This window comes from Pongo pygmaeus, chromosome 4 (genome assembly GCF_028885625.2).
Source record: "Pongo pygmaeus isolate AG05252 chromosome 4, NHGRI_mPonPyg2-v2.0_pri, whole genome shotgun sequence".
Taxonomy (NCBI): Eukaryota; Metazoa; Chordata; class Mammalia; order Primates; family Hominidae; genus Pongo; species Pongo pygmaeus.
The window spans coordinates 77,093,442-77,165,530 of record NC_072377.2 but is presented as its reverse complement, the minus strand read 5'-3'; the positions used below and the strand labels follow the sequence as shown (position 1 = coordinate 77,165,530).

The following is a 72,089-nucleotide window of genomic DNA, read 5'->3' as shown; positions in this document are numbered from 1 at the left end:
CAATTCTCCTGCCTCAGCCTCCCAAGTGGCTGGGATTACAGGCACCCGCCATCATGCCTGGCTAATTTTTGTATTTTTAGTAGAGACAGGGTTTCACCATGTTGGCCAGGCTTGTCTCAAACTCCTGACCTCAGGTGATCGGCCCACCTTGGCCTCCCAAAGTGCTGAGATTACAGGTGTGAGCCACCGCACCCGGCCTCCTTCAGTCTTCATGCATTGCAACTAAGGTTTATGCATGCCACCCAGTTTCATTAAAGATGGAGTCAAGCTTCTGTTTCTCTTTCTCCTTGTTGTTATTCAGACTAATCACTGAAAGAAAGGGAGTTAAAAAGTCTTTACTCAGCCTTCTTAACATCAGAACCTATCCACTTTTCTGAAGTTGATTGCCAGACACCATTTTCCATTAACAAACAAATGTGGAAACTCTTAAGCTTATCTGCTATGTTAGCTTAAATAGTTCATGCCATTATTTCTTGAACTTTCATAGTCTGTGGCATAACTAGAAATTTGCAAGTACACACTTTGCACTAGGCAGATAATTATTTCCTTCTCCCCCACTCCAGCTTTCTGTCCATCTGTCCTCACTGCATATTTTATAAGCACACAAATCAGTATCAAAAAAATGTCTCTAAGAAAGGCAGCCAATCTTCAAAGAAGCGAATAGGACATGGCCGATTTCATGGAGGGGGAGCAGTTCAAAAGCCACTGAAATGTCAACATGGCTTGAAAGATGTCGATTAGCAAAACAGATATAAAGATGCCATGCTTGTAACAAGCTTGATTAACAGAATGATGAGGCTAATTAGAAAAATTTTAATAAAACATTCTGGTGTTGAAAGCTAATCTTTGATGAGCTGGAAAAGAAAGAAAAATAATCCTCAACCATTTCTAAGTTTAGAAAGATTTTGTTTATCTTTCTTTGCTAGAGTTGGGGCCAACAGTTCTGACGGTTTGGATTAGCTCTTAATATTCCTAGCCATTTGGGTGTTCAAATCAGTGGTGCATTTCTGGGAACAGACTGTGTCACCATAGACAGCAGACTGAGGAATGAAGGCCCTCCACGTGTGAGGCAAAAACACCCCCTCTTTTTTCACCACTTCAACCAGCATCCTTTAATCAGTCAGGAACCCCAGGACATCAGCACACCAAGGAGGTCTGTATGATACACCAAGTCCTCCTTGGTCACTAGGGTTCCCAAGTTCCCAGTTGCTCACTAAGTTATATGCCTTCCTTTGATAAGACTAGCACCTTCAAGTCAAGCAACACTTCCTGTTACACACCTCAGTCACGTTTCTAATAAATCTACACTGTTGAAGTTGAGGCAATAAAACAACGGCAGAGGGTGGGGGATATGAATGTGGATGAGAGCCTCAGGATTTTTGAGAATGGTTAGGAGCAAAAAGAGTCCTTTCACCTGGAAACCTACTTTAGACTTGAAATAAACTTCATGTGTTCATGTATTCAATCACTTTACAAATTCATTTCAGTTACCAACTGCTATGTATAAGATTTGTAGGCCGGGTATGGTGGCTCATGCCTGTAATCCTAGTACTTTGGGAGGCCAAGGTAGGTAGATCACCTGAGGTAGGGAGTTCAAGGCCAGCCTGACCAACATGGAGAAACCACATCTCTACTAAAAATACAAAATTAGCTGGGCATGGTGGTGCATGTCTGTAATCATGCTACTTAGGAGGCTGAGGCAGGAGAATTGCTTGAACCTGGGAGGCAGAGGTTGTGGTGAGCCAAAATTGCGCCGTTGCACTCCAGCCTGGGCAACAAGAGTGAAACTCTGTCTTTAAAAAAGAAAAATGTAGCATAGTGAAAAGAATTGGAGTTTTACAACCAAACAGACCTGAATTCAATTCCTTATTTTGAAAAGACTTTTTCTGAGCCTCAGTTTCTGCACTATAAAATGAAAATAATAACACTACCTTTGCAGGATTATTCTAAGGATTTGGAATAATGTACAAAAAATTACTAACATATGTTGATTATTTAATAATTGAGAGCTATAATGTATTATTACTATTTTATTGTTATTATATTACCTCTGTCAAGCAGTATAAGCGCTCAGTTCAATCTTCCATATTTATGTAAGGATAGATCTTCTTGTCAGCCAGCATCTTAGCTGAACAGAAAGAAATTCACATTCCCAGAAGCTTTTTATTAACTCCTCTCAAACATAGGAGGTCTCAGTCCCCCTGACAAAGACTTCCTTCTTGGCCAAACGTTAGTTGGGATCCTCTGAGCCATCTTTTCGACTAGGCCTTGACCTTGGCCTCTCACCCTTGACATTTGTCTGCTGAGACCAGTTTTAGCAACGAATACCCCTAAGCCAGTTCATTGAGAATCCACCTACCCTTGATGTCTAATCAGTTTCCTCTGAGTAATTTTCCATCTTCTGACCCCTCACTCTGACTCATTGGCTATAAATTCCCAGCTGGCTTTGCTATATTCAGAGTTGAGTTCAGTCTTTCTTCTCTATTTCAATAGGCTTTAATGAAGTCTTTCTTATTGTTTTCACAAATGTAATATGGTTTGGATGTTTGTTCCATCTAAATCTCATGTAGAAATGTGATCCCCAATGTTGGAAGTGGGGCATAGTGGGAGGTATTGCATCATGGGGCCAGATCCCTCATGGATGGCTTGGCGCCATCCCCTTGGTGATGAGTGAGTTCTCACTCAGTTCACAAGAAATCTGGTTCTTTAAAAGAGTCTGGGATCTCCCCTTTCTCGCTCTTGTTCTCTCTGTCACCATGTGACACCACCTGCTTCCCCTTCACTTTCTGCCATGATTGGAAGCTTCTGAGGCCCTGACCAGAAGCAGATGCTAGCATTATGCTTCATGTACAGCCTGCAGAACTGTGAGCCAATAAACCCCTTTTCTTTACAAATTACCCAGCCTCAGGTATTTCCTTGTAGCAAAGCAAGAACCCACCAATACAAAGTGTCTGAATAATGTTTCTTTAACATCCCTCATCTCTATCTGACTGGATGGTGCTACTGCCCATAAAGACAGCAAATGGAACTTGGCCTCCCATAGTTAGGACGTGTAATCGGGGGGAGACCAGTTGATTCCCCTGAAGCCAGGCTACCACTAATCCATATGCCACACTGGACAAACACCCATCCTCTGAAATGCAGCAATAGAGCCAGCTCCACTTGAGGCCCTGAAAGACGTGTAGAGGGCTCCATTCCAGGCTTACTCAGGCCTCCTCTGCATGCCTACCACCAGTCTCCCTGGAAACTGCGTGGCTGCTCCTTGGCACCCCAAGCCAGTCATCTTGGCTCTCCTTGTAGGCCCGCCCTTGCCCTCAGGGCACACCACATTGCTGACCTATCTCCATTCACTCTTCTGATGAAAACTCACCCATCTTGTTTTCCCAGTGCCTCAGAGCCTTGCTGAGTGCCTCACTAACAAAGCTGACATCTCTATTGTCACATGTGAATGGCTGATACTAATTCCACGTTCTCCCTCTCATATTCGCACTTGTAGTATATCTGGAGCTTTTACTGATTCCAAATTTTAGGCCCCGCTCATCCAGTTCTGTTTTCTGGTGGAAAACAATGAGGTGGAGCTCTTGTTAAATATAGATTACCATGTTAAATACAGATTGCCATGTTAAATATAGATTACCAGGCATCTTCCCTGAATGGTCCAAATTTGGGTCGGGACTCAGAAATTTAAGTGTTTTTTTTGAGACAAAGTCTCACTGTCACCCAGAATGGAGTGCAGTGGCACAATCTCAGCTCACTGCAAACTCCGCCTCCTGGGTTCAAGCGATTCTCCTGCCTCAGCCTCCCAAGTAGCTGGGATTACAAATGCCCACCACTATGCCTGGCTAATTTTTGTATTTTTCAGTAGAGATGGGGTTTCACCATGTTGGTCAGTCTGGTCTTAAACTCCCGACCTCAGGTGATCCACCCACCTCAGCCTCCCAAAGAGCTGGGATGACAGGTGTGAGCCACCATGCCTGGCCTATTCCAAGGGATTTTTATCTTCAGGGAAGATTAGGAAACACTGAAATTGTACTGTAATACTGGTCATTTTACAGAAGAGGACATGGAAGCCTGAAGAGTAGCAATAGCTTCCCCAAGGCTGCCCAGCTTCTCCTTGGCAGATCCAAGTCCAGCCAGAGGTTTGCTAACCCCCAGGGCAGTGACTGCCCTTCATCATGCAACATCTGCTGGGGAAGAGGGAGGCTTTGATGCCGGACCTTTTTTTTTTCTTTTTTGAGATGGAGTCTCGCTCTTGTTGCCCAGGATGGAGTGCAATGGCGCAATCTCAGCTCACTGCAACCTCTGCCTCCCAGGTTCAAGCGATTCTCCTGCCTCAGCCCCCCAAGTTGCTGGGATTACAGGAATGCACCACCACACCTGACTGATTTTGCATTTTCAGTAGAGATGGGGTTTCACCATGCTGACCAGGCTGGTCTTGAACTCCCTACCTCAGGTGATCCACCCGCCTCGGCCTCCCAAAGTACTGGGCTTACAGGCATGAACCACCGTGCCTGGCCAGCAATGCTGGACCTTTAATCACTGTGTTGGAGGTGGGTGGAGAGAACTCTACACCTAATCTTTGATGAGCTGGAAAAAAAAACGAAAAATAATCCTGAACCATTTCTAAGTTTAGAAAGATTTTGTTTATTTTTCTTTGCTAGAGTTGGAGCCAGCAGTTCTGATGGTTTGGATTAGCTCTTAATATTCCTAGCCATTTGGGTGTTCAAATCAATGGTGCATTTCTGGGAACAGACTATGCCATGCCTCTTATAATGCCTTGCAGCCATGACTGTGGTCTAGCCTTGCTCCCATTTTGGAACAGGAAACTAGCAGATCTGTGGGAAGTGGCGAGTGCTGCTTCCCTGTGCTTTTCCTGGGGATCTATGCTCTGGGCTTTGGATCAGGAGAGCCAGCTCCAATCTTCAGTGCCCTTGAATGAGTCACTTTATCCATCTGGGCCCCAGTTCCTTCATTGGACTAGATTAGGGTTCCAAAACTTTTCCCAACAAGGACACCCCCCAAGGTGCTCAGGAGCTGAGCATGGAGTCACAGTAACAGAAGAATAAGGGCTGATATGCTGAAGAGGAGAGAGGAGCAAAAGAAGCCTGAGCAGCTCTTGACATGAGATGTCCTGGAGTGGGAGGAGATGAGGCAGGGTCCTCCGCTGTCTGTTCCTCAAACCCAAGTGATGGATGGACCCCTTCATATTCTTGAAAAGTTATTGCAGGCTCCAGCTCTCAACATGTTGCTATCATTTTCATTTCTATAATAATGTTATTTCAATATCTACAAATATAAAACAGTGTATGAGCTCCATGATTGTAGATTACTGTCTCAGTCCATTTGGGCTGCTGTAACAAAATACTACAGGTTGGGTAATGTGTAAGTAATAGTAATTTATTTCTCGCAGTACTGGAGGCTGGAAGTCCAAGATCAGGGCCCCAGCCGCCTCGGTCTCTGGTGAGGGCTGCTCTGTGGTTCCAGCATGGCGCCTTCTTGCTGCATCCTCACAAGTGGAAGAGCGGAAGAGCGAGGCTGCTCTCTGCAGCCTTTTGTAAGAATGTTAATCCTGTTCACAAGGCTGGAGCCCTCATTGATCCTCATGACCTAATCACTACCAGAGGCTCCACCTTCTAAACCATCACCTTAGTCATTAGATTTTAGTATATGAATTTCATAGGGGCATATACATCCAAAACATAGCAATTACTGTACAACTAAAGAAAAAAATTGAAACCAAATACCATGTAACTAATAAAATTCAAAATTTCAATGTTCAATTAATGTGATGGACATGTTTTGTAGAAACTAAATTGCTACTTTGGGGCTAATGACAGAAAAATACTAGGTCAAGTCTGGTCTTTATTTAGTCTGTTTCTCTATGGTGAGTTTCAAAATATAACTTATAAGAATGCCTGTTTCCATGCACAACAGAAGTTCTAATACATTCCAGCCTTTGTTTATAACTTAGGAGAAAGAAACCTTTCACTTAATCAACACTGTGTAAGTGAGCAATACAGGTGTCACTCGGTAACTCTGCGAAGTCATCTCTTTATTTAAAGATATTAATCTGTGTTACAGATAATTATCACAGTGAAGACAAAAATTTTAATTCTTACAGAGAATTTGCAGATTCTTGACATACTGTCCAAGAACTCTGAGAAATGTTGAGTTTCACGGGATAAACTAAATTTGCTTTTTTAGGAGATTTGGGTTCAAGTCGAGCCCTGTCTCTAACCAGCTATTGAAGTCTGGGCAAGTGTTCACATCTTTGGGCATCTGTTTTCTCATCTATAAAATGATCCTACGAATTCCACTTACCTCACAGTCTCTCTGAAAGTAAACAAGAGAGTCTGAAGGTACTTAAACAATCCTCACAGTGCTCACAAACGGAACACACAATCATAACGGCAGGGGCAAGTGGCTGGTGATTTATCTCCAAGTGCCTTAAAATGTTCTGGTTAACCATCCCTGAGTAGCATGGGACAGGCATGAGTATCTTCTGGCCCTTCCAGACCTTGGGTCCACGATGCTCTGAACAAGCAGCAAGGGTGGTGGTTATTGGCCCGTGTGCTGAAGATCTCAAATTGAATGAAGGCCCATTCATTGCTCTCTGCTGCCCTCTTGAGTATAGAAATTGGCCTTGCACCAGATGGGGTCTCAGCAGTAAGTTAGGAGAGGCAGGGCAAGCCTTCTGGGCAACCTCCGCTCAATTTCCTGACAACCCTTGTTCTGTGTGCCTGTGCGTGTGTGTGTGTGCATGTGCACGCGCATGTGCATGTATCGGCCTCCGCCAAAAGATAGGTGAGTGAGGATTTGCACTTCAAGTATTCCCCATTTCTTAGCCCCAGTCCCTCCTCAGGATCCCACTGTCCCAACCTCACCCTTCAGGCTTTGTGTTAAGCTCCTCATCATTTGGAAGGAACTGTCTATACAACTCCTCCCCGTCCTCTCTTGGTTGTTAATGGCTTATTTAAGACAGATTTTGGGGCACAGAGACCCCATAACGTTTTCTCATGTCTGCTGACCTGCAGTGGAATGACTTGCAATTATACAATAGGCACTGGAGTAATAAATACATGTGCTATAGTTTGAATGTATCCCCCAAATTTCATGTGTTGGAAACATACTGTGATGCAGCAAGAAGGCACTCACCAGATGCTGGCCCCTTGGTATTGGACTTCCCAGCCTCTAGAACTATGAGAAATAAATTTCCTTTTTTAAAATAAATTACCCAGTCTGTGGTATTCTGTTATAGCAGTGGAAAATGGACTAAGACAACACGCTTTGTTCTACTTTTATGTTAATGTCACAGGTCTATTTTAATGTCTAATCCTATTTTTAGATCTAATTTCGTTTTAATTATTAATGTTTGCATTAGATTTTTGGATACCCTCGAGGGCTATGATGCTAAATAAGCAATGGCTTATTAAAAGTAGCTTTGTGAGCTGGGCACGGTGGCTCATGCCTGTAATCCTACCACTTTGGGAGGCCAAGGCAGGTGGATCACGAAGTCAGGAGATCGAGACCATCCTGACTAACGCGGTGAAACCCCGTCTCTACTAAAAATACAAAAAATTAGCAGGGCATGGTGGCACACGCCTGTAGTCCCAGCTACTTGGGAGGCTGAGGCAGGAGAATGGCTTGAACTTGGGAGGCGGAGGTTGCAGTGAGCCCAGATCCTGCGACTGCACTCCAGACTGGGCGACAGAGTGAGACTCCACCTCAAAAAAACAAAACAAAACAAAATAAAAGTAGCTTTCTTTCTTTTTTGCCTCTCGCAGCTTCATTATCTTTTAGACGAGAGAATTAATTTCCAAATGGATCACAAAAGGTGGGCAAGATGATTTTGTTTTACAATGTTTTACAATAATATGCATATTAGTGGACTAGTACAGGTATATAAACTATAAATAAATTGTGATGGAATGCTAATTTTATTTAATTATTATTATTATTATTTTTGAGACAGAGTATTGTTCTGTTGCCCAGGCTGGAAGTGCAGTGGTGCAATCTCGGCTCACTGCAACCTCCACCTCCCGGGTTCAAGCAACTCTCCTGCCTCAGCCTCCCCAGTAGCTGGGATTACAGGTGCATGCCACCACGCCCAGCTAATTTTTGTAATTTCAGTAGAGATGGAGTTTCATCATGTTGGCCAGACTGGTCTCAAACTCCTGACCTCAATTGAGCCACCCGCCTCGGCCTCCCAAAGTGCTGGGATTATAGGCGTGAGATACTGTGCCCGGCCAGAATGCTAATTTTATTTTATTTAGTTATTTTGTTACTGAAGGGATATAGAATCATCAAAGTTTGGAGACCTCTATTCTAAAAGAGTAGCTGTCATCCTGCCTGTATTTCAGAATCACTAAGAGAGATTTTTAAATAAATTACATTATGCCTCACCCCATCCCAGACTCAGTGAACCCAACCTTCAGGAGTGAGGTATTGAATATGTGTATTTTCAACAAGCACTTTCTGATGATTCTGACACAAACCCCCTTGCTAAAAACCACATTGTTATCTAGAGCTAAGTAAGTTCACCAAGGGAAAAGCAGATGTCTTTCTTGTTTGCCTTTGTATCTATAAATATGCATAGTGCTTAACACAGAGTAAATGCTAGCTGAAGGAATGAATGAACAAATGAGCCACAACCCAGAGATAGCCTCTGACTGCCCCAGTCTGTTTTCATGCTTAGTGTTTTCATATAATTGTTTTACACATTCAAGAACCTTTTACATATAAAATTGGGTACCTTATTTTGATTGCTTTTAGTAAACAGTTGTTTAATATGTATTTCAGCGTTATTTAGCATTTAGCATTTCCTATTATTAATTATACTATTTTAAAAAATATTGGCTGGGCCCAGTGGCTCATGCCTGTAATCCCAGCACTTTGGGAGGCCAAGTGGGAGAATCACTTGGGCCCAGGAGTTGGAGGCTGCAGTGAGCTGTGATCACACCACTGTACTGAATTCAGCTTGGGGAACAGAGCAGGACCCTATCTCCAAAAAAAAAGTCTTTATGTCTAAAGCTTTCTTGTGTATATCCAATTATATGCTTAGAATAGAGCCTCAGAAGTAGGATTTCTAGGCCAAGTGTGGCGGCTCATACCTGTAATCCCAACACTTTGGGAGACCAAGGTGGGTGATCACCTGAGGTCAGGAGTTCGAGACCAGCCTGGGCAACATGGTGAAACCCCCATCTCTACTAAAAGTACAAAATTAGCCAGGTGTGGTGGTGGGCGCCTGTAATCCCAGCTACTCGGGAAGCTGAAGCAGGACAATCACTTGAACCTAGGAGGCAGAGGTTGCAGTGAGCCGAAATCACGCCTCTGCACTCCAGCCTGGGCAACAAGAGTGAAACTCTGTCTCAAAACAAAAAAAAAAAAAAAAAAAGGGGGGCTGGGTGCGGTGGCTTATGCCTGTAATCCCAGCACTTTGGAAAGCCAAGCTGGGCAGATCACGAGGTCAGGAGATTGAGACCATCCTGGCTAACATGGTGAAACCCCGTCTCTACTAAACATACAAAAAAATTAGCCAGGTGTGATGGTGGGCGTCTGTGTTCCCAGCTACTCGGGAGGCTGAGGCAGGAAAATGGTGTGAACCTGGGAGGTGGAGGTTGCAGTGAGCCAAGATCGCACCACTGCACTCCAGCCTGGGCGACCGAGCGAGACTCCGTCTCAAAAAGAAAAAAAAAAGTAGGTTTTCTAAGTCAAAGAGTAAAAATTTTTATTTTCTTTTTCCCCTATGGCAATTTTTTCTTTTCTTCGTTTTTTTTGTTTGTTTGTTTTTTTGCGGGGGGGACAGGGTCTTACTCTGTCACCCAGGCTGGAGTGCAGTGGTGCAATCATGGCTCACTGCAGCCTTGACCTCCCAGTTTCAAGTAATACGCCCACCTCAACCTCCTGAGCAGCTAGGACCAGATGTGCACACTACCATGACTGGCCAATTAAAAACAAAACAAAACAAACAAACAAACAAACAAAACTGTTTGTAGAGACGGGGTCTCACCATGTTACCCAGGCTGATCTCAAACTCCTGGGTTCAAGTATCCTCACACCTTGGCCTCCCAAAGTGCTGTGATCACAGGCGAGAGCCATTGTGACCAGCTGAGAGAGTAAGAACATTTTAAAGGAGTAGCTACTGTGGGAAGAATAAATTAACATTGAACCCAGATCTGGTTCAAGGAGCAAGGCCTTGCTTGAAGGGTCCTTGTGGTCTGGCAGAGTGAGAATCCTCAGCAGGGATTTTTGGTGTGGCGAATAGACTTGGAGTGTCTGATTGCCTTCTTGTCCCTCTTTCTACCACTGACAGGCTGTGACACTTAGATTCTTCAAGGCTAAGTTTCTTCACCAAGAATGTGAATATTCATAGCTATGTGACAGGGCTGCTAATTCTGAAGCACTATCCAACGGTAGAGCTAAAAGCATTTATTTGTATATTTGACATAGTTCCAAAGGGACAAAAGATTAGAGTCTAGAAGTGGCTCTTATGAAAAGACACCACTCCATCTCCCTTTTGTTAAAATATACTGTTTACCCAAAAGGGGGTTTGAGTGCTAGTTCCTTAGTTGGGGGCCCAAGAGATCCCACAACTCCAGACTCAACCCCTGAGGAAGGTTCAGAGCTGTTTAGCCTCTGGCCAATGGGTCACTTTGGAAATATCAAAGGTGGGTATCGTTGTTGGCAAAAGGTAGTGCTGCTGTAACTGACAAAAATAATCATGAGGCTGGGTGCAGTGGCTCATGCCAATAATTCCAACACTGAGAGGCTAAGGTTAGAAGATTGCTTGAGGCCAGGAGTTCAAAAGCAGCCTGGCAGCATAATGAGGTCCTGTCTCTATTTAAAAAAATAAATAAAAGAAAATAAAATAACAAGTGGTCTGAGCACTCCTTCTCTTCATGGTGTGCCAAAAAAACTGGTCAGGCAAGTTCTTGCTCATGGTGCCAACCACTCTAAATAAAACAGAAGCAGCTTCCGCTTCCTGTTCTTCAATGATTGCTTACTCCAGAAACCACTAAGCAGATGGCAGATGTTTGACTGTCCTTTGGCATGTCTAATTGGATCCCAAAACCATGGTCCGCATTTCATCTTTGCTTTTTTTGTTGTTGTTGTTTGTGTTGTTTTGTTTGAGACAGGGTCTTACTGTCGCCCAGGGTAGAGTGTGGTGGCGCAATCTCAGCTCACTACAACCTCTGCCTCCTGGGTTCAAGCAGTCCTCCTGCCTCAGCATCCCAAGTAGCTGGGATTACAGGCATATGCCACCATGCCCAGCTAATTTTTGTACTTTTAGTAGAGATGGGGTTTCACCATGTTGGCCAAGCTGGTCTCGAACTCCTGACCTCAAAGTGATCTGCCTGCCTCAGCCTCCCAAAGCGCTGGGATTACAGGTGTGAGTCACCACGCCCGACCTGGTTTTGTTTTTGAGCCTGGGTCTCATTCTGTTGTCCAAGCTGGAGTACAGTGGCTCTATCATGGCACACTGCAGCCTCAACCTCCTGGGATCAAGTGATCCTCCCACTTCAACCTCCCCAGTAGGCTGGGACTACAGGTATGCAGCACCACACCCAGCTAATTTATTTTTGGTTTTTAACTTTTTGTAGAGATGGGGTCTCACTGTGTTGCCCAGGCTGGCATCTTTGGTATAGGGCTGTGTTCTCAAATTTGTGTGGGTTTAAGGATGACTCAAGGTACTCAGAAGATGTGCAGATTCCTGGTGCAACCCCTAGAGAGTCTGATTCTGTAGTCTGGGGTGGGGCCCAGGAAACATTAGCATAGTAGAAGCAGCCCTACCTGGATAGGAACCAGAAGACTGGGCTCCGTTTATATCAGCATAAACCTGAGAAGTCACTTCACCTCATTGGTCCCTCTTTCTTCATTGTAAAGCTTCATTTTTACGAGGGGAGCAATACCCACTTATCATAAGGCTGGTTGCCAGAAGATCAAATTAGAAACTGTAGACAGGAAAAGCACCACTATCACTAAAAGCACATACTCAAGGTCTAATAATTTTGGCTTCTGCCTTTCACAGTGAGAAAACCTGGACAACACCTGGTTAGGTAACACTGTATCCCCACTGTGAGCCTCTGTCCCGTGATGGAGACTCTCTTTTGTGCTTGTGTGTTTTGCGGTGACAGATCACAGCTGGCCTCCCACCAGGCAATGTCTTCTGATTTCCTACATGGCAGTCCTTGTGCTGGGTGTGATCACCGCTGTGACTGGTCTTGGGATCACCTTTGGAATACCTGTAAAACCTGCAAGTATGTGTCACCTCTGGGTGACCAATCTGTCAATAATTCACTCAACCAACAAGAGTATATTTATACTCCATATATTTCCAAAATGGGTGAGTCCACTGATAATGTTCGGCATGTGGTAGGTGCCAGCCACTGCTCTGTTCATTTCATACTTCTCATCTTTATTTTATTCTTAACAAACCTGCAGGGTGCTATCACCATTATGACTGAGAGTCGGTGGGGGAGGCAACTTGCCCTAGATCATATCGCAAATACATTAATAAGCCAGGTTTCTGATCCAGGTCAGCCTGACTCTGAAGTCAGGATACAGTTTCCACCTTCCAGGAGTTTCCACTGTGATTAGGAGACTGGTGAAACAGTTGTGGGCAATACAGAACATCATATGACCAGGAATTAAGTTGAGTGAGATGATACATATTTCCAGTAATTTGAGAGAAATCAGCTAGAACTGGTGCTGAAGGCACACGGTCATGAAAGTGAGAACTGGAGCCAAACCTTGTAGGGGGTTCAGATTTAGACTGAGATTTGGGAAGAGGTTTGCCAGAGATGGAAACTGTACCCTCTGGTAGGACACAAAGGATTAGGACTTCGCCTTGCACCAAACTTGAAGTATGTGAGGAAGAGAGGTGAAAAATAACACTGAGTAGTTAAGGGGTGGGGGCGAGTGAAAAATAAGGAAGGATTATGGTCCAGTAGCACTGAATTGCATTACACACACGCATCCACACATTGACACCATGCTTCCTCTTGCCACACTCTGGCAGATGCTCTCCGCTCTGCCATGATGCCCTTCTTCCATTGCTTGTTTGGCTGGCTCATAGAGGGTTTAAGACTAATCTCAGGTGTCCCCAGACTGAGTGAGGTGTGCCACCTCTGTGCTTCCACAAACCCTGTATAAAGCTTAACCCAGCTCCTGGTCACCCAGTGCAGTAATTATCTGTTCTGGAATGCATCTTGAAGACAAGCAATATCCTTCTAATCCCAGCCCTGCTACATGCTTATTGGACAAATGCCTTCAGTAATGCATGTTGATTAAAGAACTGAACCTTGATGCTGCCAGAAGTGGAGCCATGGAAGTCTTCTGAGATGATGAAAGCAAGCAACATTTGTGTGGTTTCAGTGAAGGAAATGGGGCGTAGAGAAAGTGATAGATTTGAAATATGCGAAACTGACATGGCAATTTGATAACTGCCATGAAAACAAACAAACAAAAACCTAAGGCTTAGGGTGTTGGTCTCCTGATGAGAACAGTTTTGGACTCACGATCCTAGTCAGCTTTGGGAGTTAGTAGGATTCTACACAATGGGACATAAGGGTAAGATCTGGATTCTCATTTTACCTTTTGAACACTCATTTAGAAAAGCATTTATTGAGCACATATTATGTGCCAATAATAGTGCTCTGCTCAGGTCTCCTTCAAGAGTATCTGCATCAGGGAGCTCCGTTAACTGACAGCCCCAGCCACCACCTGTCTGGACCCACCACCACATTGATGCCAAGGCTATTCTTCCCCACGTGGTCTCCAGGCAATGACTGAGCACTGTGGGGTTGCTAGTGCTACCCATCCCTCAAGACATAGGACCCTGCTAATGGGTGACTTCGCCTCAAAGACTCCATCTTCGCCTGTCAGAAACTTTCTTAGAACTGGCTGCAGGCCAGGCGCGGTGGCTCACACCTGTAATCCAATCACTTCGGGAAGCCGAGGCAGGCGGATCACCTGAGGTCAGGAGTTCGAGACCAGCCTGGCCAAAATGGTGAAACGCCATCTCTACTAAAAATACAAAAATTAGCCCTGCATGGTGGCAGGCACCTGTAATCCCAGCTACTCGGGAGGCTGAGGCAGGAGAATTGCTAGACCCTGGGAGGCGGAGGTTGTAGTCAGCGGAGATTTCGCCATTGCACTGCACTCCAGCCTGGGTGACAGAGCGAGACTCCGTCTCAAAAAAAAAAAGCTGCAGTCTGAGACTTCCTACGCAGACCTTCATTAACCCCCTCCTTTCATAGGCATTAGAACTGCATCAGGATAGGTTTCCTTGCCTACTTTTGCTTCCTCCCCAAACTATAATCCTCCAAGTTAGATTCACATCTCATCTAGTTTGGTGTTAATTTCTCAGAGGATGAAAAATGACACCAGTTCTTTCAGATTATCAGAGCATAACAGTTATTATTATCAGAGCATAACAGTTCTTGTCCCTAAAACCACAATGCCAAGCACCTCTTAGATTAAGGGATATAAACTGGTGTTATCTGCCTCTTAATTGTCAACATAGTCCCAACTATAAAATATTTAAGATGTAAAATGTACCTTTACCAAGCCCTCACCACTTCTAAATCAGGTACCTAAAGTATTTCCAGCCTGTTTATCACTCTACACACCAATCTGGAATTTTCTGGGTATACGCTATTTAGGTGTAAATATGTCTGAGATACAAATGTTACCAATGAGCTCTTTACATCTTAACTTCCATCATCTAATTTTTATAGCACTTGAAATGTTTAAAAATACCTTTCACATTATTTTGACTACCTCCTATTCATTTTTTGAATGGGTAGACTAATTACATTTAAGCAATAATATCAGTTTAACTCATAGTATCCCCATGAAGTCAGCATAGAGAGTTATCCTTGCTCTCATTTCTAGCTAAGAAAATAATGGAGGGGGCTATATAACTAGCCCATGGTAAAGCTCAAGCCAGAGCCTAGGCCTATGGACCCTCTCCCAGGCACCTTCCAGTACTTCTCCAGCAGTGGTGACCATATGCTTGTTTGCCCACATACAGTAGTATTACAAAAAAGAATGAGGGAGAATAAGAAAGAAAAGAGGGAGGAGAAATAATGGGCAAAAGAACAATGGTTACAGCTAAAGCTTCACTCAAAAAAAGAACGATGGTAAGAAGCAGAAGAGGGAAGAGGGGCATGTTGTTATTAAAGCTGATGTTCATGGTCATGAATGCACGTGTCAACATTTAATACTTGTTTTATAAATCTTCCAGATTTAGGCCAGGTGCAGTGGCTCATGCCTGTAATCCCTGCAATTTGGGAGGCTGAGGCGGGTGGATCACTTGAGGTCAGGAGTTCAAGACCAGCCTGGCCAACATGGGGAAGCCCTGTCTCTAATAAAAAGACAAAAATTAGCTGGGCATGGTGACAGGTGCCTGTAATCCCAGCTACTAGGGAGGCTGACGCAGGAGAATCGCTTGAACCCAGGAGGCAGAGGTTGCAGTGAGCTGAGATGGCACCACTGCATGCCAGCCTAGAGAGAAACTCTGTCTCTAAATAAATAAATAAATAAATATCTTCCAGATTTACCACATCGACAATGTAAGACAGCTTCACAGCAACTGGGCTTCTTGTGCGAGGACCTCAGCACTTGCTTGCCACCCTCCCAGCTGTGTAATGGCAAGTTGGATTGCAGTCAAGGGGAAGACAAATCTGCTACCTACTCAAGTAAGGCGGACAAGTAATCAAAATTTAAAAACAGTCACCAGGAACTAATAACTAAAATTCAGAATTATATGAAAACATTATTGTACATGAATGCTTTCTATTAGAATTAATGCTTTTGTCTAACATAGGTCAAATGCCCAACAGTCTCCCACAAAACTTGATATTCAAGTGTCCTAACCAGAAGACTTGGACATATATGGACAAGGTGTGTGACACAAGAAATGACTGTGGTGATTGCTCAGATGAATCAGGTAAAAATGAAAATGTCATTAATTTTTTAATGGCTTCTTGGAGTGGCTACCCTTATACTTCAATTACATAAATTAACTCATCCTTACAAGCCTTCCTTAAGGATACATCCATGATTTTAAGATTCTATCATTTCCAGTAGTTTGTGCATATTTAGACTAGATGAATTCTCTAGCTAAGAATACAGCCAGTTCTGCAAGAATTACCAAAGGAAATAATCTTGATAGACAGCTCTTGTCTGCTATCAAATTCCTTCTATATTTCTTTACAAAGGTTGGTGAAGATCAAACAAAAATCTGTTGAGTGCTTTGGCTCTCAAAAAATTTTTTGTTTAACCTTTGCCATTTCCTTGCTTCTCCTCCCTCACTTTCCTCCTTCTCTCCTCCCCTCATTCTGTTCCCTACGGTAGTTTAATACTTGGCAGACACCTGATCACCCCACAATCTCATAACCATAGCAGAGGTGCAATTCCAATACCTCGTGGCCCCAGTTAGTATCTGAAAGCCCTATCAGAAATACACTAAATAGATTATTTCCTGCCCTTTGTCTGGTCATCGTGGAGGGTAGAAATAGAAATGCTAGGAATTACAGATAACAATGCTCTGACAAATAAAGACTAAAAGTATAAGGAGATCCTTTTCTTCTTGCTAGCGGCCAATTAGCAGTGATTCTTTTCCCTGCTGATTGAACATACAAGCTCAAAGGAACCCTTTCTTTCTTTTTTTTTTTTTTTTCCATGCTTAAAGGCAAATGTACTCAGTTCCTTTCCATGCAGCACACGATAAGGTTATCTATGTGCTTATTTCTTTTCCAAATCAACAGTTTGGGACAACCTTTCAGGATCCACTCATCCTCCACGGTCAGCCATCTTGCAATGTGTTCTCTTAAGTGTCTTGCATGGGGGTAAAGGAATCTTCTTGTTGACCTACACACTGACCAAGTAGGGGGTGTACTGGGAGGAGAGCTAAGGACTATTGTCTCTTCTGCCACCATCAAGCTCATGGTGCCCCATTAACTTGTACCAGCAGATGCTTATAGAAGCCACTCGGATTTGCCATGGCAGGGAGGAAGGCATGGGAGAAGAGGAAGAGGGACTCGATGTCCTACGATGGAGTGTAGAGGCTGCTGGCTGGAAAAAACCAGGAACAATGAACATGAGGTCATCTTCCTTAGGATGCCATGCCAAGCAGAAAGCCTCCGAAAAATCCCCCAGTCACTAGAACATTCTTCTTCACAAATGACACCACCTCCTCAGCTTTGCTCCTGACCTCAGTAGGTATCTGATTGCTCTTACGGATCTTCAGCTGCTCTTTGGCTTTCTTCATGTCCTTCTCCACTCGTTGCCAGTCAACTGTGATATACCCAGTATGGTTTGCAAGCTGAAGGAGAAAAAAATCCACCTCCCACAGCTGTTGCAGCCAACTTTCCAACCTTCTGGAATATGAAACCCGTGCACCATCCAGTGACACCTCCAATGAACAGCTGGGTTGCCACGCTATACTTTTCTGCTGAAGGTCCAGATTCCTGCCCGAACAGCTTACGCCACCATGGCTGCTTCTTAGCAAATTCCGTAAGGTCCAGTGACTCAAAATTTCCCTCAATGTTTCCTTGACTGGACGCGGCCATTTCGGTGAGCTTGTCTCGCGAGGACACACGTAGAGGATCTGCGCGGTAGGCCGCGGAGTGGCGCGCAGTTGTCGCCACCACTTGGCTTCCGGCACGTGGGGCAGATGTTTCCATTCCCACGGCGGCAGCGGAAGAGGGCGGGTCGGGCGCGGCGCGGCTGCTTGCAGTCTCCGCAAGCGGCTACATCACAGAGCTCAGCGGGCGGTGTGAGCACTCTTTCTTATTTATGTAATGTCAGTATGTTTATTTTTAGGCTGATGGTGAGGGGTAGTACTTGGCTTTTCAAAGTACAAATTCTTTCACCCAAACATGTAGAATCTTTAATAAACATCTGCAATTTTCCTGCTGGGCAGTTTTCACTAATATTTTTAAGATCCAGGGGGCTATTTCTTTTCCAATAATATCTTTTTCAGTCCACCTTCACATTTTAACAGTTATGGTTTTTAAAATAAATAAAATTGTCTAGTTTTACAGTGCCCAAAGTGTTCAGGCTGGAGATGTAATACTGTTTTCTTTGCTGACTGTGCCTGCATTCCCACAACTCGCTGCAAAAATGGCATTCAAGACTGTGCTGATTGGAGCGATGAAAACTTATGTGAATGAAGACTTTTCTAATCATTGTTTTGGAAAAGCTGAAAACTGTTATTAGTTGCCTTAATACTTCTCTCAAAAAAAGTATGTGTGTGTGTATATATATATGTGTACATATGTATATATATGTGTGTATATATGTGTATACATGTATATATACACACACATATACAAACATATAAATCTTACTGGGATGGCAAAGGGAGGGAAGAGCTACTGAAGAAAATGAATCCAGCGTTAATGGAGAAAAAAATGATTGGTAGAAATCAGACCAAAATCTTTCAGCACATTTCTAAATCTGTTTCCAAATTTTAGAATGTAGCTTTCTGTTCTGTGCACCATAGGGTTATGGGAATGAAACAAACGTATTTTAGCTCAATTATTTCAACAAATAAAGGGTATTAATCCCAAAAGCTGTCAGATCGAAACAGATGTCTATTTCAGTTTCCAGCTGAAAAATAGTTTGTTCCGGTCTGCCCCTCTAGTCTGCCAGGGCCTAAAATTCTTTCCAGCAGGTAGTGAACTTGAAAGAGCAGACTTGGATTTGAATCTCATCCTAACACCTGGGGGGCTGTGTGACCTGAGATAAGTAATTTCACCTCTTAAAGATAATTTTCTTATCTGTACAATAAGGCTCTTTCTTGGGGTTATAAGCAAAGAAGACATAAAACAAGTGGTAGAGTGCTTTTAATATGTAACAGCAGCTAAACGGACTGTAGACAATTAAAGAAAAATTAGGATATGGTAGATTGTATTATTGTCCAAAAATATCTGCTACCCTGGAGGATTATACTTCCCCAGTCCCACAGTCACTACTATGTATGTGACTTGCTTTGGCTGAGGAAGTTTATTAATGATATGCATCACTTCCCAGCATCACTTTGAAAGAGCCAGCTGATTGTTCTCCATCTTTTCCCTATCACGAGACTGGCAATATTCCAGTTAGATGTTTCTGGAGTACAGCGGAGCCCAGCCATGGGCAAACCACAAACTTCAAATGTGACAAACCTTTGTAGCAACTAGACTTTTGGTCCTTTCTAACTGTAACATAACCCTACCTATTTTGATATTGAAGAGACTACAAGAAAAACTTGCCATATTAATCCATAGCCACCAACACAAACCCTTATTTACACAATAAGCTGAAGAAATAATTTTAGATTGTTGGAAAGAAGTTGCTGAGTGCAGGCACAACAGGCTTAACCTTAGACAACATCTGTCCAATAAGCAAGATATGCTGGGACAGGCCTCACCTGGAAATCGATTGCACTTCTGTTTAGTTCCTTTCCACTAGGCCTAGATCAAACTGGAAAGATATTCAGACAGTGGCATTCTCCACAAGCTTGTCAGTCAGTCAGTCACCCCCAATACTTCTTGGGCTAATGTTTCCAATCATGCTACTCAAAGCAGGGCCAGTAGGCCAGTAGCATTAGCATCATCTGGGAACTTGTCAGAAACACAAATCCTCAGACCCCATGCCACTGCCCTCCAGCTTAGCCATTCCACTTGCTTTGGTTTTATGTTGGTTAACAGCTTTAAGAGCCAGCGCATGACCCACCATCTTCTCTGCCAGGAAGCCGAGTGTCCCAGATAAGTGCTGCCATCAGGGTGGGATCTAGCGTGACTACATAAGCACAGCCCAACCTGACCAAGAGTCTGCAAATGTGCACTTAGTTTTTATAATTTTGTTACAGTTGAGACTTCAGGATTCTTCTCACTGTAGCAGTGTACTTCAACAAAACTGATAAACATCCTGAGGAAAATACAATGTAAATATGTACAAATACTGTTTACTCAAAACTTTGTTTTCCCTACAGTTAATAGTGACTTTCAGATACAACTGTACAGTACTTTCAAAAGGTACTTGCAAATTGCTATGAAAATTTAAAATAAATTACCATTACAAGTAGAAACTATTTTCTCCTCAAATGGCCTTGGTTCAGATTACACAATTGTTTTCATTGTAATTTGTAAAAATGTTTAAAGTAACCCTATGTTGAGGGATTTTCTGGGACCATGAAACTGTTTGGTAACCTGATTATGGTGGCAGACATTACAAATTCTTTTAACTGCATATGCTCTATTTTACTGTATATTTTTTATTAAATAAAAACATAACCCTATTCATTTATTAGTGTTGACACTTAAGGAAAAGACAGTGACCCAGGAGCCATTCCTATTCTAAACACTACCTTTTCCAAGTCACCTTATAAAATACCCTACAAAGAAGGGATCTGGAGATTACTTTTACTTTTTATAAGTTCTAAACCTCAGGTTACATCTACAAAATGGAGCTATTAGTTCTTCACAAATTGAGGAATAAAGGAGATAACACCGAGGTAATTCATAAAAGGCACTTAACATATGCTTACAATAGAGAATATCAGGGAGAAACATCTGTTTATCCACTAAGGAATACTCTATTCTCATATTTACACCCACCATATAAATCATGGAAGCACTAAGGACTGTTGGAGAGCAAAGTTTTCAAACATGAGAACTTTATACCACCTTTGTTACACTACACTGTGATTTTAAATCTTTAATCAAATTCCAAAGGTTATCAGCCACATTACATGCCATGATTAGCTTTCTATATGCAATTTTTTTTACTGTGTACAGATCGGTGTCAATGAAAAAAGAAATAAAACTGTATACTAGGCAAAGAACTTTATTAACTTTTGTTTCAAACTTGATTCCCAGGCTTCTTCGGCTTAATTGGCTGCAAAGAATGAATTGTGTATAAGCAAAAACTGAAAAGAGCTGCAGTGTCCAAGGGGCTTGGGCTTAAAAATATTAGAGATCTAGATTTTATCAGATCCATAAACAAAAATTTCTTAAAAAGCAGTCATAATATAAAATAGCAGCTCCCAGTAACTTCTTCAAGTTTTATCTTCAGAAGTTGACTCAATTCAGTTTGCCTCATTCTTGGAAGCCTCATCAAAATTCTCCACAAGATCTAGGAAAAGGAAAAGAGTAGAAATTCTTTAAAAAGCCAAATCTACAAATAATTATCAGATCTTAAAAGGGGATGAGGGAAAGACATTCATTTGCCAATGATGATAAATACTGTGTCATAGCCCCAAGAACAAGAATGCAAAAAAAAAAAAAAAAGTGAGAAAAATGCCCCTCCTTCCCATCTCATACATTGGTCAATATAATATGGTGGAGCAGAACCAAAGAATACAATGACACATAATGTTAAAATTTTCCTGGATTCCTAAGGATACCTGTCTATGCAAAGTGGGAATATTTATGAGTCTAGTGACTCTCCTGCCAATAAATATTTTAGAAGAACGTAAATTTATCCAATAACAGATAAGAGACAAAAATGTCTCATGATTCCCAAAGGAGTTATGCTGCTACAGATTTTAGAATGCATATATATATATATATCCCAAGATACCTGAACAACTCCACACCTTCTTGTAAATTCATGAATTTCAAAGTAGGGAGCAAGGGTCATTAGTGCTCTGCAGATAATAGTTATATTTAGGGTACTATATATATACTTATTTATTCAATATTTAAGGTTAGATACCTGCACATCCTTGGGATCCCGAACAGAAACAAGGCAAGTCAAGTCTATAAACATAATTCTCAATTACCTAATACTGCATTATTTTTCTCATTCTAAGCTAGCTCTATGTCCATCTTAACTTACCACCCCTCTTCCCTGGGTAGTTTTTCCTACAAAGATTTCTTATTCTCCCTTGCTAAGATTCTCTAGGTTAACCACAAGTAAACGTTCCTACCTGGAACTTCATCATCATCATCCTCTCCAGTAGCAAGTGGTGCTTTTCCATCCACAGCTATGAAAGGAAAATGTAAACATTATTTGTCTAGGTTTTTAATAAATATTCACCAAAAAAAAAAAAAAGAACAGATGAAATGCCAAGTGTTGTTACAACTTATTTCCATGATAAGGGACATTTGGGATTTTAACTACGATACTATCAAGAACATGATATTCTAATGTCTACAAATGGGTTAAAATACTAGCAACAGCCAACAAACAAAATTCCATACCCATCCTTTCAATCCCTCTGGGCCGCCATAGGCCCTGAGATAGTATAAGGGCAGTAGGGAGCTCTTAGAGTGCAGGTAATACCCACATACAAAATCATGGTAAGATTTATTTTGGGAGACAAATGAAGATGCCATTTTCTCAACTACTCTGTGTGTGGCATAAGGGTGATGCTCAACAACCACTTACTGAAATGAAAAAAATTAAAGTAAAAAAATTAAAGAGTCTGTAAGTGGTAAGCATCCACTCTCCTTTATCACACAAGAATATGAACGTACACAGGAGAGTTATGTACTAGGCCCATACAGGCATCAGTGGGATACTTCAAAAGCCTACTTCAGCTATGAAAGCCCTGACAGTTTAGAACCTGCAACTCAACGTGACAATAAAAATGAAAATTGAGGCAGACTGAGTCAACACCTAGAAAAACATGGGTAACTAAAGAGCCATATATAAGCTCTGACTTCCTCCTGCATTCCCATTCTTCAAAATTTTAAGCAAAAGGCAGAAAACAGCATAACACTGCCACATCCTCAGATGTATATTCAGCTACACTATTTTCTGCCCTGAATAAAATCCCTATCACACTGTAATTAAAAATGCCAGATACTGGCAGGCCATTTTTAAAAGACTACTGGTAATACCAACTATATAGATGAAATTGAAGTAATTTCACAATTTACACTAATTTATTTTTCAATTCCAAACTTACAAGTAGTTATTGGCAAAGCACCAAATTAACATTTTCATCCTTTCTAGTTAATAATCGGATCCAAATCAAGTAAGTAGAAAACATTCCACAAAATCAAGTTTAACAATCATAGCACGCTACATCAATTACTGCAAACTTGAGCAAGGACACTTACTTAAAATCAGTTAGAAATCTGTTATTTTTAAAGCTTGCATTTCCAAACTTAAAAATACTCATATCCATTCTGAGCCCTGAGATCAGAAATCAGCTGCTAAATGAGTAATTCCCTGGTAAAACCATTACTAGGAAACTCACATTGTTTGGGCAGAGCTTCGGCCAGTCTCCTTAAACTAGTCAGACTATCCGCACCAAGCTGGTTTAAGATGCTGGGTAGCATTTCTGTCAGCTGCTTCGTCTCAGCATGGCCTGTAATGGTGAAAGTGTTCGCTGCCAGAGATGCCTGAACTTTAGGGTTGTTAAAGTGGATCACTGTTCCTTGGTTTGTAAACATATTCACCTATTAAGAAAAGAAAAATTTAAATTAGCAATGCTGACCAGTCTCTTTAAAAACAAATGTTTTATTAAGTCTGGCTAACTAGTATTTCACTGTGAAGCACAGGTGAAATTTTGCCTGGAATGGAATATGCATTCTAATAGCATTCAGACTTAATGAGCTCCCTGATAATTATTAATTTATGGTAGAAACACGTCTTAGGGACTTTGAAGTCCCTAAGTTAAAAAAAAAAAAAAAAACTCATTTAATGCATTAACGTTAACTTTTCCCAGCCAAATCTCGTTTTTTAAAGAAACAAAATTTGATACTTGCCTCTTCAATACCAGAGATATTGTTTACCCCTAACTTCTTTAAGGAGAACTGAAGTTTTTTGTCATCTGCTGTGGCTGTTCTATGAACCACCTTCTTCTTTCTGCGAGCAGTTCCCTAAAGTCAGGGAGAAGAGGAAAGAAAACAGCACATTTATACTACAACAGATATTTTTCAAATGGGAATAGTTTCCAATTCATTTCTGACCTTTGGATCTGTATAAGATCCAAATGTATCCAAATGTATAAGAACATTACCATAATCATAAACTTATGCAGTGAGCAGGCAGGCTAAGGCAAAGATAGAAGCAAAAAATGGGAAAGGAAAAGAATGATCTTTTCAAAGTTGTACTTTTTACATTTGCTCTAAAAGTGATCAGAGGTAGCATGTGTCAATCTAAATTAAGCATTTGAAAGAACTCCACATCCAGAATTATTAACCTCTTCTGTTTTTGTTTTTTGTTTTTTGTTTTTTTTTTGAGACAGGGTCTCACTCGTCATCCAGGCTGGAGTGGCGCAATCTTGGCTCACTGCAACCTCCGCCTCCCAGATTCAAGTGATTCTCCTGCCTCAGCCTCCCGAGTAGCTGGGATTACAGGCACCGCCATGCCTGGTTAATTTTTGTATTTTTAGTAGAGATGGGGTTTCACCATGTTGGCCAGGCTAGTCTCGAACTGCTGGCCTCAAGTGCTCCGCCCGCCTCGGCCTCCCAAAGTGTTGGGACTACAAGCGTGAGCCACCTCGCCTGACCCCTTTTCTGTTTTTATATTAAATAAAAATCAACATCCAAATTAATATTTACAGGCAAGACAGTGTATGCAACAATCAAATGAATCTGTATATAGACTTCTATAGCACTCGAGAGTAAAGTCTGAAGCCCTTACCTTAACCTACAAGAGCCCTACACAAACTGTCCTGCCCTTAATATGCCACTCCTGACTGCATCTGCTACCATCCCTCTTCTTTAGCCAAATAAACCTTGGCTGTTCTTTGAACAGGCCAAGCAGGCTATGACCCAAGGGCCTTTGCACATGCTGTTCCTCTCTTTCCGGAACATCTACATGGCTCTTTCCCTCACTGCAGATCTCTACTCTTATGTCACCTGGTCAAAGTGGTCTTTCTCAACTACCCAAAGTAAAATAGCAATTTCCACACTCACCCATCAATTTCTTTCTATCCTGGTTTATTTCTCTTCATAACACTTATTACTATAAGAGATAAATACATTTTATCATCCATCTCCTCTCCCTAGAATGTAAGCTCCATAAGGACTTTTGTTTATTGCTATAAACCCAGTATCTACAACAGTATCTAGCTCACTGAAGGCACTCAAGGAAAGGCTATCACCCAACTAAACTACCTCACTGTCCCCCAACCTCCATCCCTATTCATCCTTTAAAATCTTATTCAAGTCATTACCTCCTGTGTGCCTTTCCTAAATTCTGCAACTACCCCCTTTCCCTATGCCAAATCATTCCCATCTCCAGATTTTGAAAATGCTTCTACTATTGTACTATGTATATTACACTGTGAAAACAGATTTTTTTTAAAAAAGACAATTATCCCCACTGCTAGGCTTAAAGCCCACCTAGGGACTTTAAACTTCTTAAAATTTTATATTCTCAGGATCCAACACAATAAGGGCTTAAATAAATCTTGTTATTTAACTTTAGAAAATATCTATAGCTACAAAAAAAAAAAAAAGTACTGGTTACTAACCTCTCCAAACTATTAAGAACAAAAATCACTTTGAAATGGTCATGTATGTATCTGGTTTCCAAAGAATCTTCTCTAAGAAATTCAAAGGAATTTCTAAGATTGTAAAGACAAACCCAGCATACCTTCTATACGTTTCATACACTTCACATATGTAGAGTTCAATTTTCACTTAAATAATTATTAATGCTCTGATTAGATATGAAAATAAAGGGCTTTTGTAACATTTACCTAAGAGTACCTAACACCTGCAATTTTCTCTAAAGCAAAATTAACTCACCTAATTTCACACCCCATAATAAGTACGTTTCTTAAACAGTGTAGAAATGTTTCCATATTCTGTGACTATAGAAATACTTCTTGTATTATTAGCTAAACGAGTATTAAGATGTTAGGACACAAAATTTAATCTTGTATCAGCTTTAAATATCCTAGCAAATCTCAAGATTTTCCTTTACCCTAAAGTGATGTCTCCCAAAGTTAAAGCCTAATGATAAGAGTAACAACAAAAAGACTGCACATAAGCACATTATTCAAATTACTCCTTCTGAAACTGTACTGAAAGTAAGAATGGTTAAAAACACCAATATAAGAGCAGCCAAACAGTGAGACACAAAAAATTTGAGTTTTGCTGGCACTTGAAGGCCACAGTCTGATAACAATTGATTAAAGAGGACAAGAAACATCTAATGTTGTTAAATGTGTGGGTGTGGATCTTGAAAACAGCTAAAGTTAGCAAAAATAAAAAGTAAAAAAAAATCAGGATAAATTCACCGCTGGCAAAGTTCAGTAATTTAACAAAGCTGTATATTATTTAAGTCTAAGTGCAACTTCTGGCTATCTCATAGCTAACTCTAAGTTAAACGCTTAAAGTTGGGAAAAACTAATAGGTAATAAACATGTACCATAGAAGCTTTACAAGTTTTACCAAGTAAAGACATGCTCTGTTTCAACAAGCTACCACACCTTGTTAAATACTAAGAATGTGCTAACAATACAAACTAGGTAGACCTCTGTCTACAGCGGACTTCTTATTAATTACAGGACAATCTAAAAATCAACTTCAAAAAAGAATCCCCTTGATGTGAATCAGTATCCACCAGGAAAAAACAATTAATCAAAAACTGATCATTTAAAAATCAGTCACTTTAATTCCCTCATTTTTATAGTAATACAAAGTCAGAACAGGAAAGATACCTACTTGGGTTACATTTTCAAATCTAATAGTCACTGCTCTTAAACTCCAAAATGTACCCGTATCTTCAAATACCCTTGAAATATGCAACTACCCTAAAGAATATTTAGTTCAGAAAGCAGTACAGAAAGGTCTCAATTTACAAGAGAGACAAACAAGCACTGACTTTATACAACTCAGGCCAAAACAAGTCAAGGGTATGATGCGCACAACGATCTAACTGAAATGACACATTTTCCTTACTAATTAAATTCGGAAACACTTTTGTTCTACTTATACTCTGTAACACTGAAAACAAACATATTTACACAAAGGCGATGTTTTTAGCTCGTCTCACTGATGTGTCTCCAACCCTCGTCTACCTCGCTCCTCGGGATTTGCTAGCTCCGTGAATTTCCCTCGACAGGCAAAGTTTGTCACCGATAATATAAGAAGCGCAAAAGGAATATGTTTTTTAAAATACCTAAACCTTAAAAAAAAAAAACCCACAAACCCGAACTATTAAAACTTACTTTCCCACCAATGCGCACTTGTGCCTGCAGTTTGGCGAGTTTTTCCTGGTTCATGATTGTTTCTTTCATCTAGAAAAAGAGGAAATCCTCAGCAAGGATAGGTTTAGCTCACTCTAGCATTCCATGCTCGTTATTTCCCAAGATATCAGCAAGAAAATAAACGTCCTACACAGGCCGAAACCTGGATCCCAAATCCACCCCGCAAAGCTCCAAATTTGGGTTTCCAGGGAGCCCAAAGAGCACCCGCCTCCCCACCACTCCCCCACAGCTCCCCGCTCTTGGCAGGCCCGCATCAAGGGCTCTACCCCACGCCTGGCCAGCACCCCCCACCCCTGGCCCTGGCCTGGCCTCGGCCTAGCCAGGGCCTGCCCGGCCCGGCCACTCTCCGCAAGCCTCGCGGTACCTGAGGCTCCTGTCCTCGGGTTCCGCCGCGAGGTGGAGGTTGAGACAGCGTCGCCTCGCCCCCAGGGCAGCCGCCCCTGGCTCGACCTCGCCCCCGAGAGTCAGCCTGAGCGGGTGCGCCTGTCCGTCGCATCGCCTTCCTCTCCTCCTCTGCCCTGTCCCTCCCTGTCTCGCTCCTTCAGGGAACTTCCCGCCCCCGCTCCCGTCCTCCTACCACGCCGCCGTCCAGAGCCTTTTTGTACCTTGTCGGAGCGAATAAGGGGCCGCGCGGGGGACTAGGGTTGGTGCTCAAGGGGTCTCGGGTGGACCAGCTGAGATTAGGCGCACACACGCGGGGACGCAAGATGGCAGCTAAAAGGAGGCCGGAAGTGACACAAGGCCACTTCCTCCAAGAGTCAGGAAACTGACTTCGCCGCGAACTCGGTTGCTCCCTGCGCATGTGCGACAGCGTTTGTGACGGTCCAGCGAGTCCCTTCTCTTCTCCTCCTGCTCCAGCGGCTGCCGGCTGCAGGCCGTACGAGAGACTCCCGGCTTGGGGCGACGCCCGTACCTCTGGGAGAGGCCACAAAGGGGTCGGAGAGCGCGGTCCTGTGCACAGTTAGGGTTAAGTCCGCTCACTTTCCATTGGGCCCTGATCCTGAAGTTCTGTACCCTCCGAAGAAAGGGCCTGTTCACGTTTCCTGGAGACGCTGGAGGTGCCCAGCTTGTGCTCACCACTCAAGCAGCTCTCCCCTTGCTGGAGGTGTAGGTTGGAGAATTGTAGAATTTCCCTCTCGGCCCGAATGAGCCATTACCAAAGCATTTTGTCAAAAATAGTGAAGTTAGTTTGGCCTTCCAAGGTTATGTGGTGTGGTAGATTGCGGGACCGAGGTTCAGAATTTCTGAGGGCTGTATCCCCGAGCCCCACGCCTCAGAATGCAACTCTATACGACGAAGGAACTGGGTAATCCGCATTTCAGCCAATTTAGCAGATGACTAACCACCTTAAAACGGTCCACACAATTATCTTGTTTATCAGGCAAAAAAATTGACTCCTAGGTACCGAATTGGCATAGATTTGACAATTGGCGATTCACGGTTAAGCAGACTTTATCTATCTTAATCCAATCAAAGGAGAATTTCTGCCTGCTGTGATCGGAGAGACAACGCGTGGATGTGAGTTAAACTTTGTTAAACCCGAGGACAAGCTTTAAGATAAAACGACTGATATTTAAAATGGCAATTTAAATAAAAATACTCTCTGATCAGCCTTTTTGTGGTCTTAACCATGAAATGTCTTTGCATATTCAAAAGTGAGTCCGAAATCTTAGAATGCAATGTATATAGCAAGAAAACTTGTGTAAGTGCAGACTCCTCTCCAGTTAAGATCAATGTTTAAACTTTTTGAATACTTTTTACATATAAGTTTGTTGAAACTGATGTCTCAAGAACATAACTGGTGAGGACAGCTGTATTGCCTTTTAGAATAATTGTTACAGTTATATTTACAAAAAAACAATGTTGCTTCAGTTAAATATGAGTGAAGTTTAGTACAGAAAAGGGTGTTTGTAGTTAGGCTTATCTGGGTCACCTTCCTAATGACAAAGGCCAAAATGGCAGTACCAACATTATGCTGTGCTCTGGAGATATTACAAAATATATAGAAAGACTCCCCCTTTTGGAAGAAATGTGTATCTTTGTCCAGGAACAGTTTTTTTTTTCTCTTCCATGTTATATTGGAGGCGTTTGAAACTTCCTAGTCACATGATGTTTTCTGAGCTTTTATAGAAACAAGATTCTATGTATGTAACCTGCCACCGGACTTTTTTTTCTTTTTCTTTTTCTTTTTCTTTGCCTTCCCTCTCCTCTGCCCTGACTCATCTTTTAATAAACCTGTTTTCAGGAAATATTGTGAGCTACTTTTATTTATTTATTTCTATTTTTTGAAACCAGGGATGCTGCTGTTATTTTTATAATTTTTTTAAAAAATGTAAAACTTTAAAAAAATTAAAAGAGATGGGGGTCTCACTTTGTTACTTAGGCTGGGCTCAAACTCCTGCGCTCAAAGGATCCTTCAGTCTCAGCCACTTGAGAAACTGAAACTACAGGTGTGCACCACTTTCCCTGGCTTATGACTTTTCAATTTTCCCCTTGTTCCTACTTTTCTCTCTTGTTCTTTCATGAATTTAAAGGTTTGCCGCGTGTTGAAAATATAAAAGATTCCTGAATAGTAAAAAAGAAAATTTTGGTTTTCTTTTTATGTTCTGTTTTGGTTTGGTTTTTGTGCTTTTCTATTTAGAGATGGAGGTCTTGCTATGTTGCCCAGGCTGGTCTCAAACTCCTGAGCTCAAGCCATCCTCCCACCTGGGCCTCCCAAAGTGCTGGGAGTACAGGCATGAGCCACCATACCTGGCCAAAATTTTGATTTTTGACTCCAGCTGCTTCTGCTTGTTTTATGAGTAGTCAGGAAATTCTGATTCTTCTAATAATTATATACTAGACTTTTCAAAAACACGGGATTTTTTTGTTTCAAAAAAAGTTATTACGTTGCAATCTTAGCTCAAGGATGCCAAAAGAGTAACTTGTGCTAATGTGGGAGCCATTTCCAGTATGCTCCCAATGTCTATGGCAAATGTGGGTAATTGGCTCCCACGCTTTCCTGCTGGGCTTCAAGGAGCCTAAGAATCATTTACTCAGCACTCAAGATGGTATCTGTCAACAGAGAAGGCAAGAAAGGTGAACTCTGTTTGCCCTCCTTGGTTTACAGTTTATAGCCTAATCAAAGTCCATGAATTGTTTTCATCTCTCGGCTGGACTTGAGTCAGCTTCAGCAAAAGTCAAAATATCCACTTTATATAATGCTTATTTCTTTCTTTCTTTTTTCTTCTTCTTTTTTTTTTTTTAATCTCACCCTGTTGCCCAGGCTGGAGTGCAGTGGTGCGATCTCAGCTCACTGCAACCTCCACCTCCCAGGTTCAAGCGATTCTCATGCCTCAGCCTCCTGAGTAGCTGGGATTACAGGTGCCCACCACCACACCCAGCTAATTTTTGTATTTTTTTATTAGAGTCGGGGTTTCGCCATGTTGGCCAGGCTGGTCTCAAACTCCTGACCTCAAGCGATCCGCCTGGGATTGCAGGCATGAGCCACCGTGCCTGGCCAACTCAATATTCTTAATAGGTAGTAGGGCTATTTCCCTTTTTCACTTTTGAGACTGACAGATTTGCAGATATTCTATATACATTTTAGGTTTTGTTTCATTTTGAAATTTTGTTTAGGATTGGTTGTATAGATCGATTTGGGAAACTTTTGTATATTTTCTAATTGTATGCCTCTGCATTCACTTGTAGGAAATCTGGCTATTTTTAATATACAGGGATTTAATATAGGGAATTGGTGCTTTACAAAGTTTGAAGGACTGGAGGAGTGGGCTTTAGCCTGGGCTGTCAGAAGTGAGTCCTAAGATAATACAGATTTAGTATCCCTAATCCCAAAATTTTAAATCCCAAATGCTCCAAAATCCAAAGCTTTTTGAACACCAGCATCATGCTCCAAGGAAATGCTCATTGAGCATTTCAGATGACAGATTTTCATAGGGCTGCTCAACCAGTATGTACATAATGCAGATATTCAAAAAAAAAATCCCAAGTCTGAAAAATTTCTGGTTCCAGCATTTCACATAACAGATACTCAACCTGCACTCCAGAACTGGGCTGTCATGGGACCTGCTGCAACTGTTTTCACCCATTAGGAGGATGGAGAATCAGGACCCTACAACTAGAATTATTGATGTTAAGTATGCACCATTGTAGCTACAATTCAGGAATCGAGAAGATAACTGTAGGAAGTACTACTCAACACCCACAAAGCTAATGACTGAGCTCTGGAAAGCTGCTGCAGAAAATATATCTCACGAGCATGCTTGCCAGCAAAAACAAAGCAGCAGGAAAAAGGCTTTAGCCTCACTTCCACTTTCTAAATCTTACTTAAGTGTACTTAGTTGGCAAAAATAATTCACTTCTAGGATGGTAACTGCAAGGAAATATGGGAAATATAGTTTTTAACTTTCCAAATTTATAGTACAAGGAGGCAAACTTGAAAGATATTGGAATTGATCTGAGTACCAATCTACCTTACCTACCCAAAATTTCACCTCCATGAACATAGTGCATCTATTTTTTTCAAATCTTTTATGTATTTTAGTAGCATTTTAAAAACCTTCTGAAGGTCATGTGCATTCTTTAATAGATGGATTCCTGGATGTTATAGTTTTTATTCTTAATCTCTTTCCTATTTTAGTCATTGCAAATGTCTTCTCCTGCTCTGTTAAATCCATCATACTCTTGTTAAACAGAAATATAAATTTTTGACCCCAAGTTGATCTAGTTGTCAATTTACAGAATATACAAAAGACAGAAAAACATGTTAAATTATTCCACAGAATGCAATCAACAAAATTCAGATTATAGGAAATGAGAGGACAAATAAACTCCAAGGGAACAAAAAAAAAAAAAAAAAAAAAAAAAAGAGTAAGGGGATCTTTGGATTAAGAGAAACCTAAGAGACATATCAAACAAACAAAAAACCCAAAGGAAAGCAGGCAAAACAATAGTGTCTAGGGGTGCATGCTTAGGTAATGAAACTGAAGAGGAAAGGAATTGATTATAAAAGAATAGTGGTTATTCCATGCTGGGTGAGGTGGCTCACACCTGTAATTCCAGCACTTTGGGAGCCGAGGTGGATGGATCACTTGAGGTCAGGAGTTTGAGACCAGCCTGGCAACATGGTGAAACCCCGTCTCTACTAAAAATACTAAATAAATAAATAAATAAATATAATAAAAAATAAAAAAAAAATAGTGATCATTCTTGCAGAAAAGGGGTTATAGTTGGGAGGAGGCATATAGTAGATTTCTAGGGTGGGGAGCAAAGGTCTGTCTCCTTACATGTAGAGTATATATGGTTCTCTGTATTTGCTATACTGAACAACACAATTTCTTAAAAGGAAACGCACACGATATATAATGCAAAGGAATATGCATATTACGATATTTCAACATTACAGTGCATACGTTTATGGAGAAGGAGAATGGGAGTAAAGATCAGAGGAGAAAAATCAATGAGAGTGTTTTGCATGGACTGAAAATGACAATGTGCTAATAATATATCATGTTTAGATAGCCTTTAATACACATTAGGCACTATTCTTAGTGCTTTACTTATATTAACTCATTTGATCACATGAAGTAGATACTATTACTCCCATTTTACAGAACCAGAAAACTGAGGCACGCAGAGGTTAAGTAACTTACCTAAGGCCACAGTGCTAGTAAGTAGCAAAGCTGAAACACAGACCCTGGCAGTCTGCTCCATCCTCTGTGCTCATAACCATTATACGATGCTGCTGACTACTAAGGAATATGATTATCTCAGCTCTGCACCTGATGGTCAGTAAAAACCCACTCAGCTGCTCACTCAGAATCTCTATACACATGATTGACACCTCAAATATACCATGTTTAAGCCAGAACAATGTTTTCCATCTACCATTAAGTCAAAACACTTGAGAGCAGCTCTTTCCTCCTGTAACCTCCCACATTAAATCATCAATAAATCTTATTGGTCCTACCTCCAAAGTAGATTCTGAATTTGACCACTTAGCCATATTTACTGTTGCCACCCTAATCCAGACGACCATCATCACTCACTTAGGCTACTACAACAGCTTCCTAACTTACTTCCCCATTTCCACTTTGCCTCCTGCAGCTCATGCTCCACACAAGTTTTTGTTTTTTGTTTTTTTAAAGCAAGTTTTCCCTACATAAGCATTTTAATGTCTGCCCATTGCATTTAGAATAAAATGCACTCTTTACTTTGACCAACAAAACCACACATAGTCTGCCACTATCCTCAAAATTTATCTCCTACCATTCTTTCTCTAGTTCTTAGGCATCTTACATATTTGAGCTGTGCAGAACACACAGAAAAAAAAAAAATGTTTCCTTGGCCATTTTTATTTTCCAAATGTAAGAATAGAGTAAAAATTTCAGGAGTGATGAAGTTATCTCAGTCTGGGGCAGTGCTTAATGTAAGTTAGTATTTGAATTGACCACTCTTCAACCTCAGTTGTAATCAACTTCCTTAGCCCTAACCTGACTAAGGCAATAGCCATCAAAATCACTAGAATACAGAAACATTCACAGGCACAAAGATGACAGGGAGCAAAATACGAGAAAGAAGGAAAGGAGAGAGAGGGTGCACACCCTAATATTGGGGGATAGTTTAGATTTGTTGTTCAGCAAATATCCATTTCGTCTGCCTTTGACCATTTGCAGAAGATACTTCCCTGCCCATTGCTTTTGGGTTCAGCCAAGTGACTTGCTTTTATCAGTGGAATATTAGCAAATGTGAGATAAGCAGAGAACTTAAATGTGCTTGTGTGGTTTCTTATGCCCCTTCTTTGGTGATCATCATGAAAGAAAGATGCCTCAGGTAGCCATAGACCCTTGAGTATGGACCCCAGAACCAACATGTGGAGCAATCCTAAACCCTATCTTCAGTCGTAAGGCCACATGGCCAAGCCCATACAATTGATTTACAGACCCATGAGCATGAAAATAAATGCTTGTTATTGTAAGATACTGAGTTTGAGGTACTTTATTATGCAGCATTATTGTTGCAATAGTTGACTAACGCAAATGGTAACAGCTAGTGCTATAGGCTGTGTATCCTGTTCCCTTGCCATTACCTCTTAGTGCACCTATAACTTCTGTGTATAATCAAAGTGAAATAATTGAACAAATTCAAACTGTGTATATTGTTTAAAGGATTAGAGTACTATGCAATGAAGAACAGCATATGCAATATGCTACCTTTTGTGTTAGAGAAAAGATAAGTAGGAGAGAGAGACTGATTTGGGGGAAAAAAATAAACAATGGAAGAAACAATAAACTTAAATTTTTTTTTACTTATAGGTTACTTACAGGGTTACCTGTACAGAGAAAGAAACAAGACTTCTCAGAGTATACCTTTTCAGTGACTTTTGACTTTTGAACATTTTCTTTATTAAAAAATAAAATCAAAGTGAAAAGAAAAAAGCAAACCCTAAAATTGAAAATACAGGAACATAACTGTATATCAAGTTACGAAAGTTGACACAGAAATAATGTCTTCAGATGACTTGTGAATGCAATATGCACATTCTTCAATCTTAATGGGATTTATTTATTTTTAGAGATGGTGTCTTATTATGTTGCCCAGGCTGGCCTTCAACTCCTGGACTCAAGTGATCTTACCACTTCGGTCAGCCAAAGTGCTGGGATTACCGGTGTGCGCCACTGCTCCCAGCCTTAATGGAATATAGTTAAAGAAAAAAAGAACTGGAAAGAAATTAAACCTCACAGTAATTGTGATAATTAATTTTATGTGTCAACTTGACTGGGCTATGGGTGCTGAGAAATTTGGTCAAACATTACTCAGATGTGTTTATGAGGTTGTGTCTGGATGAGATTAACATTTGAATCAGTAAGACTGAGTAAAACAGATGGCCCTTCCCAATGTGTGCAAGACTCGTCCAGTTCATTGAAGGCCTAAATAGAACAAAAGGCTGAGCAAGAAAAAATTTGCTCTCTGCCTAATGGTCTTCAAGCTGGGTCATCATTCTTCTCCTGTCTTTGGACTTGGAGTCAAGCTGAAACTTACACCATTGACTCTCTTGGTTCTCAGGCCTTTGAGCTCAGATTAGAACTATGTCACCAGCTCTCCTGGGCCTCCAGCTTGCAGGGCTTGGGATTTCATAGGCTCAAAATGTGTGTAAGCCAATTTCTTATACTCTCCTTCTCCCCCACTCCCCACCCCATCTCTCTCTCTGTATATATGTGTATGTAGATAGATGGGTAGATAGATAGAGCATATATATACTATTTCTCTGGAGAACACTAATAGTTTTTTTTTTTTTTGAGACAGTCTCGCTCTGTCACCCAGGCTGGAGTGCAGTGGCACGATAATGGCTCACTGCAACCTCTGCCTCCCGGGTTCAAGGGATTCTCCTGCCTCAGCCTCCTGAGTACCTGGGGTTACAGGCGCGCGCCACCACGCCTGGTTAATTTTTGTATTTTTAATAGAGACGGGGTTTTACCATGTTGGTCAGGCTGGTCTTGAACTCCTGACCTTGTGATCCACCTGCCTTGGCCTTCCAAAGTGCTAGGATTACAGGCGTGAGCTACCGCGCCCAGCCTGGAACACTAATAATTTTATACTTAGTTGTAATATTGGTATTGTGAAGTAGAAAACATTTTCTGTGTATTATAGGATGGGCAAATGAGTAAATATTTTAATGTTTATAAAAATGGAGAATTTCAGTTTAAAAGAAAGATATAATGAATTATTTTGTAATTTTCTGGTTAGTACTTTTTCCTCCTTTTTAAGAAATCTTTATCCACCCATGAATATATTCTCCTTTGTTTCTTACAGTTTTAGTTTTCACAATTATCTCTACAATTCATTTCTAAATTTTTTTTTTTTTAAATGATGAAAGGTAGGTGTTAAAGTGTTTTCTTTTATCTCACATGGATTAGAGAAAGACTGTAAAAGACCAATAAAGTTTTGAATTGGATTCTGGCCCTAGCCCAGCACAAACAAGAGGCTGAAGCCTCTCTGCACAAAGATGATATAAATCAGTATCATAAAGTAGATCATTACATCTCAGAGAATTTTATTGACTCTGTTACAGCATTAGAAGTGGTAAATGGGGCCTGGCCCAATGGCTCATGTCTGTAATTCTAGCACTTTGGGAGACCGAGGCTGGTGGGTTGCTTGAGCTCAGGAGTTTGAGACCAGCCAAGGCAACATGGTGAAAACATCTCTACCAAAAAATAGAAAAAATTATCTGGGTGTGGTGGCACATACCTGTAGTCCCAACTACTCGGGAGGCTGAGGTGGGAGAATCGCTTGAACCTGGAAGGTGGAGGTTGCAGTGAGCCAAGATCATGCCACTGCACTCCAGCCTGGGTGACAAAGCGAGACCCTGTTTCAAAAGAAAAAAAAAAAAGAACCTAAAGTAGCACCAAGGTCTAGCCTGGGCTATAGCATCTGTTTTTCCTAATTACTCTCTAATCTTTGGATAGTGCCTATAGAATTTTTTTTTGGTTATAAAGTGTAAATCGGGTGGTAGAAAATAATAATTTTCAGTCTCTATAGTTTTACATGATTCAAAATTTAAATGTTATATTCTCATTATTTTCTTGCAGAATGCGGTCTGTTTTGAGCACAGTTCTAAACACATGACTGAATTAAACCCATGTTAAGTTGTAACTATAATCTGTGACTTTTAAGTATCATGGATAATTTTCAGACTTCATCCTTTAACAAATTGAAGGATTCAAAACAAATTATTGATTCAAACAAATGAGTAAATGGGATTGTGTATTCACTGTACTGACTAAAACAGAATCATAGCTTTATATTTCTATCATAAGTAGTCTCCTCATGCATATTATAAAGACTGAACTGAAAACCGTCACAAATTATGCTAAACTATCTCAGTTTTACCCCTGCTTAAGTCAAGCTGAACAAATAGTTAATCTCTTTGAACCTGCTTTCTCACCTAAAAAGGTTCTCAAACTTTGGTGTGTATCATAATCACCAGGACAGTTAATAAATCGTATAGAATCCCAAGCTCATTGAAGCAGAATGGGGACAGCGTCTGAGTCTCTGTATTTTTATCAAGTTTCCCTGGGTAGTTCTGATTACATATCAGTACTTGAGAACTTTTGTCTTAGTATGTTTCTACTGATAGAATGATTCATTTATGTGCTTATGTATTCACTTAATGCACGTGTGTAGCAATAAATACATACTGAGTGACTAGGTGACGTCACACAGTGCTGAGGGCTCAGAGATGAAAGACCTAGCCCTGCCTGATATGAACCGAATGTTTGTGTCCTCCTGAAATTCATATGTTGAAACCCTAACCCTCAATGTTACTGTATTAGGCGGTAGTGCCTGTGAGGACGTGATAACAGTTAAATGAAGTCATAAAGATGGACCCTACTCTGATAGGGCTGATGCTTTTACAAGAAGAGCAGGAGACACCAGACCTTGCTCGCTGTCTCTGCCATATGAGGACACAGCAAGAAGATGGCCATCTACAAGTCAGAAACAGAGACCTCACTGGGAACTAAATTCTTTTTTTTTTTTTCTGGGAGACACAGTCTTGCTCTGTTGCCCAGGTTGGAGTGCAGTGGTGCAATCTGGACCTACCACAGCCTTTGCCTCCCAAGTTCAAACGATTCTCCCGCCTCAGCCTCCCAAGTAGCTGAGACTACAGGCAGGCACCACCAGGCCCAGATAATTTTTGTATTTTTTGTAGAGATGGGGCTTCACCATGTTGGCCAGTCTTGTCTCTTATTCTCAGCCTCAAGCGATCTGCCCACCTTGGCCTCCCAAAGTGCTGGGTTTAAAGGTGTGAGCCACCGTGCCCGGCCTGGAACTAAACTCACTGGCATCTTGATCTTGGACATTCCAGCTTCCAGAACTCTGAGAAATAGATTGGTTGTCTAAGCTACCCACGCTATGATACTTTGTTATGGAAACCCAAGCATCTAATGCATTGCCCTAAAGAAGTTCTTAGTTTAATGGAGGAGACACACAAATAATTGATAAATGCAATATAGTGTTAGGTGCTTTGATATAAGCAGGCAAGGTACTGCAGAAGCATTTTGGTATCAGGAGTGGTTCTAGAGGAACAGAATCTTAAAAATTGTAAACCAAAAATTAAATTCTAAGCTCCCCAATCAGCCGAATGGACCTCTCCTCTCAGTGAAGGGGATTCCAAAGTAAACCTGAAAAACTAGCTCAGGCCATGATGGGAAGGAGGAATTGGAGATGTCTTATTTTACCTTACTCTCTCTGGAATTCGGGCACAACTGACCAGCATTAACATTAAAACAGAGATCTTAAGACTGACAAAACAGATTCTTGGTAACAGTAGGATACCAAATTCCAACCTGACACTAGCATAGCATCACACGACAGATAGCAGGCCCTGAAAGAGATTATTTTACCCCAAAATATATTTCTTTGACATATTTTGAAATGGTGAAGCTGTGTCTTGTGGGGACAATTTACACTCTATAGCAAATCCTCTTCTCTTTCCAGGTCTTTTTCTTTTCTTTTCTTTTTTTGAGATGGAGTTTCACTCTGTCACCCAGGCTGGAGTGCAGTGGTGCAATCTCGGCTCACTGCAACCTCCGCCTCCCAGATTCAAGTGATTCTCCTGCCTCAGCCTCCCAAGTAGCTGGGATTACAAGTGTGTGCCACCACACCTGGCTAATTTTTGTGTTTTTAGTTAGAGACAGGGTTTCACCACGTTGGCCAGGCTGGTCTCGAACTCCTGACCTCGTGATCCGCCCACCATGGCCTCCCAAGTGCTGGGATTACAGGCGTGAGCCACTGTGCCTGGCCTCCAGGTCTTTTTCTGATCCTGAAGAGATAAGCTAAGAGCCTAGCACCTTTTAAAGGTCTGAATAGGAAACATTTGCCATCTATTGCCTCTAAGGGTAGCCACCTATGAGACTTCACTTACATAATAAGAGCCTTTGTCTCCACAACTCTTTATCTTAACCCAGACACTCCTACTGATTTCAGATCTTTAGATTATAACTCTTTCAACAAATTGCCAATCAGAAAATCTTTGAGTCCATCTATGACCTGCAAGTCCCCTACCCTTTGAGCTGTCCCACCTTTCCAGACCAAACCAATGTACACCTCACATGTATTGATTAATGTCTGCCTGTAAATTCTGTCCCCCTAAAATGTATAAAATCAAGCTGTAACCCAACCACCTTGGGAACAAGTTCTCAGGACCTCTTGAGACTTGTCCTCAAGCCTTAGTCACTCATATTTGACTCAGAATAAGCCTCTTTAAATATTTTACACTTTGACTCTTTTTCATTGACAGGAAGAATTTTCTGAATTGGTTCTGAAGTTTCTGGAATGCTTTCTAATCTGATTAAATTTAAAGACACAAATGACTCTAATGACTGTTAAAGAGAGCACTGATAGTTCATGGTGTGAACTGGCAATAGAGATATGCAATGTATCTGCACTGGATACTACTTATGAACCACTTATAAGAAGCAAGGTGCTGAGTGACTGTGTATTTGATGCCTTTGAACATTTTTGGGAAACTAATGACTATATGATTGGCTGGTTGCTCCTAATGTTGCTGGACAAAATTGTGAAAGAAAAAGATAAGCTCAGATATTTGAGCTCCCAGCTCAAGCACTGTATAGATGACCTGAAGGCTTCTTTGTGTGCCCTGAGGGAGACCTTTATGCCCTGCAAGCTGAGATTGCTGAAAGTCAAACATGGAATTTCATCCTGAGACTGGCTGAATTAAAACCCAAACTGAACTCTCAGCCTTGGATGATGTCTTCTGTTAAAGTGAGGACATTAATTGGGAAAGAATGGGATCCTGTAAATTGGGATGCGGATATTGAGCCCTATATTCTAATGCACTTTCTTTGCCAGTGGAAGAGGTCTCCTCAGCTCCAGTAGAAGTGGCTTCCCAACCCCTAGTGAGAGCAGCTTTTCCACCCCCTTCTGAGAGGATGAACCCTGCATTCCCTGAGGAAACTGTAGTGACCTCCCATGCAAGACAAAGCTGATTCTCCTCAGGGCCCATCCCCATCACTTTTCTTTGCTTCTAGATCTGTAACTGGATTGAGTCCCAGAAGGCCCCTAAAGGTGAGACAAAATGAGGAAGTGCACTACACTTCCAAAGAACTACTGGAGTTTTCTAATTTATACAGACAAAATGTGGGAAACGTGGGAATGGATACTAAGAGTGTGGAATAATGGTACAAGGAACATAAAGTTGGATCAGGCTGATTTATTGATATGAACTCACTAAGCAGAAGTTCTACATTTAGTATTACAGCTTGGAGAGTTAGGCCTCTAACTGGTTGGTTGGTGGGTTTGTTGGTTGGTTGGCTGAAACGTGGACTAGGCCAGGCATGGTGGCCCATGCCTGTAATTCCAGAACTTTGGGAGGCCAAGGCAGGAGGATCTCTTGAGCCCAGGAGTTTGAGACCAGACCAGCCAGGGAAACATAGTAAAAGCCCATCTCAAAAATACATAAATAAATAAATAAAACAAGAAAGAAAGAAAGAAAAAGTTAGCTGGGTGTGGTGGCACGCACCTGTTGATGAAAAATGTCAAACTCTATATGTAGAGATTTATTCTGAGCCAAATATGAGTGACCAATGGCCTGTGACACAGCCCTCAGAAGATTTTGAGAACATGTGCCCAAGGTGGTTGGGCCACAACTTGGTTTTATACATTTGAGGGAGACATAAGACATCAATCAATATATATGAGATGTACATTGGTTCAGTTCAGAAAGGCAGGATAACTGCAAGCAGCGCTTCCAAGTTATAGGTTGATTCAAAAATGTTCTGATTGGCAATTGGTTGAAAGAGTTATTATCAGTAGAAAGGAATGTCTGGTTGCAATAAGGGGTTGTGGAGATCAAGATTTTATCATGGAGATGAAACCTCCAGGTAGCAGACTTCAGAGAAAATTGATTGTAAACATTTTTTTTTTTTTTTACCAGACTTAAAGAGTCTGTTCTATCAGTAATTCCAAAAGGGAGGAGGGTATAATGAAGCATGTCTGGCTCCCCCTTCCCATCATGGTCTGAATTGTTTTTCAGATTAACTTTGGAATGCCCCTGGCTGAGAGGAGGAGTCCATTTGGGTGGTTGTGGGCCTTAGCATATTATTTTTGGTTTACATTCTCTCACCTCTGACCAAGATTAACCAGAGGCAACATCAATGGCCACCAAACTTTAATTTTGTCCCATAGCATTGCATAGCTGCCTGCCGCAGGTCTATTAGTGGGACCCCCTATGGCCAAGGGACTTACAGTTAAAAGACTTATAGCCAATTTAAATGTTCTAAGTCAGACAGGAATGAGTGTGGATAGGCATTCGTTAAACCTAACATTTTTTCTTTTTCTTTTTTTCTAAATCCAGTCAATTTGACACCTACTAAAAAAAATTTAAGTGAAAAGCCAACAAACAAAAACCCAAGGGCACAGTTACAAAACTGACTGAGCTACTGTAATCTTGGTTTTAGTTACAGAATTATAGCAATTATGTATATAAAACATAAGCATTGTTAAGACATTTTAAGCTAAGACACTTTAGAGACTTTTGTTGTGCTGCAGTGCTTTTCGTGGTCTTTTAGTAATTTGTCCTAAGGTAGCTGATCCAAATTTTTGAAATATATACCTACCTGCATAAATCTCATAACTAGGAGTATCATACCCAGGAGGTTTTATCACGAAGTATCTTTATATCCTCTCAGTAATTATCTTCTTTTAATTCTATAGAAGGCAGAAATTTCTCTATGGATGACATGACAAAAAGGTGCCACATAATAGCTCAGACGGCAAAGTCCCTTGTTTTACCAGCTGTTTAGACATCTGTGTACCCATCCTTGATTTGGAGGAGCTGAACTAATTTTATCCTTCAAAACTGGCTCTTACAGTCACACACGCCCACCTCTTCTGCAATAGTCCCTGGGGCTACAGGGAGGGTGCTTATATAGTTTTAGCAACAGGGCATTTGCAGTGAAAAACAGACTGGGCCCAGTGGGATGCCAAATGAGGGAGACTTGTATCTCCAGTCTTCAGAATACCATGATTCTGGTTTCCTTGGAAGTAAAACAAGGAGAGATAAATAACTTTAATAATCTGACTATCAAAAGAGTGTGTGTCAGAACAGAAAAGGAACTTATTCTATTAGGGCATTAGCTAAAATTATAGTCTGGTACTCTTTAGAGGATTATTGTAGCTAATAAATAATCCATTATTCAGTCTGCACTCAAAAGCAAAAGTGAGGGCTGAAGTCTAGTAACAAGTGTTACACTTTTCCTTTGAAACAATTTCTCACTTTCTCTAGCCCTCCTTTCCTGTTAAAGAGAAATTATCGTAAGACTAATTTATGTGCAAAATAAGTTTGTTTGTTTGTTTGTTTGCTTGTTTTTGAGACAAGATCTGTCTCTGTCGCCCAGGCTGGAGGGCAGTGGCACAGTCTCGGTTCACTGCAGCCTCAACTTCAAATAGCTCAAGTGATCCTCCCACCTCAGTCACCTGAGTAGCTGGGACTACAGGCATGCAACACCACGCCTGGCTAATTTTTGTATTTTTTGTAGAGACAGGGTTTCGCCATGCTGCCCAGGTTTGTCTCAAATGCCTGGGCTCAAGCAATCTGCCTGCCTTGGCCTCCCAAAGTGCAGGATTACAGGTGTGAGCCACCACACCTGGCCTGCAAAGTAAGTTTTAGGCTTATTATACTTGGCCTGATTATTCACATAAACTACAGCAAGAATTGATTGGCCATATAGGCCTTTTTAAGTTGGCTTTGCTGGAACTTTACTTAAAAATATGTTATTCAGGCCAGGTGTGGTGGCTCACACCTGTAATCTCAACACTTTGGGAGGCCAAGGTGGGTGGATCACAAGGCCAGGAGTTTGAGACCAGCCTGGCCAATATGGTGAAACCCCGTCTCTACTAAAAATACAAAAATTAGCTGGGCGTGGTGGTGGACAACTGTAATCCCAGCTGCTCGGGAGGCTGAGGCAGGAGAATCACTTGAACCCGGGAAGCAGAGGTTGCAGTCAGTCAAGATCGCACCACTGCACTCCAGCCTAGGTAACAGAGTGAGACTCCGTTATGAAAAAAAAAAAAAAGAAAAAGGCATTACAAAGCCTTGGTAAAATCACCATGTCTCCAATTGTTCTTTAAAAGAAAAGACTCTTACTAAATGTATGCAAATAACTATATTGTCATAAAATCAGTTTCCAAATTTTGTTGAACTCAGATAGAAAGAAATTTGCTCATAAAAACATATTTTACCCAATTGCTCTGAATTATAAATAACTCAGAAGAAAAAGATTTCCTTGACTCTTCTTTAACCATAGCAGCAGCCTTCCAAACAAGATGTTTGTTCACCTTGAAACTGTCATTCACAAGCCAAGCAGCTCTTGTTAGGTGACAGCTGCTAGAGTCTAACAGCCCCTCATATAGTGAGAGTTAGTCCTAGGAAAAAAGAGCCTTCCTGCTCTTGAGTATCTCCTCCTTGCATCCCCAGATAGCAAGATCCTATATAAACCATTTTTATTTTTATCATAGAACTCTTTTGGGCAACATTATTTCCATTAGCATAGGGGTAGCTTTAGTTAACGTTCCATAGCAAGGCAGTAAATGCCCCTGAAGTGGAGATTCTCTAAGTCCAAAGTCCCAGTAGTCATCACTGAAGTGTTCACAGGCTTTTCGCCATAAGCCCCAATAAACACCCCAAGGGCTATCAAGCGGAAGATTTGTCCCAACCAGCACTGCAGCTTCTACCTTATACTTTGTGGGCTCAGGCAATCTTACTAGTTCCCATTTAGCATGTCCAATTAATATTTCTCAAAGGGCGGGCTTACATGACTTCAGTTTTATAGTACCAGACAGGGAAAACGTCCCCCAGTCAGATACAATGTTAGAATCATGATCACCCATCCAAACCCATGAAATGGACTCAGAGACATGGACATTTTTTTTGTGTGTGAGATAGAGTCTTGCTCTGTTGCCTAGGCTGGAGTGCAGTGGTGCGATCTCGGCTCACTGTAACCTCTGCCTCCTGAGTTCAAGCAATTTTCCTGCCTCAGCCTCCCGAGTAGCTGGGATTACAGGTGCCTGCCACCACGCCTGGCTAATTTTTGTATTTTTAGTAGAGACGGGGTTTCATCACGTTGGCCAGGCTGGTCTCGAACTCCTGACTTCAGGTGATCCACCCATCTCGGCCTCCCAAAGTGCTGGGATTATAGGCGTGAGCCACTGTGCCAGGCTGGAAGCAAGAATTTTAATGATGGTCTTGCAAGATTGGGTGTCTGGTAGGCAGGCACACCCAGTACAGTTACAACAAGCAATTTATCCCCTAATGCACAAGTTCTTCCCCTGGTTCCTCATAGGGTGAGTACTTTGGGGTCACAATCTTCTTGGACGTCACCTATTGGTCGTTGGGTTGGAGCTTTTAGGTGTTTTCTTTAGGGTTGTCTTGCTGCATTTTGTTGCAGCCCATAATGCATTGCAATCATGGTCAACTCTGGGACTCTTCAAGTACTTGACTTATGACCCAGATAGTCAGGCAAGCTGATAAGAATAGATAAAGCAAGCTATTTTGCAGGCTAGTAAACTTTCATTTTAGACTAAACTCTTTGGTTTGGGTGAGGGTAATCTAAGGGGGCCCTGACAAACAGGCACCGGCTATTAAATCAGGGGCCTAGTGTATCCTGTTCTTCCATAGTTTGAGGCCCAAGCCTATTTGAGGCACTTTGTCTTGGAAATGGATCACCATATACATTATTTCCTACAACAATACCCATGCTTATAAGACATTTAGGTAAAGAAGTCACAACTACCTTACATAAAGATTGTTTAAGCGTGTCAAATTTCATCATCCTATCAACATGTACATTTTTATGTTCTGGTCCCGGGAGCTTTTCTTTTCTGCCCCAAGAACATTTTACATTGTCTGGTGAAAAGGGATTTGAGTTCCCAGCAGGAAGTTGAGCCTAGGTATTTAGGCCCTTTTGTCAATCTTTATTTTAATTTGCCTCAGCATTGCCCCAGGAAATGTCAGCTTCCTCACTGTAACCTTTGTCATTTTTTTTTTTTTTTTTGAGATGAGGGTCTTGTACCGTGTCACCCAGGCTGGAATGCAGTGGCACCATCACTGCTCACTGCAACCTTGACCTCCCAGGATCAAGTGATCCTCCCACTTCAGCCTTCACACCACCACACTTGCTAATTTTTTTGTACTTTTTGTAGACACAGGGTTCCAGCATGTTGCCCAGGCCAGTCTTGAACTTCTGATCTCATGCGATTCATCTGCCTTGGCCTCCCAAAGTGCTGGGATTACAGGTGTGAGCCATGGCATCCAGCAATTTTTCTTAAACTTCTCTAATCTGGGGCAAATGCAGAAAACTGGTGTGGGGCCCTTTAATGTTGGGGGACCAGCAGGGGTTCCCACATGGTCAGTCCACCCAACCTTTGATAGTGTCGTAAAGACCTTTGTTTTAACCCCATCTATTTTTATTTTATTTATTTCATTTCTTAGTAACTGTCTAAAGATTTCCAGCACTCTTGTGGAGTGAGTCCTTTGACTCTCTTTTGCCTTTCTCATTTTTTTCTATTGTTGTTAATTACCCTAACTTTTTTTTTTATTTTTAAAAAATGCAGCTGTGCTCGGATACCCTAACATTTTATTAAGCATCTGTAGGACCCATGAGGGACAGCAAATTTGATAAGGCTTCTCAAACAGTTGTACGATTCTGTGGGAATAATGTCACCCAGAATGCCCATGTAACAGGGACCCCTTAACCCCAACCAACATTTACCATGACCTGAGTAATAGGCATACACAGTCAGAGAATATCCCGGCAATCATAAAGCCAGTCCCACATGGCTTGCATATGAAGCATATCAGCTGCTTCATCTGGGGTGCTCCACTTGGCATTTTATAGGTAGAGTTGGGCAGTCCCCGTCTCAGGTAAACAGAGTGGCATTTATCCAATCCGCAAGGCCGGTCGTTCCCTCAGGAATAACCTCCTGTGCATCTGGATCACATATACTCATCAGCTGGTGTTTAAGAGTGAGCTGTGGATCTGCATCAACCGAAACATGCTCTTTCATTCTCTAGCATTTTGAAATTTAAAACATTTACTTTAAGTAGTTATTTTTACAATTTGTTATAGCACAGGCTTCTCAGGAAGCTGATGATACCAATCTACAAAATGGAACAATTCCTTTACATTATGCTCTCTTGTTTTAATAGTTACTTGGTTTTCCCCTTCCCCCACATTGACTATCTTCTTGGTAACCACAGGACTAAGAAGTAACTTTTGTTGCCCTGGCTTAACTTTTCCTTTTGTAGATAGCTTTGAGGCTAGTGGCCTGAGGTAGACCCACATCTGAGCTTGGTCCAGCCTTAAGGCCCAACTCAACACACTTTTACTTTAATTTTAGCTATTAAAGATAACAATAACCAAGGGGATTGGATATTTTGCCTTTTTCTCACTAGTTTACATTTCCTTATGCATTCAGTGAACTAACGCCCTGGGAGTGTGAGTATGATCCATGTCTAAATTCCACTGATAACTCTTACCTTTAGTAACTAAATGTAGCCCAGCTGCAGCTCCTTAAGATGGGTGACCACATGGCCACCCAAGAGGCAAGGTTTCTCATTCTCTAACTTAAAATTTTTCTCTGTATCCATTTTTTTAATCTATGTAATTTTTTCCTTTATTTTAGAGAGACACTATTTTTTTTTTTTGCCTGCTCCTCCTTCTGAGGCCTAGAGTGACTCTTAAATAATCTCTAAAATAGAAAAAAAATATATTTTTCTTTTTTTTTTTTGAGACAGAGTCTCACTCTGTCACCCAGACTGGAGTGCAGTGGCGTGATCTTGGCTCACTGCAACCTCCAACTCCTGGGTTCAAGTGATTCTCCTGCCTCAGCCTCCCGAGTAGCTGGGATTACAAGTGCATGCCACCACACCTGGCTAATTTTTGTATTTTTAGTAGAGATGAGGTTTCACCATGTTGGTCAGGCTGGTCTTGAACTCCTGACCTAATGATCTGCCTGCCTCGGCCTCCCAAAGTGCTGGGATTACAGGCGTGAGCCACCGCACCCAGTCAAAAATTACATTTTCTTTAGCAAAAACCACATCCTTGCTTTTATAAACTTCACCAAAAACATCTTTTACTTCCCTACTATTTTAATTCTTAGTAACCCAAATTCATAGTGAAAAAAACCAAGGTTACTTAATTTGACAAATAACTTGTCTTTAAGATTTTAAACTATTGGAGAGAACTTCGAGATTAAATTTACCAAATTAATGTTACCAAAGTAATGTGAATTAAAAGGCATCTTCTATTAGTCTGACAAGCACTTACTTTCAGCCAATTGATTAGAGCTCTTTCATATAGTTTGGTAGTGAAATATTGCTTCCACATGACACATATAAACATATAGATATAACAGACACAGACAAAGGCAGATCCAAAACATTTCTCATTTACCTGTTTTCAAAAATTCTTTCCTTTACTTTAGACTATGAATAACAATAATAACAATACAACTACAGGAGCAAACAAAAGGTGAAGGAGAGCGTTACCTTCCCATGCCTTCTCAAAAGAGAAAAGAGCTGAAGTAGCAGAGTATAGCAGAAGTGAAACTTCTGAGACGTCAATCTGAAGAATTAAAAAAGAAATAGATTACAGAATTTAAAAACTAGAAACTTCTTCCTCAATATTTTCAATAAAATCTTGTTTTAACCAATTCTTTATTTTTGTATTTATGTATTTAAAAACTTTTTAAAAAATTTTCATAGACACAGAGTCTTTCTTTGTTGCCCAGGCTGGTCTTGAACTCCTAGGCTGAAAAGATCCTCCTGCTTTGGCCTCCCAAAGTGCTGGGATTACAGTCATGAACCACCCCACCTGGCCAAGTTTTGTATTAATGTATTTTTAATATCAAAGTCAGATTTCCAGAAAGACTATTATAATTTCTTTTTAATTACACCCAACTTAATTATATAACTTAAAAAGAAATTTCTTTTTTACTAATCTTATTACAGCATACACAGACCATTCATGACATGCTTGAACTTCCTGGTTTGTCCTAAATATTCCTCTTTCTTCAACAACCAGTCATTTTATTTTAGGACCAAAATTCACCATACAAGATTCTTTCTCATACAAAATTACCTTTAACCTTTCTTACCAAAAATACCTCTTTATATCTATAACTTTCTTTACATCTCTCTTATTTCCTGGTTCCTTTTACCTTGTTCTATATATAACCTTTAAATAATCTTTGAATTAGACAAAAATTATTTAGCTTTTAATAAGAACACATTTAAAAAATGTTTTCCTATAATTTTTAAATTGCAAATTACTCATTTAATAATAGATATCAGTCTATTACTTAATATAACCTTAGATTCTAAATTATATGAAATTTTGTGTACAAGCATTTATTCCATTACATTTACCTGATTATTTAATAGTTAACCTAGATTATTTATGAAAGCTGCAATAGTCATTATTTAAATTTATTTCCCTGTTAACCATTTTTTTTTGAGAGAGTCTCACTTTATCACCCAAGCTGGAGTGCAGTGGTGCAATCTCAACTCACCGCAATCTCTGCCTCCTGGGTTTAAGTGATTCTCCTGCCTCAGACTCCAGAGTAGCTGGGATAATGTGAGCATTCCACCACACCCAACCAGTTTTTGCATTTTTGGTAGAGATAGGGTTTTGCCATGTTGGCCAGGCTGGTCTCAAACTTCTGACCTCAAGCGATCTGCCCACCTTGGCCTCCCAAAGTGCTGGGATGCAGGCGTGAGCCACTGTGCCTGATCATCATTTTTATATTCTATGAATTTCAAGTGTTTACCTAAGTAAAAAACTTAAGGTTAAATATATAGGTATTTTACCAATAATTCAAAATTTAGCTGCTTTTGTTAAGCCAACAATTATATTAAATGTCTTATTTATGGAAAATTCCACAAGCAAAGATAATTCTGTTTTGGGCTGGGTTTATAGTTTTATAACCCTTATGACAAATTTTGACACCTTATAGTATTCTGCAGGGATAAATATGAAACTGCTTGATCAATAAATGCAAACAGGCCAGATGCAGTGGCTCACAACTGTAATCCCAGTACTTTGGAAAGCCAAGACAAGTGGATGACCTGAGGTCAGGAGTTCAAGACCAGCCTGGCCAACATGGTGAATCCCCATCTGTACTAAAAAATACAATAAATTAGCCAGGAGTGGTGGCATGCGCCTATAATCCCAGCTACTGGGGAGGCTGAGACACAATAATCGCTTGAACCCACATGAAGATTTTTCTGCTATTACTTTACCAATAATTTTAAAGCCAGCTTATTTATTGAAGATTTTACTTAAGTCATGTGAAGTTGAAAAGCATTTGGGCTTATCATTTAATTTATGAGTACTCTTTATCTTTAAGCCGATTTGGTACCTTGTGGCCAAAACATAACAAAATATGTGTATGTACCCATAAACACACACATACACACTCATACAAACAAAGATCCTATAGCTTTTACTTCAGAACTCTAGCCATGAGATATTAATACAAACTCACTGGTTTGCAAAAACAAAAAGACAGTTGGATACAAATAGTGGTTTATATGTCAGTAGGAAAGTAACAGCAGATTTAAAGCAGCAGAAAAGAAAATAGAAAAATCAAGAACTGATATGGTTTGGCTCTGTGTCCCCACTCTAATCTCAATTTGTAATCACCACATGTTGAGAGAGGGACCTGTAATCCCCACATGTCAAGTGAGGAAGGTGACTGGATCATGGGAGTGGTTTCCCCCAAGCCGTTCTTGATAGTAGTTCTCATGAAATCTCATGGTTTATAAGTGTCTGGCATTTTCCCTGCTTACACTTCTCTATCTTACCACCTTGTGAAGAAGGTGCCTGCTTCTCCTTCCACCATGATTGTAAGTTTCCTGAAGCCTCCCCAGCTATGTGGAACTTTGCGTCAATTAAACCTCCTTTGTTTATAAATTACCCAGTCTTGGGTAGTATCTTTATGGCAGTGTGAGAACAGACCAATACAACAACTTAGGAATTCTATAGTTGCGGGTCAACCTTTGGGCTCTGAATTTTTCCTTGATGTAATTTGCCCATCAGTTTAAGATATACTGAAAAAGACCATAATATGTAACCAGCTGGAGTACTAGAAAACCTGGCATGCACTCAAACTTTTTCATTTTACATAAACACTTGCAGGTAGAGGCACCATAAAATCAACAGGGTGCCTGAAAGGGGGTCATTCTTCTTGTCTTTCTGCATATTTGATTTGCATCTTTTTTTTCCTTTTTTTTTATTTTGGAGTTGGAATCTTGTTCTGTTGCCCAGGCTGGAGTGCAGTGGCGCGATCTCAGCTCACAGCAACCTCCACCTCCTGGGTTCAAGCAATTCTCCTGCCTCAGCCTCCTGAGTAGCTGGGACTACAGGTGGGACTACAGGTGCATGCCACCATGCCCGGCTAATTTTTTGTATTTTAGTAGAGACAGGGTTTCACCGTGTTGCTCATGCTGGTCTTGAACTCCTGAGCTCAGGCAATCCGCCCACCTCGGCCTCCCAAAGTGCTAGGATTACAGGCGTGAGCCACTGCATTTGGCCTCTTTTTCTTTCTTAAAAGGAGGAACTGAGCTGTGGCCTAGGGTTTAGTGTAGTGGATCAAAGTGTGCTGACTGCGGGAGGGACTCCTCAGTGTTTTACCACTGAGTAATTTCCATACTCTTACATGTCTCAGTTTCTCTCTCCAGAGGTCTGGCATCTCCAAGAGGGCTTAAAGTGCAAAGTGATCAGCTCTTATATGCATTTTCTGGATGAGCCTTTTTAAACTAATTTTTTTGGGGGAGGCTGCTGCACGTCATGGGAAGTCAAGCCCCCAAACACTCTCACTCAGCTCCCGGTCACCCAGGGGCGCCTTTTTGCTGAGAGGAGCAAAATGCCTTTTCTCTTCCAAGCTGAGGAAGCTCAGTCTCTCTTTTATCTAGGAAAACGCAGTTCAGCTCCTCACAAAAATGTGCAGACATGCCAATTGAGCTTAATCTTGGGGAAAAAAAGCAATGAAGAAGACCCTTTAGAATGCACTTCCAAACTAGAAACCAAATGGAGTGCCCAAAAAGGAGTCATTTTCCTTGTCTTTGGAAAAAGGCAATGGAGAAGACTCTTTAGAATGCACCTCTGTCTTAGGATCCTAAACAACAACTTCCTAGGACTAAACAAACAAACAAACCAGCTCAGAATAAATCAAGGATTGTCAACCAAAGGGAGATTCATGCCTCAGGACTTATCAGTTCCACCAGAGAAGCTCACAGCTGGGGAAGCTTTCAATGGGCCCCTGCTGGTACCTTAGCTCTGAGTTGGAGCAACTCGTTTGGGGCCCATTCAGATGATTGGGGGTGGGCCTTAGAATTTTATTTGTGGTTTACATACTTGTAGTCCCAGCTACTTGTAAGGCTAAAGCAGGAGGGGTGCTTGAGCCCAGGAGATTTAGGTTGCAGTGAGCCATGATCACACCACTGCACTCTATCCTGGTCAACAGAGGGAGACCCTGTCTCAAAACAAACAAACAAACAAACAAAAAACAATACAAGGGCCAGGTTCATGCCTGTATTTCCAGAACATTGGGAAGCTAAGTTGGGAAGACTGCTTGAGCCCCAGAGTTTGAGATCAGCTAGGGCAACACAATGAAACTCTGTCTCTACAAGAAAGAAAGAAAGAGAGAAAGAGAGAAGGAGAGAAGGAGAGAAAGAGAGGAGAAAAAGAGAGAAAGAGAGAAGGAAGGAAGGAGAAAGAAAGAAATAAAGAAAGGAAGAAAGAAAGAGAGGGAGAAAGGGAGAGAGAGAAAGAGAAAGGAGAAAGAGAGAGAGAGAAAGAAAGAGAGAAGGAAAGAAAAGAAAAGAAAGAATTAGCCATATAGTGGTGCACACCCATAGTCCCCACAACTCAGGAGGCTGAGGCAGGAAGTTCACCTGAGCCCGGGAGGCTGAGCAGTGAGCCATGATCACACCATTGCACTCCAGCCTGGATAGCAGAGCAAGACTGTTTCAATAAAAAAAAATTATAAATATAAAAGATAAATAAATAAAAGAAACATGGATGAAAGTTGAACCACAGTGAGTGAATTGGACATATTGGATGTGTGTTGATTTAATGTAGGGGAAGGAATGCAAAGGCTTAGGGAGACTGAAATGTTCAAGTGGATTACTCATTTAAGACGTCACCCACACATGGAGGGTCCAGAAGACATACTCCAATTCAGTGAGAAATTAGTTTGTGAGAGAAGCCCCAGCATCCTTGAAAAGCTTCACGATTGCTTTTCTGTGTAGGCCAGACCTTACAGTGAGAACCACAGTCACTGAATTTAAAAACCTAAATACTATGGGCATAATTGGATCCCAGGTGGTAGGGGCCAAGTTGCAACACTCAATCACCAATGGCAAGGTGGGCGTGGTTACCATAAAGAAAAACAGAGTCAAAGCAGCCATCAGAATGACCTAGTTCATAGATCTACAGTGTTCACTAGTTGATCATGGTGTTCCTAGACGTGAAACAGGAAACCTACTAAATTCTTACTTGATCTATATAAACAGAAAAGTTTTAGGTTAAGTGAACAGAAGTCTAATCTGAATCGTAAGAAAAAAAAAGAATCACAGTTCCGTAATCAATTCCCAGACTTGAGCTAGTTTACTCACCCAAAACCTTCTGGATGAAGAGGAGGTGGGATCCCCTTGAGGAAAGACCCCAGTATATTATGAAAAATTTATATGTTAATCTTTTCCCCAATATTCACCAAAGGGACCTACAGCTGTTTACCTACAGCTGTTTACCAGGGTAACTGTGCACTAAAGCAAAGGAAATAATCAGAATTTTCAGACACTGGCTCTAAATTGAAACTAATTTTAGGTGACCCAAAACATCATGATGGTCAACTGGTCAGAGTAAGGGCTTATGGCAGCAGTCCCCAGCCTTTGTGGTACCAGGGACTGATTTCGTGGAAGACAATTTTTCCACAGACTGGGAGACTGGGGATGGTTTGGGGATGATTCAAGTACATTACATTTATTGTGCACATCTATTATTATTACACTGTAGTATATAATACAATAATTATACAATTCACCAGAATGTAGAATCAGTGGAAGCCCTGAACTTGTTTTCTTGCAACTAGATGGTCCCATCTATGGGTGATGGGAGACAGTGATAGACCATTATGCATTAGATTCTCATAAGGAGCACACAACCTAGATCCCTTGCATACACAGTTGGCCATAGTGTTTGTGGCTCCTATGAGAATCCAATGCTGCCACTGATCTGACAGGAGGTGGAGCTCAGGTGGTAATGTGAGTGATGGGGAGTGGCTATAAATACATAGGAAGCTTTGCTCACTCACCTGCCACTCACCTCCTGCTGTGTGGCCTGGTTCCTGACAGACCACGGAGTGGTACCAGTTTGTGGCCTGGGAGTTGGGGACCTCTGGCTTATGGAGGTCAGGTAATCAACAGAGGGTTTTTTTTGTTTTGTTTTTGTTTTTTTCTGGAGGCAGAGTCTCACTCTATCCTCCAGGCTGGAGTGCAGTGATGCAATCTTGGCTCACTGCAACCTCTGCCTCCTGGGTTCAAGCAATTCTCATGCCACAGCCTCCCAAGTAACTGGGATTACAGACACCTGCCACCACGCCTGGCTAATTTTTTTTTTTTTTTGAGATGGAGTTTCACTCTTATTGCCCAGGCAGGAGGGCAATGGCACAATCTCAGCTCACTGCAACCTCCGCCTCCAGGTTCAAGCAATTCTTCTGCCTCAGCTTCCCAAGTAGCTGGGATTACAGGCATGCGCCACCATGCCCAGCTAATTTTGTATTTTTAGTAGAGACAGGGTTTCTCCATGTTGGTCAGGCTGGCCTCGAACTCCTGACCTCAGGTGATCTGCTCGCCTCAGCCTCCCAAAGTGGTGGGGTTAAAGGCGTGAGCCACGACGCCTGGCTCAATGGAGTTTTAACTCAGGTTCATCTCACAGTGGATTGTTAAACCCTCCTGTGATCATTTCCCCAGTTTCAAAATGTGTAATAGGAATAGATATACTCAACAGCTGGCAGAATCCCCATATTGGTTCCCTGACCTATAGAATGGGGGCTATTATGGTGAGAAATGGCAGATGGAAGCCACTAGAATTGCCTCTCCCTAGGACAATAGCAAATCAAAAGCAACACTGCATTCCTGGAATGATTGCAGAGGTTAGTGCCACCAGCAAGGGCTTAAAAGGATGCAGGGGTGTGATTTCCACTACATCCCTATTCAACTCACCTATTTGGTCTGTGCAGAAGACAGATAGATCTTGGAGAATGACAGTGGATTACCGAAAGTTTAACTGGGTGATGACTCCAATTGCAGCTGCTTTACCAGATATGGTTTTGTTGTTTGAGCAAATTAACTCAACCTCTGGTACCTGGTATGCAGGTATCAATCTGTTGCATATTTTTTCTCCATACCTGTTAGTAAAGACCATCAGAAGCATTTTGATTTCAGCTGGCAAGGCCAGCAATACACTGCCACTGTCCTTCTCAGGAGTCTTATCAGCTCTCCAACACTATGTCATAATTTAGTTCACAGGGATCTTGCTCACCTTTTTCTTCCACAAGATATAACAGTGGTCCATTACATTGATGACATTATGCTGATTGGACTTAGTGAGGAAGAAGTAGCAGCTACTCCCTAGACTTATAGGTAAGATATTTGGATGCCAGAGGGTGGGAAATAAATTTGACAAAACTTCAGGTGCCTCCTATGTCTGTAAAATGTCTAGGGGTCCAGCGGTGTGGAGCATGTCGAGACATCCCTTCTAAGGTGAAGGATAAGTTGTTGCATCTAGCCTCCTCCTACAACCAAGAAAGAGACACAATGCCTAGTGGGCCTCTTTGAATTTTGGAGGCAACATATTCTTCATTTGTGTGTGCTACTTGGCATGTTTACTGAGTGAGCTGAAAAGCTGCTATTTTTGAGTGATGTCCAGATGAGAGAAGGCTCTGCAACAGGTCCAGGCTGCTGTGCTAGCTGCTCTGCCACTTGGGCCATATAATACAGCAGATCCAATTGTGCTTGAAGTGTCTGCAGAGAGAGATGCTGATTGGAGACTTTGGCAGGCGCCTATAGGTGAGTCACTACACAAGCCTTTTGGATTTTGAAGCAAAGCCCTGTCATCTTCTGCAGATAACTACTCTCCTTTTAAGAAATATCTCTTGATCTGCTACTGGGCCTTACTAAAGACTGAATGCTAAACCATGGGCCACCAGGTTACCATGCAACCTGAGCTGCTTATCATAAGCTGGGTGTAATCTGACCCATCAGGCCATAAAGTCGGGTATGGAGAGGAAGATCCCATCATCAAATAGAAGTGGTGTATACATGATCATGTTTGAGTAGGCCTTCAATGCACAAGTAAGCTACATGAAGCGGCCCAAATGACCATGGCCCCCACTTCTATTATATCATTTTATCTCTCCCAGCCTGCATCTATGGCTTAATGGGGAGTTTCCCACAAGTTGACAGTTGACAGACAAAGAGAAGACTTGGGCCTGGTTTACAGATGGTTCTGCACGACATGCAGGCACCACCTGAAAGTGGACAGCTGCAGTACTACAGCCCCTTTCCAGAACTTCTCTGAAGGACAGTGATGAAAAAAAAATCCTCCCAGTGGGCAGAACTTTGAGAAGTGTACCTGGTTGTTCACTTTACTTGGAAAGATACATGGACAGATATGTTATTATATACCAATTCATGGACCACGGCCAGTGGTTTGGCTGGGTGACCAGGGACTTGGAAGGAACATGATTAGAAAATTGAGGGACAAGAAAATTTGGGAAAGAAGTATATAGATAGATCTCTCTGAAGGAGCACAAAAAAAAATGAAGATTTTTATGTCTCATGTGAATGCTCAACAAAGGGTGACCTCGGCAGAGTAGGGTTTTAATAATCAAGTGCATAAGATGACCCAGTCTGTGGATCCCAGTCAGCCTCTTTCCCAGCCGCCTTGTCGTTGCCCAGTGGGCTCATGAACCAAGTGACCATAATGGCAGGGATGGAGGTTATACATAGGCTCAGCAACATAAACTTCCACTCACCAAGGGCATCCTGGCTATGGCCACTGCTGAATGCCCACTGTGCCAGCAGCAGAGACCAATACTGAATCTTCAATATGGCACCATTTCCTGGAGTGATCAGCCAGCTATCTGGTGGCAGGTTGATTACACTGGATCACTTCCATCATGGAAGTGGCAGCATTTTGTTCTTACAGGAATAGACACTCTGGATATGGATTTGCCTTTCCTGCACGCAATGGTGTGATCTTGGCTCATGCAGCCTCTACCTCCAGGGCTGAAGTGATCCTCCCACCTCAGTGTCCCAAGTAGCTGGGACTGTAGGTGAACACCACCACACCTGACTAATTTGTTAAATTATTTGTAGAGAAGGGGTCTCCCTATGTTGTTCAGGCTGGCCTCGAACTCCTGGTCTTAAGTGATCCTTCCACCTCAGCCCCCCAAAGTGCTGGAATTACAAGAGTAAGCCACTGTGCCTGGCGTCACACAGCATTGCTTCTAAACAAGGAACCCCCTTCACAGCAAAAGAAGTGTGGCAATAGGCCCATGCTTGTGGAATCCACTGTTTTTACCGTGTTTCTCACCAGTCTGAAGCAGCTGGTTTGATAGAATCGTAGAATTACCTTCGGAAGATTGAGTTACAGCACTAGCTAGGTGGTGATACCTTGCAGGGCTTGGGCAAGGATCTCTGGAAGGCTGTATATGCTCTGAACCAGCATCTAATAGCTGGTGCTGTTTCTCCTCTAGCTAGGATTCATAGGTCCAGGAATCATGGTATAGAAATGGGAGTGGCATTGCTCACTATTAAGCCCGATAATCCACTAGCAACAATTTTGCTTCCTGTTCCTGTGACTTTATGCTCTCCTGGTCTAGAGATCTTAGTTCCAGAGGGAGGAATGTTTCCACCAAGAGAAAAAACAACGATTCCACTGAACTAGAAGTAAAGACGGCCACCCGGACACTTTGGGTTCCTCATGCTTCTAAGTCAACAAGTAAAGAAGGGAGTCACAATGCTGGCTGGGGTGATTGATCCTGACTACCAAGGGGAAAGTGGACTGTATTCCACAATGGAGGTAAGTAAGAGTCTCTCTGGAACACAGGAGATCCCTCAGGGAGTCTTCTAATATTGCTACTATGTCCTGTGATTAAGTCAATGGAAACCTACCACAACCCAATCCAGGAAGGACTATGAGTGGCTCAGACCCTTCAGGAATGAAGGTTTGGGTCACTCCACCAGGTAAAGAACCATAGCCAGCTGAGATGCTTATGAAGATGAAGGATATACAGTGTGCAGCAGAGGAAGATAGTCATTAGAAATACTTTGACCACATGACCAATTACAGAAATGAGCACTGTAATTGTCATGAATATTTTCTCATTTTGTTATGAATATGTGTGTTTGTATGATGTATGTGTGTATATATATGTTTATGTGTACGTGTGTGTGTGCACGCATAGATAGATAGATAGATCTCCTATTGGTTCTGTATCTCTGGAGAACCCTGACTAATACAAGGGACATCACACTTCCCCTGAAAGCACACATCAGGGAAGATTCTTCTGGGTCCTGAAACACTGAAGGAATCAGCTGGGTGAGAATGAAAGCAGAGCATTTGAGGCACAGAATAAGAAAGCTTGAAACCACAAAGTAATCTGAGAAGGATAGAGTGGTGTTTTCCAAAGCATGGGACAATTAATATTCAGATTTTATGTGGTGGTTCTAGGTCCTATCTGGCTTATATTCAGCCAGATAAGTAATTACATAGTGATAGAATAACACTCTTTCCAATTCTTTTTCAAACCTTCTTTTGTAAGGAAAAGTCATTTTTTTCTAGCAAGTATACCTATGTAACATTTGCTAATCTCCTTTTAGGCTTAAACTCAAAGCTTCAACTGGCAGCCTTATCTAGGTAGAGTTAAATAACAGCTATCTCCACTTTAGGCAATTGAAACTGATTTGCTATTTTTGGTAGTGATAAAAAGTTTCCTTTTAAAAATCATTTATTCAAGTAGTCAAAATTGATCTATTAAAAGATACTAAGTAAACAGTTCACTGGTACTTGTGTATGCCAAAAATTGTGAAGATGGTAGATGAAGGACTGAATGTTTTTGAACATTCGGATGCCTTGCTTGCATCTTGAGAAGTGGCAAGAGCTGAGGCTACCAAGACAAAGGAGCAGTTGTGAAGGACCATGGAAGAAATACTAAAGCAAATGGGGGAGACCTGAAGAGTGTCAAACAAGAGAGGGTTAAGCTTGGAAAGAGCCACAAATGATAATGCCCGAATGAAGTGTAGAAGTGGCTGTGGAGTGGGGTAAAGTAGAGGAAATTCTCAAATAGATCTGTCTACAGACAATTCAGAGTTACTCTTCCTGATGGACTTGGTCTATTAATTAAATTAGTGGAGACTTCTGAAGTGGGGAAGTAGATCCCTTAAAGAGCATTCAGCCCTATTAGCCGATAACTGCAGCTTAGGTATGAAGAACATAGCCAGTTTAGTAATATAAAGCATGACAGCTCCATAGACTGTTATTAATTTCACAGGTAATATTCCATGCTAAACTTTTATGAGAGATTTGAAATATAGGCCAGGCATGGTGGCGCATACCTGTAATCCCAGCACTTTGGGAGGCCAAGGTGGGCCAATAGCTTCAGCCCAGGGAGTTCGAGACTAGCCTGGGCAACATGGTAAAATCCCATCTCTGCAAAAAATACAAAAATTAGCTGGGTATGGTGGCATGCATCTGTAGTCCCAGCTACGTGGGGAGCTGAGGAGGGAGAATCACTTGAGCCTGGGAGGTGGAGGTTGCAGTGAGCCAAGATCACACCACTGCGCTCCAGCCCGGGTGACAAGGCGAGACTCTGTCTCAAAAAAAAAAAAAAAGAAAGAAAGAAATTTGAAAGATAACATATATTGTTGATATTATGGTAATAGTTCTTAAAATATGTATATAAAAAATCAAAACAGAACAAAATACTCTCATTTTCCATGTAATTTGGGTGGAATACTTCCTACTCTCTTCACTGCCCCCAAAACCTGGACACACGACTGGTGGCAAGTCACTGTTTCACCATAAAGACTGGGCGGGGCATGACTGTCAGCTTCTCTGAAAGAGTGGCCATTCTTGGTTGTAGAACCAAGTAGATAGATGCCAGACGTCTGTCTTTTATCAACGAGGATCAAAATAAAGCCCTACCCATTAGATGACTTAACATATAACATAAAACCTAATAAGGTTTGCCCTGTTGCCTATTTAGCAAAATCTCTATTATAAGACTTCTTTTTCACCTTCTCAATAGCTGTGAAAATGCTGGCATTTAACAATGTAGGCTTTATTTTATTTTATTTTATTTTTGTCTTCTGGTTTGATGCTGGACTGGCTTATTTTTTCAACTACCTTTTTAGGCACTCCTCTTCTTGTCCTTAGACTCTGCACTAGGAACCAGGCCACACAGGAGGGGAGCGAGCATTACCGCCTGAACTCTGCCTCCTCTCAGATCAGCAGCATTAGATTCTCATAGGAGCGAGAACCCTATTGTGAGCTGGGTATGCGAGGGATCCAGGTTGCATGCTCCTTCTAAGAATCGAATGTCTGATGATCTGAGGTGGAACAGTTTCATCCCAAAACCATCCTCTCACCTCCACCTGTCCGTGGAAAAATTGTCTTCCATGAAACCAATCCCTGGTGCCAAAAAGTCTGGCGATCGCTGCTCTACAGGACCCTCTGCACTTGCATGCCTGCTCTCCCACTCTCCTCCAGAGAGCTCAGCCATTTCCCGAGCCTCCATTTATTGAGTCTCTGCTGATTTTTGCATTTTGAATTTGTATCACAAACTATAGCCCCTTATTCCCAGGCCTGTATCTTCAGATGTCTCTGGACTCCAACCATTTAGGTGTCCTCAAATATAGTGTATCTCAACCTAAATCTTCCTGGTGAATTCAAATACCCTTAATGATCCTAATTTTGACTGTCAGTCACTGAGGCTGATGAAATGATACGTTGCTGGCCAGGCAAGGTGGCTCATGTCTGTAATTCCAGCACTTTGGGAGGCCAAGATGGGAGGTTCACTTGAGCCCAGGAATTCGAGGCCAGCCTGGGCAATATAGCAGTATCTATTAAAAAATATTTAAATTAGCCAGGTGTGGTGGCATGCACCTGTAGTCCTAGCTACTCAGGAGGATCATTCGAGCCCAGGAGTTTGAGCTGCTGTGAGCCACATTCATACCACTGCACTCCAGTCTGGGTGACAGAGCAACACCCTGTCTCTAAAACAAACAAACAAACAAAGATACATTTCAGGCTGTGACTTTGCTGCCCATTAGTTGGTATGCTGTTCAATAATTTGTGTCCATAAGAAACAGACACAGTTAACTGATTGTGAGAATTAAAGAAACTATCTTTTGTTGCTTGCATCTTTGTCTTATGAATTCCACCACCCCCCCACCCTTTTTTTTAAGGAGAAAGTACTTGAGAAGTGAAAAATCAATAATTCACTTAGTTTCAGATTATTGAGTACTGGACTATGAAATGTGATATGCTCATAAGGAATACTTAACAGCTTTGGTTGCTAATTAAAACCTTACAAACACATTTCAATTAGTATTGGCTAATATAATACAGTTCAACTAGAAAAATATTTGTAGAAGACATATTTTGCAACAAAAATATCTAAGTCAGTTTCACCTTCTACTTATCTGACATAAATTAGCAATAGGTATTTTTCATGGAGGTTGGAATTGAGTTTCATAAATATAGATTCATGCTGGTTGCCCTTCAGGTTGTAATACTTTAATGATATACCCTTAATGGTAAGTGACCTGATAATGATAGAATGCCACATTTTAATTTATATATTTTAATTTATGTTTAATTTATATATTTTAATGTATGGCAAACATTGTGGATGTGTTAGCAAAAAGGAAATAAAACAGACTCCTTCAAATAAACAGTAATTCACAATTTAACCAATAAATTGAAAGTGGCATCAAAAATACTGGTACACGATTAGTATGTCAGGTTCAAGACAGTACCCAGCAAGAATTGTAATAATTTTCTTAAGAGGAGAATTTGAGAAGGAGCATGTGATAAGTCAGGGGCCCTAGGTAAGAGAAGCTTTAAATGAACTGAGCTCCTCAGCTTGTCCAGAGCTCCTTGCTTCTTGCTCCTTGGCTCTGACAGTTGTGGAATGAGGGTACTGGGCAGAGGAGGTTTATTAAGTGAAACCCTTCTCTTTTTTTTTTTTTTTTTTTTTGTTAAGATAGAGTCTTACTCTGTCGCCCCAGGCTGGAGTGCAGTGGCATGATCTCGGCTCACTGCAACTTCTGCCTCCCGGGTTCAAGAGAGTCTCCTGCCTCAACCTCCTGAGTAGCTGGAATTAAAGGTGCCTGCCATCACACCCAGCTATGTTTTGTATTTTTAGTATAGGCAGGGTTTCGCCATGTTGGCCAGGCTGGTCTTGAACTCCTGACCTCAAGTGATCTGCCTGCCTTAGCCTCCCAAAGTGCTAGAATTAAGTGAAAACCCTTCTGATTGCTAATGAGAGAGACACAACTCCAGTTAGCTTAGGCCACAAAGGATACCAGGAACGCCAGGGATTTAAATAGTTTTAGGCTTGACTGAATCTAGGTTCTCAGTGATATCCTAGAATACTGTCTCTCACCTTTGATTCTCTGGCTCTGCTTCTGCTGCAGTGGTTTTATTTTCTGGTAGCCTTTTGCTAGGTTATGGCAAAGAGAGCCTCCAGTTTTTCCAGGCTCACAACCTAACAAATGTAGCCCCACGGAAAATGATCTCCTCTTCCCAGTTCCAGCAAAGTCCCAGGAATTACTCAGATTGGCCTGGCTCAAAGATGTGTCTCCTCCTGGCCACACCTGGGTCACCTACCATCACTGGAGCTAAGGAGTGGGATGGTGGCTCCCAAGAGGAAAATAATGAGTCAATTACCAGAAGACATACAACAAGTTGGGGGAGGAAAAATAGCAAGAAATGGGATATGACCACAAGATGAGTGTGAATAAATCCATTCTTGGTTTCAGATTTTGGCTGGGATTCATTATGGCAAACCAATAGCAAAGTACTTTCCTGTCAAGATGCCTAGGTAGTTTTAATTCAGAGTTTCTCAACTTTAAAAAAAAGTCATTTCCCTAAGGAGCTTTTAAAAATGTGTTGGCCAGGTGCAGTGGCTCGTGCCTGTAATCCCAGCACTTTAGGAGGCTGAGGCAGGACTCTCGCTTAAGCCCAGGAGTTGGAGACCAGCCTGGGGAACATAGCGAGACCCTATCTCAATAATTTAAAAAATATTTATATTGAATATTGACAAAAAAATTTAAAAATGAAAATAAAATAAATAAAAACGTTTTACCTAATCATCCCCCCTTTAAAATTTCTTAATACCACAGATCTAGTATATATCAGTTTATGTACCGTATGTTATGTCTATACTTCATACATAAGAAGAGTAAGTATAAAGTTTATTATTTTTATCTGATGCAGGGTTAGGAAGGAGGAAATAAAATTTAAAATTTAAATTTTAGTTAAATTAAAAATAAAACATTAACATTTGATTTATCTTTATAACTATCTTTGCTGAGTAACTTTTAATAGAATTTATTGCCCCATAATTCTAATGCATCAAATTTTATATGTAAATTGGCAATTTATATAGGTAAATAATAATAACAATGTATTTAGTTTGTTAGTTTCTTTTCTTTTTTTTTTTTTTTTGAGATGGAGTTTTGCTCTTGTTGCCCAGGCTGGAGTGCAATGGCCCAATCTCAGCTCACTACAACCTCTATCTCCCAGGTTCAAATGATTCTTCTGCCTCAGCCTCCTTAGTAGCTGGAATTACAAGCATGCACCACCACACCCGGCTAATTTTGTATTTTGAGTAGAGATGGGGTTTCTCCATGTTGGTCAGGCTGGTCTCGAACTCCTGGCCTCAGGTGATCCACCCGCCTGGGCCTCCCAAAGTGCTGGGATTACAGGCGTGAGCCACCATGCCCTGCCTGTAGTTAGTTTCTTAAAAATCACTGAAGGCTGGCCGGGTGTGGTGGCTCATGCCTGTAATCCCAGCACTTTGGGAGGCTGAGGTGGGCAGATCATGAAGTCAGGAGATTGAGACCATCCTGGCCAACATGGTGAAACCCCACCTCTACTAAAATACAAAAAATTAGCTGGGCGTGGTGGCACGCACCTGTAGTACCAGCTACTCGGGAGGCTGAGGCAGGAGAATCTCTTGAACCTGGGAGTTGGAGGTTGCAGTGAGCCGAGATCTCACCACTGTACTCCAGCCTGGCAACAGAGCAAGACTGTCTCAAAAAAAAAAAAGAAAGAAAAAAATCATTCAAGGGCGAGGTGGGTGGATCACAAGGTTGGGGGTGAGACCATCCTGCCCAACATGGTGAAACTCCATCTCTACTAAAAATACAAAAATTAGCTGGGTGGGGTGGCATGCACCTGTAGTCCCAGCTACTTGGGAGGCTGAGGCAGGAGAATCGTTTGAACCTGGGAGGGGGAGGTTGCAGTGAGCCGAGATCATGCCAAGATCATGCCACTGCACTCCAGCCTGGGTGACAGAGAAAGACTCCATCTAAAAAAAAAAAAAAAAAAAAAACATTCAAAACTGGTACTTTTCTAGCAAAAGCAACAGTTGAAAATAACTGATTTTCTAAACGTGAATGTTTAATTTTTGTTTCATATGAAAAAATAATTTTTTTTTTTTAAGAGGCAGGGTAACTGGAGTGTAGTGGTATAATCATAGCTCACTACAGCCTCAAACTCCTGGGCTCAAGTGATCTTCTTGCCTCAGCCTCCCAAGCAGCTAGGAATACAGGCTTGAACCATCACACCTGGTCAATTTTTCTATTTTTTGTAGAGTTGGGGGTCTCGCTATATTGCTTATGCTGGTCTTGAATTCCTGGCCTCAAGCAATCCTTGTGCTTTGGCCTCCCAAAGTGTTGGGATTACAGGCATGAGCCACTAGGCCCTGCTGAGAAAATAACTAGATAGTCAATATTTATTCAGATATTGTTGATATTTTTTCTTTTCAGCACTTGACATATTTAATGATAGTTGAATAACTTTTGTAGGATTAAATAGTAAAATATATATCATTTTAATTTAATTCTCAAATCTCAAGTCACACACAAAAACACTGAGGATCAAATATAGACAATATACTCAAGGCAGCCAATAACAGCCAATGGGCACAAAAAGGCCACCTCTAGTGGACTGAGCAATCAATTGGGAAGTCCCCCAGTCACAGCCGTCTACTCACCATAGTTTTGGTACCAATCTAGAATATATTTTGTGTATCTGCTATGTCAATACCAACCCCACTGAGTTAGGAGTCCTTGAGGAGCAGGCACTATTTTGATCACCAAGCTGGTTTCTTTGTTTGGATCCCTGCAATCTGTTGTTGAAATGAGGTGTCCAGATTTGAATATAGTATTCTGACACAAAGTGGAGAAAAAGGATATCTCTTCCCCTGTTTTAGACAGCATTTATCTAGTAGCACAGTCTAAGATTGCATGGGGTGAGGAGTAGCCTGAATGGCTCTCTAAAGCCTGTTAGTAGTGGGTCAGGTGTGGTGGCTCACACCTGTAATCCTAGTACTTTGGGAGGCTGAGGCCAGAGGATCACTTGAAGCCAGGAGTTCATGATCAACCTGGGCAACACAGTGAGACCCCTTCTCTACAAAAAATTTAGAAATTATCCAGATGTGGTTGTGCATGGCTGTAGTCCCAGCTACTAGGGAGGCTGAGGTGGGAGGAGTGCTTGAGCTTGAGAGGTCAAGGCTGGGAGTGAGCCATGATTGCACCAACTGCACTCCAGCCTGGGTAATAGAGCAAGACCCTGTCTCAAAAAGAAAAAAAAAAAGTCTATGTGTAGTGAACTGAAATCCCTAAGCCTTTCCTTACACATCCTGCTGTTATGATGAATTGCTCCTGGAACATAGGTGTGACTGGCATTCATACTTGTTACATTTCATTATTAGAATCTCCCCATCATTCCATCATGTTGAGATATTTAAAGATTCTGATTCTATCATCCAATATATTTACTCATTCATGTATTTATACTTGCTTTTCTAAAGATATTTTCATAAAAGTTAATAAGAACAGAAACAAAAAAATCAGTATGAGGAAAAGAAGCAAAATTTCCAGTTCCTAGAGGTAACATATGTGCTGAGTTTGGGCATGTGAAGTGTAAATCTAAGCTTTACCTTAAAAGGGAAGATTATATTCTTCTTTATGCATCTTCCATTGCCGGGAGAGAATGGATCTAAACAGGTTGTCTTGGGAGTTATACATATTTACTTTTTCAAAACAAAATACACTTGGCACCTGAGATTTAACCACTTAATATATATCAGCATACACTGTAAATTGTAAATATAACTGGAATAACAGAATTTTATAAAAATGCAAAATATGGTCTTTCTCATGCCCATAATACAATAAAGCATTTTATCATTTTGACCATATTAACATATGTTAACAATATGACATCAAACATGGAGTCAATGAGCAGCACAATTTTGGGGGAAAAAAGATCTTACTACTGATATTCTCTATAATAAAGGGAAGAGAATGTTTTTGACTTGAATTTTTTGGACATTTGGCCGAATCCTTTACTCAGTGAGAATTGACTTGGCTTATGAGAGTTAATTCATACCATTTGGAGGCTGAAGCAGTTATAAAGCTGCTTTGGAATGTCCTAAATTGGGCCTAAGAGACCTGTTTCTGACAGATGTGCTCATGTAGTCCAGTCAATTGGCATATGGAATTTTTATGTACAAGCTAGTGCAAAAGTTTCTACATGTAACATTTATTAGTGCTCCTAGTGGCATGGAGAGACAGATGGTACACACATTACATGCAGAAGCGAGCTTTGCAATTGGCCTTACAGGCCCAATTTTGCTCAGTTACCTAGGTCCCTTAACTGCACCCCCATACTCCCCACCCCCACACATATGTGTGAGAGCCCAAATGCCCAACCCTTCCATCTCTCCTGCCCCAGAGTCCACTATGGGAACCTCCCTTTCCTTCCAATTGCTTGACTTAAGATCTCGCTTCTTTCTTGCCCTTTCTTTGGCCCAGATCCCCACCTCCTCTGGCTTTTCACGTCCTCCAGCTGGTCCAGCATGAGCTCTGGAGGCTAAGGTAGGGAAGAACATTGCCTTACAGCTGTTCTCGGTCCCCACTCACCCCTAATATTAGTCTTGGCAGCATTCATCCCATTTCCTCACATTTATCCCAGACTCCTCTCTTGACATCTCAGCTCTAGAAATGAAATACTCAGGTCTACAAGAGCTGCAGATAGATCTTCTGTCCCAGATAGTCCTAACGAAAAACCAGGGGTGGGGAAAATGTCTTCCTTCCTTCTCTGTAATATCTAAATGAAACAGCAAAAGAGGGGAGTGCCGGGTGGAGCCTTTTTGCCTTTTCAGTCCCTGCCCCCTTCTCTGTTGTTACTGGCAATACAGACCCTTAAAAGCTAAAAAAAAAAAAACCTTAAGGATGTGTGTGTATTTTTAAAAGGTATGTCTGGGGAGGCAGAAAGCTGAGTCCGAATTCTGTTCTTCACTGGCCCAAAGAGGAGGGAAATTCTGTTCAGAAGTTACTAAGGGCCAGCTGCTGTGGCTCAAGCCTGTAATACCAACACTTTGGTAGGCTGAGATGGGCGGATCCTTGAGCCTAGGAGTTGGAGGCCAGCCTGGACAACATGGCGAAACCCCACCTCTACAAAAAAATACAAAAATTAGCCGAGCATGGTAGCATGCACATGTAATCCCAGCAACTCAGGAGGCTGAGGCGGGAGGATCACCTGAGCCCAAGGAGGTTGAGGCTGCAGTGAGCCATGATCATGTCACTACATTTCAGCCTGGGTGACAGAGTGAGATCCTGTTTCAAAAAGAAGAGAAAGGAAAAAAGAAGAGAAAGGAAAACAAAAGAAAAGGAAAGAAAATAAAAGAAAAATAGCTACTAAGAGTGGCAATGGTAAAGGAAGTGGGTGGGCTGGGTGACTGAGAGGCAGCTTGGAGATTCATTAGCAGGAAAGCTTGGCAGTCGGCAACTCCTGGAACCTTCATCCCAAAGAGGCCCATTTCCTCTCTGCTCCATTTTTTGGGTCTCCATCCAGATCTTCACCCCAGTCTTAACATAGTCTCTTCCCTTCTCTCTTTATGTAGGTGTGTGTTGGATGGAGGGATATAAAGAGAGAGGATCCCCCACTTCATTATAGTGGTGGAAGGGGAGGGCGGGAGCTGAGGTATCATAGAATTCCAGACATATATTCTCCTAGAAATACTATAATACATGACAGATAGGGTGAGTAGTACTGTTAGGACTTTATTGAACAGAAAATCAGGCCTACTTGGTAAGCCATAGGGTATGATAAAGAAGTGGTCCAGGAATCTGAAACTTAACCTGGCTCTGTCACTAAGCACTTTAGATGAATCACATCCATTTACATTTCGATGAAAACATCTATTTACACTTCCAGTGAAATTTCTGATATCTGCCCACCTCACAAGACTGCGGAGGTGTGTATGGCAGAGGTAGCTGACAGCCATAAATGAGGCATACTCTGAGAATGACCCCATGGTCTAAGAAGAATGTGGATTTGAAGTCCCAAGCTAAGGAATCCGGGAGTGGCCAATTGAGAGAATCACTCCTTATCTGTGAGGGACATCCAAACCCCTGGTCTATCTCTTAAAATGCAGGCTATATAGGGGATTGAGGCTCTTTGTTTTGTGTCAAATAGAGATTGCTAGGTGGAGGGTGCTAAGTGAAAATGCTATGTAAACTGCATGCTTTTTACTAACAGTAGTGGTTCTCCTGTCCACCTGCTGTCACAGGACCGGCCCTGTGTGTAAGTCCTCATGGGCCACGGGACCGCCCCTGTTTGTAATCCTCACAGGCCACGGGAGCGCCCCTGTATGTAAGTCCTCATGGGCCATGGGACCACCCCATTCATAAGTCCTCATACGCCTTATGTCTTGTTTGCTAGCTCCAGGCCTCTTCTTCACACTCTCGGACATGGTGCCATCTCAATTGGAGTTAATGGGGGTCCAGTATGACAGGGACAGGTTGTAGATGACATAAAATCAGTAAATACTGATATAAGAGTTAAAAAGAAATTATTTAGGCAGACAGTAAAGGTAAGGAAGTCCTCAGGAAGGTTTCCCTTTTAATAAAAAGCAGCTCCCAAATCATTTCTTTTCTAACAAAAAGCAGCCTCTAAGACAGGCTGCAGACATAGGTAAGCAAGCTGGAAGCTTGCACGGTGAATGCCAGCAGCTGTGACAATAGGAAAAGTCTACCTGGGGGCCAGGCATGTTCAACATGGAGGCTTCATCTTCCCTTTTCTTTATCAACCATATGTACAGTAAGGAACAGACACATGGCACCAGCCAGGTAAAAACCCCATTTGCACAATAAAAGATTAGGGTGGGGTGGCCAGTTTCTTTGCTTGCTATGTAAATGTCATGACTGGTCCAACCAATCTTTGATCCCTATGTAAATCAGGAGCAACCTCCTCAAGCCAGTCTATAAAACCCTGTGCACTTCACCACAGGACGAGAAGACCCACTCGTGTGCCCCTCTCTCTCTGCAGGAGAGAAGGCTATTCTCTTTTCTCTTTCATTTGCCTTTTAAACCTCTGCTTTTTTTTTTTTTTTTTTTTTTTTTTTTGAGACACAGTTTCATTCTTGTTGCCCAGGCTGGAGTGCAGTGGCACCGTCTCGGCTCACCACAACCTCCGCCTCCCAGGTTCAAGCGATTCTCCTGCCTCAGCCTCCCGAGTAGCTGGGATTACAGACACCTGCCACCATGCCTAGCTAATTTTTGTATTTTTTAGTAGAGATGGGTTTTCTCCATGTTGGTCAGACTGGTTTCAACCTCTCGTCCTCAGGCGATCCACCTGCCTCCACCTCTCAAACTGCTGAGATTACAGGCGGGAGCCACCGCACCTGGCCTAAACCTCTGCTCTTAAAGTCACTTCTTGTGTAACCATGTCTTCGATTTCCCTGCATGAGAGGACGAACCTCGGGTGTTTACCACAGACATCAACACCACTTACATACTGCTTAGAAAGATAAGAAGAGCTGTATAGGAGGGGAGGCGTCTGCACTATTGTCAGCATGTGAGACATAATCTGAACAGAACTTTCAGCATGAGATAGGAGAAACTGGAAATGTAGCATTAAGACGGGATGTAGACTTTTGTTTTAAATTCCTTAAACACCTCTCTTTGAAATCTTAGGGTCTTTGCAAGGGTTAGTTTTATATGTCAACTTAATTGGTCCACAGGATGCCCAGATATCTCATTCAACATTCTGTCTGGGTGTCTATGAGCATGTTTTCAGAAGAGATTAGCATTTGAATCGGTGAACCAAGTAAAGCAGATGGCCCTCCCAGTGTAGGCGGACAGCCTTCAACCTATCAGTGGCTCAAATAGAACAAAAAAAAGTGAAGGAAAATTGAACTCTCTCTCTGCCTCTTGGAGCTGAGACATCAGTCTTCTTCTGCCCTTGGACTGGTACTTACACCATCAGCACTCCAGGTCTTCAGGCCTTTGCACTCAAATTGGAATTTATGTCACTGGCTTTCCCGGGTCTCCAACTTGGCAATTGGCAGATTGTGGGATGTCTCAGCCTCCACAGTTAAATGAGCCAATTCCTTCTAATATATCTCATTCTCTCATATTCTTTCTCTTTCTCTCTCTCTCTACACACACACACACACCCCTATTCTTGCTCTGTTTTTCTGGAGAGCCCTGACTAATACAGTCATGATGCTGCACAGTGAGCATGGGGCCTCCATTAGTCCACCTACTTGGCTCAATGGTGAAGCACTGCAGTCCTCTTGCTATTTTCATTTCCACCCCTTCTCCTAGGAGATTTACTATACTCTCTACCCCGTTCAGTCCTCCTCCACAGCAGAGATCATGACTTAATGCACCTATTAGTTGATGTTCTTTACCTAAATGTGATTAGTAGCCTTTTGAGGGCAGGGATTAGGTCAAATTTTTTTTATATCTCTGGGGCCTAGCGAAGTGCCAGGTTAACAGGAGCCACTAGGTAATCATTAGAGAACCAGCTCTAGCAGATATTAAAACACATTATAAAATTACAGAAATTATTCTGGGCATGGTATCTCACACCTGTAATCCCAGGACTCTGGGAGGCCAAGGAGGGATGATCGTGTGAGCTCAGGAGTTTGAGACCAGCCTGGGCAACACGGCAAAACCCCATCTTTACAAAATATACAAAAGTAGCCCGGTGTGGTGGCATGTGCCTGTGGTCCCAGCTACTCAGGAGGCTGAGGTAGGAGGATTGTTTGAGCCTAGGAGCCAAAGGTTGCAATAAGTCAAGATCATGCCACTGCACTCCAGCCTGGGTGACAGAGTAAGAGCCTGTCTCAAAAAAAAATAATAATAATAATAATAATTCAGAAGTTAAACCAGTGTGGTATCAAAACAAGAATAGATAGATCAGTGAAAGTCTCTAGCCTAGAAAGAAACTAAAATGCATATGAAGATTGAGCATAAAATAAAGGTGGCTTTTTTTTTTTGGAAGACAGAATGTCACTCTGTCATCCAGGCTGGAGTGCAGTACAGTGGTATGATCTTGGCTCACCGCAACCTCTGCCTCCAGGGTTGAAATGATTCTTGTGCCTCAGTTTCCTGAGTAGCTGGGACTACAGGCATGTGCCACCATGCCCAGCTACTTTTTTGTATTTTTTAGTAGAGATGGGGTTTCATCATGTTGCCCAGGCTGGTCTCCAACTCCTGAGTTCAGGCAATACACCTGCCTCAGTCTCCCAAGAGGTAGGATTACAGGCATGAGCTACTGTGCCCAGCAAATGTGGTACTTTAAAAAAGGTGAGGAGAGCAGGCCTTGTTCAATAAATGGTGTTAGAACAACTGGCTACCAGCTAACTTCAGAATCTTTTCCCATACATTACAACAAAATTATTTCAGATAAATTACATGTAAAAAACGAGACATAAAAACCATACAGAAAGGTATAGGTAAATATTTTTAAAAGTTTGGCATGGGGAAGTTCTTTCTAAAAGTGACCCTGGAGGAAGAAACCATAGATTTGACCATATAAAATGAAAATTGCTGTTCTGCAAAAACAACAAGTCAAAAGACAAATTGGGACACAATATTTGCTTATATATATATAAACCCAAAGAATTCTAAGCTTCCCAACAATCTGAACAGACCACCTCCTTTTGGCCAAGGGCATTCCAAAATTAACCTGAAAAGCTAGTTCAGGCCATCATGGGAAGGGGGAGTCAGACATGCCCCTTTATACCCTCCTCCCTACTGGAATTCAGGAAAAGCCAACCAGCATTAACATTAACACAGACCTTAAGTCTGATAAGAAACATTTACAATGTATTCTCTCTGAAGCCTGCCATCTGGAGGCTTCATCTGCATGATAAAACATTGGCCTCTACAACCCCTTATTGTAATCCAAATATTCCTTTCTTTTGATTCCAGGTCTTTAGATAATAACTTAACTCTTTCAACCAATTGCCAATCAGAAAATCTTTAAATCTCCCTATGACTGGGAAGCCCCCACTTTGAGTTGTCCCACTTTCCCAGATAGAACCAATGCATATCTTCCATGTATTGGCTGATGTCTCACATGTCCCTAAAATGCACAAAAGCAAACTGTACCCCATCCACCTTGGACACATATCGTCAGGACCTCTTGAGGCTGTGTCACAGGTGTGGCCTTAACCTTGGCAAAATAAACCTTCTAAATTAACTGAGACCTGTCTCAGATGCTTTTGAGTTCACACATGACAG

At 41.6% G+C, this 72,089-nt stretch overlaps 1 protein-coding gene and 1 pseudogene across 2 annotated transcripts; both read right to left on the bottom strand.

The window, feature by feature from the left end:
• Positions 1-16,682: 16,682 nt before the first annotated feature.
• Positions 16,683-17,723, bottom strand: LOC129036054 (FUN14 domain-containing protein 2-like; annotated as a pseudogene).
• Positions 17,724-20,822: 3,099 nt separating this feature from the next.
• BTF3 (basic transcription factor 3) lies at positions 20,823-29,409 on the bottom strand. Of its 2 annotated transcripts, none has more exons than XM_054486930.1 (6): positions 27,775-29,409; positions 27,131-27,199; positions 23,712-23,825; positions 23,201-23,402; positions 21,923-21,979; positions 20,823-21,126 (listed from the first exon to the last, which is right to left on the bottom strand). In XM_054486930.1, exons 2-6 carry the CDS (start codon positions 27,197-27,199, stop codon positions 21,080-21,082), a joined length of 489 nt encoding a protein of 162 aa, XP_054342905.1. In that variant the 5' UTR covers positions 27,775-29,409; the 3' UTR covers positions 20,823-21,079. The 2 variants fall into 2 exon arrangements, with proteins under 2 accessions (XP_054342905.1, XP_054342904.1); XM_054486929.2 differs by having other exon boundaries at positions 27,534-27,938.
• Between the last annotated feature and the right edge of the window lie 42,680 nt (positions 29,410-72,089).

Excerpts from the sequence above, each read along its gene's own strand:
- BTF3 (XM_054486929.2), bottom strand. The coding sequence starts at position 27,665 with ATGCGACGGACAGGCGCACCCGCTCAGGCTGACTCTCGGGGGCGAGGT. Across the intron at positions 27,200-27,533 it reads CCCGAGGACAGGAGCCTCAG|ATGAAAGAAACAATCATGAA; the intron begins GTACCGCGAGGC and ends CTCTTTTTCTAG. Across the intron at positions 21,980-23,200 it reads CGAAGCTCTGCCCAAACAAT|CTGTGGATGGAAAAGCACCA; the intron begins GTGAGTTTCCTA and ends TTCCTTTCATAG.